Raw genomic sequence first — 72,089 nt, 5'->3', positions numbered from 1 at the left:
GCCCAATGAGAAGGATGAGAAAATACATTCTCTAAAAAACATTTTTCTTCTCCACCTTTAACTTTGTTTCTTTCTGGTCACTGTGTTTGTATCCTTTTGGATACTGAACTTTGACAGGGAACGATCCTGAACAAAATTCAAGGACCTCAAACAGTGGTATCAGAGCTGGTACTTGTCAAACATCAATGGCATCCAGCAGCAATCCACCAGGAGGTGTTGCAGGACCGGCTGTGCCCATCTTCGATGGAGAAGACTATGATCTTTGGTGTCTTATGATGAAGACTCTCTTTAGATCTCAAGACCTATGGGAGCTTGTGGAGAAGGGTTTTTCAGAGAAGGAAGATGAAGTTAAAGTGAAAGAGAACAGAAAGAAGGACACCAAGGCATTGTTCTTCATACAACAAGCTCTCTCTCGGCCCATCCTTGCACGAATTGCTTTGGCCAACGCAGCAAATGAGGCTTGGATCGCTTTGAAGAAAGTTGTTCAAGGAAATCCAAAGGTGGTGGCTGTCAAACTTCAAACACTGAGACAGGACTTTGAAAATCTCAGGATAAAAGGAAATGAAGGAGTCCAGAGCTACATCACAAGGGTCCAAGAGGTGGCAAACCAGATGAAGAGCTTAGGAGATACCATCTCAGAAGCTATGGTTGTTGGGAAGCTGTTGAGAAGCTTGGGACCCAAATTCAATCATGTGGTCACTGCCATTGAGGAGTCCAAGGACCTCACCAAGCTAACAATGGAAGATGTGAGTGGCTCTTTACTTGCTCACGAGGCTAGGCTGCTAAGACAAGCTGATGATCAGTCCGAGAAGAAAGAGAAAGCATTTCATGTCAAAAGTGAAGCAATGGGAAGCAAAGAGAAGGATAAACATGCCTTTAGAGGTCGTGGAAGAGGATACTCTCGAGGGAGATTCAGAGGAAGAGGGAGAGGCCGATCAAGTGAGAATCGGCAGCAACAACAACAACAACAACAACAAGGAGAACAAAGGAGCTACAAAGGGAACATACAATGCCATATATGCAAGAAGTTTGGCCACATGAAGATGGATTGTTGGTATAGAGACAAGAGCGCAGATAAGGAGGCTACAATGGTCATTGAGGAGAAGGACACAAGCAATCTCTTCATGGCTGTGTGTAAAGAAAGAGAGAAGATCTCATCAGTATGGCTGCTAGACAGTGGATGTTCCAATCACATGACTGGTGAGAGGGGGCTGTTCTCTAGCCTTGATGAAACTCAGAAGGTTAATGTAAAGCTGGGAGATAATAAGGAGATGCTTGTACAAGGGAGAGGAACCGTGTCACTCGCTGCAACTGGAGGAAGGATCAAGTTGTTACATGATGTACAATATGTTCCGGGGTTGGCGCATAATCTCTTGAGTGTTGGTCAGCTCGCGGACACTGGATACTCAGTAATATTTGCAAGAAATGAGTGTGTGATTCGCAGTGATAAAACTGGTGAGATAATGGCAAGGCTAATTAGAACAAGAAACAACATGTATCCTCTCAACATTTCAGATGTGGGACAGGCAAATGTAGCAATGAGTGTGAAAGAGACGACGAGGTTATGGCATCTCAGGCTTGGCCACTTGAATTTTGATGCATTAAGGAGTATGAAGAGTCGTGAATTAGTGTTGGGACTTGGCAATATTGGTAAGGTGAATCAATGTGAAACCTGTGCCATGGAGAAGCAAGTGACGAAATCCTTCCAATCTAAGATCGGGGAAGGTGCTCGTGCTCCTCTACAGTTGATTCACGCTGACATCTGTGGGCCTATGAAGACGAGCTCTCTGGGTGGCAGCAAGTATTACTTGTTGTTTGTTGATGATCATACCAGGATGTGCTGGATCTATTGTTTGAAGCAAAAGTCTGAAGCATTACAAACCTTTATGATATTCAAACAGATGGTGGAGAATCAATCGGGAGTGAAGATCAAGGTGTTGCGCACGGATAGAGGAGGAGAATTCACTGGCAATGACTTCAATTCTTTCTGTAAGAAGTGTGGAGTTATCAAGCAGCTTACTGCTCCATATTCACCACAACAGAATGGTGTCTCGGAGAGGAAGAACAGAAGCATTATGAACATGGCGAGGGCTCTGATGAAGGAGAGAAGACTACCAAACCGCTTTTTGGGGGTGAAGCGAGAATGCGTCAGATTCATCTAATCAATTTATCACCCACCAGTGCTCTGAGAAATATGACACCATATGAGGCCTGGCATAATCGAAAGCCCAAGGTGAGTCATCTCAGAGTTTTTGGGTGCATAGCTTATGCTTTAATTCCCTCAAATAAACTGCAAAAGTTAGACACAAAGTCTGAAAGGTGTGTGTTCATTGGATATTGTCTCGAATTCTAAGGCATATCGATCGCTTAATCCTATCACATCTAAGGTTGTTATAAGTAGAGATGTAATATTTAATGAAGGTGCGAGGTTGGGATTGGAATTCTAGTTCACTAGATCGGGAATTCTCCATTGATTTTCTATGATGACTCTCTCACTGGCGAATGTGGTTCGAGATGAAGTCACTCACCATAGTCCCAGTTCACCTTCAGAGCAATTCAAAGCGAGTGTACCCGATTCGATTAATACGTGAAGAGAGGCCGGAGATGATGCTTACCATGGTGATGATCAAGTTGGGAAATCACCAGGGTGAGAAAGGTGAGATTACTGAGGGACATTTATGAGAGCTGTACATTTGCTCTAAATGTCTGTGATCCAACCACATATGAAGAGGTAGTGAAGACTGAGGCGTGGAGGCAAGCTATGAAGGAGGAAATGGATGCAATTGAAAGAAATGGCACCTGGGAATTGACTGAGCTCCCTCACGACAAGAAGGTAGTACAATTGAAGTGGTTATACAAGACCAAGTATCTCTCAGATGGGAGAGTTCAAAGACACAAGGCCTGCTTGGTCGCGAAGGGTTATACTCAACAAGCAGGAGTTGATTTCCATGAAATCTATGCACCAGTGGCTAGAATGGAGACTGTGCGACTTTTCTTCTTTGCATTGCTGACTCAACAAGGTTGGCCGGTTTATCAATTTGATATCAAGTCGAGCATTTCGAACGGGGAAATCCTTGAAGAAGTATATGTTGAACAGCCAACTGGTTATGAAAAGGAAGGAGAAGAGAACAAGGTGTTCAAGTTGAAAAAAGCTCTATATGGTTTAAGACAAGCTCCTAGAGCATGGTACTCGAAAATTGATGGATATTTTCAGAGTAAAGGGTTCATTAGGAGTGCAAATGAACATACCTTATATAAACGAAGTGATGGATATGGAAACTTACTGCTGGTAAGTATCTATGTAGATGACATTATTTATTTAAGTTCCTCTCAAGCAATGGTGGAGATTTTTAGGCAAGAGATGAAGAATTGTTTTGAGATGACAGATTTGGGATTGTTAAACTACTTCCTAGGACTGGAAGTGAAACAAAATCAAAATGAAATCTTCATCACTCAAAGAAGATATGCGGAGGAAACATTGAAGCTGTTTCAGATGCAACATTGCAACCCGGTTTATATACCTATGAAAAGCAGTGAGAAGCTTCAAAGAGATGATAGTTCAGGAGATGCAGATTCAAAGGTTTACAGAAGCTTAATTGGGAGGCTGCTATATCTCACACACACACACGTCCCGACATTGCTTTCACTGTGAATTTACTCTCACGGTTTGTTAGCAAACCCAGCAAAACTCATCTCGGGGCAGCAAAGTATTTGTTAAGATACATAGCAGGGACAACCAACTTTGGAATAAAGTATACCAGAGTTGAAGAATGGAAACTGAGTGGCTACAGTGACAGCGATTGGGGAGGTTCAATAGATGACAGACGCAGCACTTCTGGAATGGTTTTCGATCTTGGTTCAGGGGCCATTTCATGGAGTTCCAAGAAGCAAGAGGTGACAGCTCTAAGCACAACTGAAGCTGAATATATTGCTGTCACTGCTACAACTTGTCAAGGAATTTGGTTGAGAAGAATGCTGGATGATTGTGGAATGAAGGGTGATAAAGCCATTGAAGTGTGGTGTGATAACAAGTCTGCTATAGAGACTGCAAAGAATCCCGCACACCATGGGAGGACAAAACACATCGACATTCGCTTTCATTTCATTCGTGGTTTGGTTGCTGATGGTTTAATTGTATTAAAGTATTGTAGGTCTGAAGATCAGAAGGCTGATATTCTCACAAAGCCTCTGCCAGTGAAGGGGCATAATCATCTGAGATCACAGTTAGGAGTTGAAGAAGTTTCAAGCAAGGAAGGGTGTTGCAAGGTTGCTTGAAACTGGGTTGAAGTCGTTGACTGGTCAGGGATTCAAAAGACACAATGAGAAGAAGCAAAAGGTTGGTTGACTTGTCAACAAGCAAATGGCAAGGTTGCCTCTCCACTCACATTAAATGAACCACTCAGCATTAAAAGCAAAAAAAGGAAGATCCCTCACCGCCACTGTTAGCCAATGAATGCTCAAGCCTTTTGTTTGTACTAAGTTTTATTAACATTGTTTGTCTTGAAACCATGCTATCATGATGAGAAACTTTTTGTAACTTTTAAAATGGATTTGGTTTAGCCCAATGAGAAGGATGAGAAAATACATTCTCTAAAACACATTTTTCTTCTCCACCTTTAACTTTGTTTCTTTCTGGTCACTGTGTTTGTATCCTTTTGGGTACTGAACTTTGACAGGGAACGATCCTGAACAAAATTCAAGGACCTCAAACACATACCATTTTGCAGCTTCTTTATCACTAACCTTGGTTGTGATGACGAACACTAACTTAGATACACCAAAGAGCTTCAAGATATTGTCAATTGTGGCAAAAAGGAATGAGGTTATTCTCTTCAATACCCACATCCTTTGCGCGTTCCACCACCCTTTGAAGGTATTACCAGAATATAGTGACTCAATTAGGCTGTATGTATGCTTGGAAGTGAACACAAGAATAAATGGTACGAACCATGGAGAGGATACCTAAATTATGATACAAATGCATGTAAAACAAGTTAGATATTGATGATCATATATATATAGATATATATTTGTAAGTTTGAGTTGATTATATAGAGACACATACTTGTGGGAATAAGGGGATGCCATTGAGAAGGAAAAGAGGAGGTATGAGAAGGTAGTTAAGAGTAGGGAATGAGTTAGCAGGCCAAAGGTTGTAGATGGAGTAGCCCATGCATGCACCAAAATTGATCTTTTGATGGCCAAACAAAAGAGGGCTGTCCTTTGACAAGAAAATCTGTAAGTTGCCTTCACCCCATCTCTTGTATTGCACTAGAGTTTGCTCCAATGTTGTGGGACCTAATCCAAGAAAGGCCCTTCTTTCAGGGTTCATGTGTTTGGATTTCCACCCATTGTAGTGCATGGCCAACCCTGTTAGCATATCCTCTATTGCACACCCATATTTTAAACCAATCTGCATGTCATGAGATTTATTTTACATCATTCATTTATGTACTTTTCATTTTGCTAAGTATAATTTCAAAATATTTAACATGGTCTTTGTAGTTTTTTTTTTTGGGTTAATTTTTGTTTTTACAATTTTTTTAACACATTCGACATGAAACATATTATTATTTTGTATTTTTGTAAATTGAAGTGAACTTAAGAATAGAATAGATGTCAATATAAGCTATTAAATGCATAATATTTTACATCAATATTAATTTTTGAAGCATCTAATTATGAGATGATAAGACTGTGTAAGTTGCCAAACTCTGAGCATGATAAATTATGTTAATTTGGTGTCTAGTGTCAGTGCCTCACAGTGTATTCACTTCAATAATAAATCAAATAAAGCAAATCAGAGAGGATATTAAAGTTTCATAAATTATTGATAAGATTCTTTTACTCTCGTAACTTAAAAATTTAATCATATAATGATTGCAATTAAAAAGTCAAAAGATATTGAAATGATGAATATTGAGGACCTTATGGGTTCACTTTAAGCTTCTGAGTACCATGTAAAAGAAAGGTTAGAGGAGTCAATTGAACTATCATTTGAGCCTCAACTAGTCTTGAAAGCCCATACAAGAATAAAGAAAATTAAGCCTTTAGAGGTTGTGGTCATTGTTGTGCATGAGGATCTCTACGTGGTCAAGGGGATTCAACATCAATTAATTAATAAAAGTGAAAAAAAAAAAAAAAAGTTTCCATATGGATGTACATGCAAAAATAAATGCAAATATTATAATGCAAAAATAAGGAAAGAGAAAGGGGAAATTAATATGCCAAGGTTGTTAACAATTTTGATAGTGGAGATAAAATCATGAATGTGATGTTGCTCATATGTGATATAGTAGTGGGGGGATAACATAGATTGTTTTGTTTCTAGATTCAGGTTGTAGCAATCATATATATAGCTAGAAAAAATTGTTCTTGAAATTAAATGATATTATAAGATCACGGGCGAAGTTTGAAAATAATGCAAAGGTTCTAATTATGGCAATAGCCACAATATTAACATTACAATGAATGATGATTTCAAGTAGTGCATCACTAACAAATAATGTTCATGGTCTTCACTAAAATTTTCTTAGCATGGGGCATTTATTTGATCAAGATTATTATATACAAATTAATGATAGATATTGTACTATCAATGATCACCAACACGCAGTAATTTTAAAGGTAAAAGTATCTGTAATTGTATGTTTTTTCTTATATGTCCAACATGCTACTTCTTGTTCTAATTCTTCCATTCAAGATTCTTCTGGTTTTTATCACAAGTGATTTAGGTAGAATTTTAATAAAATGAAATTACAAAGGCATATGGTACTAAGTTTACACCATCAATCTTCATCAGAAATAGAAGAGGGTAAAATTAATAAAAAGGATCCTTTTAATTAAGTCTGTTAAGATTGTTGTGAATTTATTTAGTAAAACAGTAAAATAGTAAAAATATTATCTTTAGTGGATAAGTTAGTTAAAGAATTCAAAAACTGTTTCATCAAAGAGAACAATAACAAATGAGACAAAACTTTACTTGGTACATAATTAGGAACTTAGTGAAGTTAAGGAGCAACTAAATATTACTATAAGAATAGTAAATGTACTAACGAAAAAGCTAAATAAAATTCTTTTAAGGGTAAATTACTATTTACCCCCTACACTGTTTAAAATTTCCCAAACAACCCCTGCAAGTTATGAATACCACGGACAACCCTTCCTTTATCATTTTACTTCCTTTTTACCCCTTGTAGGTCACTTGGATTGGGTCCATGTTGTGAAATTCCATCATTGCCCTTAAAAATGGTGGGAAAAAAACGTCCAATCACATCATGTCTAACATTTTTTACATTTCTTTTTTTATTTTTACGAAAACAAACTTTTGGAAGACTTTTTATCCTTGTCCCGTCCCCTCGCTTTCCGCTTTAAAATTATACGCTTTTTTTGTTTAAACATAAATGTTTCCGTTTAAAATTATCAAGTTTCTGTTTAAATATATCCAGTTTCAGTTTAAACAGAAATGATTTTAGTAGGTATTCGGATTCTACGAGCGTATCCGTCCCACCTCAAGGCCACCCTGACGATTTAGTAGGCCTTCCTTACTCGTTAGATCATTTTGAAGTTTTGTCATTGCATGTCGGACAATTTTATGTAGGCGCTAACCATTTAAAAAACTCACTTCACTACCACGAGTGCGGACACAATCGTAGATCTTGCAAAGAACTATCGCCAACTAAGCATAAATGATAACTTATATTCGTTACATTTGTTTGCCACAAACTATCGCATATTATTGTACATTTTGCTCGTTATTTATGAAAATCGTTTTCATAAACAAACCCAAATTTAAAATGAAACAATGATATTTAAACATAAACATAGTTGTACAAGTTAATTATTGATTAATTATCCCGCTTTTTGCTTAAAACTTATGTTTTTTTCTCAACTATTATTGTCATGTCCTTGTTTCGCTTTAAAAATTATACGCTTTTTGTTTAAGCTTAAATGTTTCCGTTTAAATTTATCAAGTCTCTGTTTAAAATGTTATGTCTCTGTTTAAATATATTCAGTTTCAGTTTAAACAAAAATGATTTTAGTAGGTATTCGGATTCTACGAGCGTATCCGTCCCACCTCAAGGCCACCCTGACGATTTAGTAGGCCTTCCTTACTCGTTAGATCATTTTGAAGTTTTGTCATTGCATGTCGGACAACGTTTTGAAGGCGCTAATCATTTAAAAAACTCATTTCACTACCACGAGTGCGGACACAATCGTAGATCTTGCAAAGAAACTATCGCCAACTAAGCATAAATGATAACTTATATTCGTTACATATGTTTGCCACAAACTATCACATATTATTGTACATTTTGCTCGTTATTTATGAAAATCGTTTTCATAAACAAACCCAAATTTAAAATAAAACAATGATATTTAAACATAAACATAGTTGTATAAGTAAATTATTGATTAATTATCCCAGTTTTTGCTTAAAACTTATGTTTTTTTCTCAACTATTATTGTCATGTCCTTGTTTCCGTTTAAAATTATACGCTTTTTGTTTAAGCTTAAATGTTTCCGCTTTAAATTTATCAAGTCTCTGCTTTAAAAATGTTATGTCTCTGCTTTAAATATATTCGGGCTTTCAGCTTTAAACATGAAAATGATTTTAGTAGGTATTCGGATTCTACGAGCATATCCGTCCACCCTCAAGGGCACCCTGACGATTTAGTAGGCCTTCCTTACTCGTTAGATCATTTTGAAGTTTTGTCATTGCATGTCGGACAATGTTATGTAGGCGCTAACCATTTAAAAAACTCACTTCACTACCACGAGTGCGGTCACAATCGTAGATCTTGCAAAGAACTATCGCCAACTAAGCATAAATGATAACTTATATTCGTTACATATGTTTGCCACAAACTATCGCGATATTATTGTACATTTTGCTCGTTATTTATGAAAAATCGCTTTTCATAAACAAACCCAAATTTAAAATGAAACAATGATATTTAAACATAAACATAGTTGTATAAGTTAATTATTGATTAATTATCCCGGTTTCGCTTAAAAACTTATGTTTTTTTCTCAACTATTATTGTCATGTCCTTGTTTCCGCTTTAAAAATTATACGCTTTTTGTTTAAGCTTAAATGTTTCCGTTTAAATTTATCAAGTCTCTGTTTAAAATGTTATGTCTCTGTTTAAATATATCCAGTTTCAGTTTAAACAGAAATGATTTTAATAGGTATTCGGATTCTACGAGCGTATCCGTCCCACCTCAAGGCCACCCTGACGATTTAGTAGGTCTTCTTTACTCGTTAGATCATTTTGAAGTTTTGTCATTGAATGTCGGACAATGTTATGTAGGCGCTAATCATTTAAAAAACTCATTTCACTACCACGAGTGCGGACACAATCGTAGATCTTGCAAAGAAACTATCGTCAACTAAGCATAAATGATAACTTATATTCGTTACATATGTTTGCCACAAACTATCACATATTATTGTACATTTTGCTCGTTATTTATGAAAATCGTTTTCATAAACAAACCCAAATTTAAAATGAAACAATGATATTTAAACATAAACATAGTTGTATAAGTTAATTATTGATTAATTATCCCAGTTTCTGCTTAAAACTTATGTTTTTTCTCAACTATTATTGTCATGTCTTTGTTTCCGTTTAAAATTATACAGTTTTTTGTTTAAGCTTAAATGTTTCCGTTTAAATTTATCAAGTCTCTGTTTAAAATGTTATGTCTCTGTTTAAATATATCCAGTTTCAGTTTAAACAGAAATGATTTTAATAGGTATTCGGATTCTACGAGCGTATCCGTCCCACCTCAAGGCCACCCTGACGATTTAGTAGGTCTTCTTTACTCGTTAGATCATTTTGAAGTTTTGTCATTGAATGTCGGACAACGTTTTGAAGGCGCTAATCATTTAAAAAACTCATTTCACTACCACGAGTGCGGACACAATCGTAGATCTTGCAAAGAAACTATCGTCAACTAAGCATAAATGATAACTTATATTCGTTACATATGTTTGCCACAAACTATCACATATTATTGTACATTTTGCTCGTTATTTATGAAAATCGTTTTCATAAACAAACGCAAATTTAAAAAGAAAAGATGAAATTTAAATAGAAATTGTCGTAGTTAAACAGAAACATTGATATTTAAACATAAACTTTGAAACTTAAATAGAACAATCGATAGTTAAACAGAAATAACAATATTTACATTTAAAATTAAACCTGGTCGTCCTAGACAAATGTGGATCGAGTCGGACATCACAATGAAATTGTAAAACAATCAAAAAATCTCCTTCAACACAATATTATCGCTTTTGATTATGTACACAAACGAAAATGAAAAACAATCAAAACTCTTGCCGAAAAATCTTCCTACAAACTACAAGATCATCCAATAATCACACCATGAAACCGAAAAAATTCTCTTTCTAATAGAATACTTTAGAAATCAAACTAAAAAGAAACCTACAGAATATCAAAACAAAAGGAAACTGCACAACATCTTCAACGGCATCCACCTCGTCTCAATACCTTGGAGCGCAAACTAATGAAATGTCAAAGAGTTGAGTGGGAGTTCTTCTTCGAGGCAGTGGTCCTATCCTACAGAAGATGTCCAGGTAACGACAACTTTGAAAAAGGAAAAGCTGAAGAGATGAAGAGATGAAAAGAGAAAAAAGAAACCAACACCAATAATGGTGTTCTCTGGGGATTAACCAAGAAAAAAACGGATTCCTCTTAAAGAGAAAATTATTGCAGCAAAAGGCGTTATGGTCAAACCACGTCTCACTTGTCACAACTTCCCATGCAAGGGATAATTTCGTCCAAAAAATTTAAAACTAACTCCATTAAATGCTTGAGGGGTTTCAAATTCATTGTATTTAAAAGGAAGGGGTTTTTAGGGATTCCCAAATTAATGGGGTGTTTTTGGAAATATTAGAAACTTAGGGGGTTATTTTGGCAATTTCCACTTCTTTTAATTATGCAAAGAATTTATATTACAAAAAAAAAAAAAAGGCAATAGAATTAAGCAACTTGGAATATATATATAGTAATCTTTGGTAATATTGGTTATGATGATTTTTAGAAACAAGAATTAAACAATTCAAGACACAATATATTTTGGCTCACTGAAAAGTGATGTTACAAAATAGAAACTTAGAAGTGAACACTAGTTAAAGATAAACGGAAGATGTAGTTTGACATGAAGAAAGCAAGAGAGGTTAGAGCACTTGATGATATTAAAGTATTCTCAAAGAGAACGGATGTAGCTTGAGTATCAACATTTGATGAGCTTGGTTTAAGGGAAGTTATTGGAAGCACAATCAACTATGATTCTAGTTAGTTAATAATTAATTTGAATTAAAATAGGATTATAGTTTGAGTATAGTTGTCTATTATAAGTTTGATAAATATGAGTCAATTTGAGTCTTAGCTCACTTAAATGGTCTAAGATTTTATATAAAACATAATATAAGTGATAATTTGCAGGCTCTAGTGTGAGTATATAGTAGTGTGTTTTCACCAACCCATTGGAGAATGAAAAGTTTTCCCCAATAAGTAATTATTCTTTTATCAATATATTTGTGTGTGGTTTATTTATTTTTTTCCCTACTTTTTACCTCTAATAGAAAATACAAAAAAATGTATGATACAAAAAATTAACAAATTTTAAATACCAAAAATACACTTTAACTTTGAGAATAATATTAGAAGGGAACATAATAGAATAGGGGTGATGAGGGGTACCTCTTTGCCCCACAGAGTGTTGTGCTCAAAGGTGCAACTAGCAAAATGTTTTACTTTCTCTTCCAAAACCCTAGCATTTTCCACACTTGTTCTATCAATTCCTTTCTTCCAATCTTCAATGTAATCTTTGCTATATTTCCTCCCTTGAAGAGCTTCTCTTCTATGGAAACACCCTGTTCCAATATATGGTGTCCCTCCCCAACTTTCCAATCCAAGGTGATCAATCTAATTACAAAACACAAGAGCATGTACAACATTAATTGAGACTTTTGATTATATTCATGTTAATTAATTTCAAATGAAAACATCCTCACCTTGTTGATGACATTGAGTGAGTTATCATACAAATCATTCTTACTGATGTTGTCAAAATATTGAGGATATTGGACAAAGCCAATTTCATGTCCCTTCTCTTCATCAAGAAAAAAGCAGAGTGCATCTTTAATTGATTGTGAATTGTTTGAGTACATGTCACAGTCCACATTCAGTATTATTGGGCCATTGCTTATCTTTGATGACACCCTTAACTATAAACCAAAATAAGAATTGTAAGAGTCAATATATATTTGCATAAAAAAAAAAAAAATACTTCTACGTTTCCATAACTCATGAAGAATTATGTTAAAAATTAAAATGTGTAAAAATATTAAAATTGATGAAGAATAATTGATACATGGAGTAAGGAAAATGTAGTCATAAGATGCAAAGGCAATAACAATGATGCCAATAACCATGGAGATTGAATAACATTAACTATAGAGAAAAAAAAAAAAATTGGTGATAGTGCTAACAAATTAGCCAGAAATATAGTAAAGATTACAAAAACAATCATTCATTCATTAATATCAATTAAATGAAAAAATTATCTAAAATTTTGTTTAGTTAAATAAAATAATCTAAAAATAAAAATAAAAATTACCAAAGCATTCATAGAGCCTGCTTTGAAGTTATGATGATGTTGAGTTCTCTTCTCCCTTGCCATATAAATTACCCTTGGCAACAAAATTTTCTCAATATCAACTGAATTTTCAACATTTCCATCAACTAAAATCTGTAAAAAATAAAATTAAATAAAAATAGCAAGCTCTTCAAAAATTTTGATTCATGTATGGTATCTGATAAAAAAAATTATGGTATATAAGAAATTAAAAAAATACCTGAATTATGGCATCATGGTTGCTTGAAGTCATATTTGAAGACCATTTGGAAAATCCTTGATGTTTTTTGAGTTCTTGAGGAACATTGCCTTGTGTAACAACAAAATCAATCCTATTGATCATCTTTTCATACATGTCCTATAATTAGAAAAATTCTTCTTGAGTTAGTTAGATAACACGTATATAAAGTAACAATGCATAAATTTCCTAATATAGCTCAATTGTAATTTTTTCATTAATCCAACTTACACTTTTAAGGTTTTTTTTTTTTAATCCTGTTGATCATCTTTTCATACATGTCCTATAATTAAAAAAATTCTTCTTCAGTTAGTTAGATAACACGTATATAAAATAACGACGCATAAATTTCCTAATATAACTCAATTGTAATTTTCTCATTAATCCAACTTACATTTTTAAGGTTTTTGGAAAAGGTATTTGTTAGTTTTATAGAATATGTGTATGTATATATATATATATATATATATGTATATATTGTATAAATCTTGTTATATATATACGTGTGCTTGTATGTATGTATATATGTGCATGTATATACAAGCAAACTGTTTCCATTTCACTCCTCATACTTCTTCCCATTTAGAAAAATAACCGGCACTAATATTTTGAGATATTTATCTACCCAAATGTTATCAGCTACTTAAATTAATATTATAAAAAACCAAGTTTATAAAAATCATGCAAACCAAATAATTATTTATGTACTAATATATATATATATATATATATATATATATATATATATATATATATGTGCGTGCATCCATGTCATTAGTTTTTGAAAAGGTGGATAAACCACTACCATTAAATAAAATGAACAAACTACACCAGACTAACCAAACCCTCCGAGGAGAGACACAAACCAAACAACAACAGCAGTCCACAAGAAGTGGTAAAACAGGGGAAACAGAAAGCAAAAACAACCGAACAGCTGCACCACAAAGCCGCCCAACCACCCCAGAGACATCCTGTAACTAGCCCATGCACTGCTCCTGAGACCCACCAAAAGGAAGAACACCTTCTGACTCCTCAACACACGGACCTAAAAAGTCAAGGCTCCGGCGAATAGTAGAAATGGAATCTTCCAATTTGACTCTGGATCCCTCTCCAACTGAAGAGAACCAAGACAACAGCAAATGAGCAATTTTAATAATGAGAGCATGAGCAGACAAATAATGCGCATTAAAGATGCAATCATTCCTAGACAGCCAAATATTCCAAACAATCGCTTTCACCACTAAATCTCCCAAGATCCTATAAGCAGGTCGAACAAGCGACCTCCAATTACCCCAAACTGAGGTCATGGACAATGGTAGATCCGGCAATTTAAGCAGATGGACAAAATAACCCCACACCTGTCTGGCAAAAGAACACTGCAAGAACAGGTGGTCCACCGACTCAACCTCCGCATGACAATGCACACAGGTAGCAGTAGGTAGACGATTGCAACCTCTCTTAGCGAGGTTCTCGAGAGTGAGGATGTTATTATTCCAAGCTAACCAGTTGAAAATTGTGACTTTTTTCGGACAAAAGTTACGCCAAAAGAACCCCGCCACCGGACATCGTAATCCCCCGTCGATAAGGAAGTTGTAAAAAGATTTGACCGAGAAAAGTCCATTTCCAGTCAACCGCCACCATTTATTATCCCCCAAGGCCCTTAGGGACCCCCACAGCCGGGCGCGGATTACTGTAATATCATAGTTCATAATGAACGGAGACTCATCTAAAAGAGAGAGCAATTCACAAACTGTGCCGTCAGGGAATCGAGACCTTCTGAACTCCTCAGGCCAGATGTACATAGGAGCTTGCTCGTTAACCCACCGATCTTTCCAAAAGAGCGTCTCCGTTCCTGAGTTAACACCTTGGATAATACAGCCTCTTAATGCCGGTAGGCAGCTCACAACCCTTTTCCAGAAGAAGGAGATCCTACCTGAAATCTTAGGAAACATGTTCCACCGGTCCAACCCATAATTAAATTTAACGATATCCGCCTCACACCAAGATGGATCCGTCATGAATTTCCACCACCATTTACCCAACAGTGCAGAGTTAAAAGTCTATAGATCTAAGATTCCCCATCCCCCATGGTCACGAGGACGACAGATGGTTTTCCAACCTACCAGTCTACACTTAGGGTGGTCAATGTCCAGTCCCGACCATAAAAAATCCCTTCTAATTTGATTGATCTTTTTGATAACCCAACAAGGCAATCTAAAGAGGGACATCCAATAAGTAGGTATAGCCAAAAGGACCGAGTTCAACAATGTAAGCCGACCACCTAAAGACAAAAATTGCCCTTTCCATGAGGATAATCTCCTTCTGATTTTAATGATTAACCCCTCCCAGTCTTGCCTTCTAGGCCTTCTCCCCAAGATTGGGATACCCAGATAAGTAACCGGAAGAACATCCCTGCCACACGACAACGTATCAGCAGCAGCCTGGTCGGGGAGGACATCCTTGGTAGTAGAGAAAAGGCAAGTTTTGGAGAAGTTAGTCGCTAAACCCATCATCCCTTCAAAAACTAACAAGATAAGTTTCACCATCCCTAAATCCTCCAAGCCTCCCGTAGTCAAAATTAGTAGGTCATCAGCATAATGGAGATTACACATACTACCAAGATCTCCTAAAGGAACACCAATCAACACCTTAGAGTTGATAGCATGATAAAACATCGAACATAATGCATCCGTAACGAGCACAAACAACAGTGGAGATAGCGGGTCACCTTGCCTTAATCCTCTTTTATACCGCACATGCCCATGAGGGGAACCATTCACCAGAATAGTAGCCTTAGAAGAAAACAGAATACATTTAATCTACCCTATCCAACGCTCCCCGAAGCCCCCGGCTTTCAGGAGATCAAAGAGGAAATCCCAATCAACAAGATCAAATGCCTTCGAGAAGTCCACTTTCAAAATATGCCCTGGCAACCTCCTCTTATGGATACTGAAAAGCAGCTCTTCCGCATTAGCAATGTTATCCATGATGCAACGAACCTTGAGGAAGGCAGATTGCTCTTTACTTACTAAGTTGTTCAGGACCTTACTCAGGCGAGAAGCCAACATTTTAGAGATAATCTTCATAGAAGAGTTAATCAGGCTGATGGGTCTATAATCATTAGGGGTATCAGGTGAATCAACTTTAGGAATGAGGGCAATGTTTGCCCAGTTAATTTTCTCCAAGTTCACACGTTGTAGATAGAAATCTTCACAAAGCAAGAACAGGTCCGGATTAATGGTATCCCAACACAATTTAAAGAAATGCATTAGGAGCCCATCCGGTCCCAGAGCCTTATCGCCACCCAAGTCGAACACAGCCCTTTTAATTTCCTCTAAAGTGAAGGGTCTCTCCAGATCCGTCAGGTCCAGCACCTCCTTGTGCGCAAACAGTTTCTGAAGGTCAACCTGGAACCTAGTGGAACACCTATGCCCAAACTGAAGCTTGAAGTGATCAGAGAAAATTTTACCAATGTCCCTCGGGTTCTCAAAGGTGACATTGTCCTTGTGTAAGTGAGGGATGAAATTTCAATTTTTACGTCCATTAGCAACAGCATGGAAAAACTTGGTATTTTCATCCCCTTCTTTTAACTATTGAAGCCTAGATCTCTGCTTCCAGTAAAGCTCTTCTTGCTTCCGAATATCTTTAAGTTCAACTAGCAAATCAATTTCCCGCCTTGCCTCCACCATGGAGAGACACCGCACTTCTTTAACAAGGTCCAACTCCTCAATCTCATGTAAAAGTGCAAGTTTTTTTAGTTTGATAGACCCAAATTCGAACTTCGCCCAATGTCTAAGTCGCTCCCTTAAACCTGCAACCTTTTTTGCGAAAATAAACGCTCCACACCCTGCCGGTGTAATTTCATACCACCACTGTAGCACCAGTTCCTGAAACCCCTCCTTTAAAGTCCAAGCTAGCTCAAACCGGAAAGGCCTTGGATTAAAAGAGTGCACCCCAACTTCAAGCCTAATCGGCACATGATCAGAGCCTAGTCTAGGAAGACTAGACTGTACCACCCTAGGGAAGCACCCAAGCCAGTCATTATTAATCAGAAATCTGTCAAGCTTAACCCAGATTGGATCCGCTTAACCATTGGTCCAGGTGAACCTATGACCCACAGAAGGGGGTTCCAACAAACCCATCTCTTGCAAAAAGGAAGTGGCACAACGAATATCATCCCAACAAGGGTTACCAGAGGGTTTATCATCAACTGAGAAGATAGCATTAAAGTCACCACAGACTACCCACGGCCCAGCGTCCGCACCTCTATTGTTTTTTAATTCCTCCCAGAAAGCCTGCTTGCGAGCACGCTCATTAGGCCCGTACACCACTGTACAGCGCCAACTAAAATTATTAGATTTAGATATGAAATCCACCGACATACTGAACTCCCCTACCCGTGCCAGGCTCCCCTTAAACAGCGCACTGTTCCAACCTATAGCGAGACCACCCGCAGAACCCTTAGCTGGCACGAAGGAAAACTGATCAAGATGACCTCCACCAATTTCACGCCAGATGGACTGAGAAAACTCTTCTAGTTTTGTTTCTTGTAAGCAACACACTTCAGCATGGTGGATCCTAAGAAAGTCTTTAACTAAAAACCGTTTAGATGTCCTACCTAGCCCCCTAACGTTCCAATTGATTAAGTTCATGGACAACCATTAATTACCTCGACCCTCCAAGGAGGTCGACACTGCTCTATTACAGGAGGGAACGCGGGACATCTCTAACATGCGAATGTTATCAATGCATTCATTCATAGAATCAACAAAGGAAATATCACAAGCATCACAGTAATTTGCAATTTGAACGTTAGACCAATCTGAAATCAATAACGGTTTGGCACACATACCTGTGTCACCACCGCCTCCCGCTCCTTTTTTCTTAGTAGATTTCGGTGGCTCCGCAATGAACCCTGCCTCCTCATTAAACCGTGAAGACGGTTTTTTCTATCGTTCACTTTTCCTAGTCCCCACATGTTGCCCAGTTACAGAAACATCATCATTATTATGTAACCCTGGTAACAACTTCCAGAGTTTAATATCAAATTCTGACACCGAGTCATCCGATTCGGTGCCCAGCTCAGGGGACGCATCTACAGCAGACCGATTAGAAGACTTCTCTGCCTCATCTTTCAAACCCTCCCCTATGATATCCTCAATAGCTGGAGGCAGCTGATCTGGAACCAGCACCCAAGTACTAGCCATGAACTACCAAATGAAACCAGTTGGAGGCACCATAGTGGGGATGGACGACACGTCTTTGAAATTGATCTTAGATGTTAAAGTAGGGGCACCCAGCACCTCCTCAAAATGGGTAATACTAGTCCCCACCTCTAGCCCAGGTCCACCAATAGATCCAAACTCCCCTTTTGACCCAACATAACCAAGAGGCCCAATGCCAACTTCTGTCCCATGTGCCTTAACTAAACCTCCGTCCGGCCCAATAACCTGGTCCAACACTCCATCAGGCCCAATAGAACGGTCCAACTCAATAGCACCCTCCTCAGTCGGCCCATGATCGCTACAGTTCACCACTTTCTCAAGAGAGAGAGGATGACCCGGTTGAAAATCCACATCACACAACAATAGTGGGTCCCCGAAATCTGGATTACCATCAGCTTTATCTTGAGGGCCCAAATTGGAATTAAGCCCAACTTCATGTGCAACCGGATCATCATAAACTAACCTAGCACTAACACGCTTAACGTGTCCCAGCGCAACCTCATGCATTGCACCCGCAGGAACACCATGCATGCCCTTAACGTGTGCCAGCAGCCTTTTCCCCTCCTGCACAGCCATCTTAGCTTTATCTTTACCCACCTTAACCTGTTCCTTCACCACCTTAACCTGCTCCCCTCCAACATCGACCTGTCCCCGAATGCCACCTGTCCCATGCTTATCTTGGTCCAGCGAATTCCTCGTACGAATACGCCATTGCTCGACACGTCGCACCCCCGTACACTGACCCTTCTCACCAACCACCCCATCAGAGCGTCGCTCGGGAGACCGAGCCAACGAACGACCATCAGTCCTTCCATGATCCGAGGGCAACCGTATGGATCATCGTTCTGTCGCTTGCTCACGAGGGAGGCAAGCATCGGCGCCACCGTGGGAGCGGGGCTCGACCACCACCGATGCCTCCTTCGTCCGAGAACCAGTAGAAACCCCAAGAGAAATGTCCATCGCCGTGGAATTCTCCGGCACCTCTGAAGCACTCCTATTGCCCGGGTGAGAGCTAAGCTCCACCATCCCACTGTTGATGTCGCAGGTCGCAGCACCAGCGATCAGACACCTCCCTTTCCCTATCTCCATTCCACCACTCGCCAAGAGTCGAGCACCCTGCGCTTCATTCAAACTGGGCGCAAAGACAAACTTGCCCAACTCCCAACGGTACACCAAAAATAACCCACGATCCTCAGTGAACAAAATCACATACTTTCTCATCCCCATGTTGAAATCCAACGCCATTGGCAGCGTAACTCCAGCGCGACGACGTACCAATGCCGAGACGAACTGCTTGTGAGGGATCTCCGCCTGTGATAACGCGACAAGCTCTCCAACCGGACGAATAACTTCAGCGATGATGCTCCAACACCAAGCGTGCAGCGGTAAATTCCAGATTAAAATCCAACCCCCTACGCCCGAAGCCCTGCCGACGGCCCCCAACTCAGCCGACCAGGGGGCGAGTTTCAACACACACTTCCCATCTTTGGTCATTACCTTGAAGGTCCCCAACTTACACAGCTCCTTGACCTCGTCCCTGCTCTCCATTGGCAGTAAAAAGTTGCAGTCGTTGAGAGGGGTAATGGGGCCAACCAACGAACAGTTAATGATGGAAGGGACGACAACCAACAAGTTAGACTAGTTAACGAAACCCTCCTCAAGCGATAGCACCGCCACCTTGGCCAATTCCTCTCGCAGGTCCGATGACTCAGGGGATAACGGGATCGAGAGTGAAGCCCGGTTGATCTTCTGCACCTTAGCGTCAACACTATAGGGATCCTTGACCGTATCCATTGAGAAATCCGACGAACCCCCAAGTTGGCCAGTTCTTTTAGAATGAACATGCATCTTCTTCCTAAGAGGGCTCCGCTTCGGCACCACCGGACAACGAGCAGCCATATGACCGACGCACGCACATCTCAAGCACACGATCTGGTGACAGCACTCCGCCGTCTTGTGAGAACTACTGAAACATCGCCCGCATGACGCTCTTTTCGGCGAACGCGGTCATTTGGTCCCTGTGAGCTTCAGATGATCGGAAGGCGAACCCTTGCGCACCATTTGCTTCTTCAAAGGAAGCTCTCCCGACAAGGAAGAACTCGCAGCTTGAGCGTAAGACATCCCCACCTGTGGACACAAAGGGCCTCCAGAAGAAGATGCACTCTGTGGAAGCGACGGATCCTTGTCACCCCCTCCACCGCCGTCACCGGTCGCGCCCCAGAGGCTTCGCAGGAGGCTCATCTTTCTTAGTACTTTACAACCATGTCATTAGTAGGGCACATAGATTTAAAAAATACTACAGATGATTCAAAGGTCTTTGGATCAGTGTCCAACTCTCTGGACGGTCATTTCTCAATAAAACTTTAATCCCCACTTGTCTTCTCTCTTATTTTTCATCTAGAATATTTTGAGCACTTAAGGAGATGACATATTGCATGTATATATAGCTTTAAAAACTAACACTAATTTTCTATTTAAACCAATTAAAATCAGCACCTGGCTTGATAAATAATTTGAATTAATATCAATTTCTAAAAAGCCGAATTCGAGCAATATAATTATGTCCAAAGACTTAAATGCATGCAACTTTAAATATATACTAGCTAGATTAAACGGAATAAAAAGCGAATTAAATTATATATACCATTTACAAAAAACAATATAGTATAAACAAAAAGCCAAAGTAGATCACCTTCATTTTAGACCACTCCTGATCAGTGATAGGCAAACTAGAAGAAGAATGACAGGACTTGTAGAAAAATGCATTTGGTGACCTTGGCTCAACATCAAACTTGTTGCAAAATGGAATCCAATGCTTTGCAAACTTGCATGCTTCACATAGAGCATAAAATGTAAGCTCTGAACCAGCATCATCTGAAAGATACTCAATTTCTCTTTTGGATAATCATAAGCCATCATCGATAACACTGTTGACATCACTAAAGCCGGCGGCTCGGCAACCGGATCGGCAGTGCAAACAAATACATCTACTCCAGGAAGTTCATTCCCATATCTACCCATCGATAAAAGAAGAGTTGGTAAAACATTTTTTTCAACAATAATATATATATATATATATATATATATATATATATATAAGAACACAAGTTTTTATTGAGTATATATGTACCTTTGCAAGAGCCTTTGTTTGAAGGTTTGATGATAAATTGGATTCCAACGAACAGTTTGAGTTAGGATCCAATAGAAAGAAAACCATAGTTCGGATGCAAACAGTGAAATCCATGCAAATGTCAAACTATAATGTTCTAAAGGGATGTGAGTGAGTCTATAGAACAATATGGATAGGATGCAGGTGAGGATAAAGCTTGCATAGAGCTTGTAGAGTGTCCTTCCCTGAGTTCCATGTGTTTGGAATAGTGGAGCACTAGCGGTCATATCTCTTTCCATTCTCTCTCTTTATGATCTCTAGTTTTCATCAAGTGATCAGGTGCTTGGCTTGTGTAAATGGCATAAACAGCTCAAGAAATGAACTATTAATATTTAATGAAGTATCTTGTTTTTGTCTCTCTTTTTTTTAATTTAATTATTATTTATTTACATATTTTATCTGCAGTTTTTTAGTATGAAAATATTGAGTTGACTGGACAACAGCCAACTTGCATATATGTATGATGAACATAATCACAATTTGATGTACAACATGCATGTGGGACTTCTAAAATAGCCAAGGGCGGCTGATGACATATAGGTTCTTCATATTTTTAAGATGGCCTGAAAATATATATTCACTAAATCATTATATGTAGGATTTTACTTTTTTACCCTTTTTATTTATGTATTTAATTTTTTTTTTTAATCTCTTCAACCATCCTAGTGATTACACAGGGGATGTAGAGACTCCTACAAGTTGGAGCAAATTTATCCAACTCAGGCAAGCTCCTTTGGTCTTGGCAATCCGTGGTGAGGACAACTTTACCCTTGGGTCTACTCAAGTTCATCACAACTCCTACAACTTCTAGGGGTTTGTGATAAAAGAAAATAAACTAACCAGGGTTGGACAGAGCTCACCATGGCATCGATGTCTTTGTTGGCTCAAGTTTCAGATGAGTTTATCCTAACCATGGTGCCCTCACTAAGGCCCTATGAGCCTGGGCTTGTCTTAGCTAGCTTTGTTGGAGCCCCAATTATCTTATTGGCATTAATTATGAAGTCAAAGATTGGGTTAAGCTCACTGTGGACCTAGTGAGCTCATCTGCACAAGAGATGGTTGGTGGATAAAATAGGGGTACAATAGTAATTTTGATTAAATTTTTAAATCATAGATTAATTATAGGTAAGTGGGTTTGAATCGGACAGAATTTTGGATTGGATGCAAAATGATAGGGATGACCTTGTGGTCCTTTTCAGAGTAAACAAATCATATTGGTGGATGGTGTGACTAAATATGTATGTATATATATGACAATTATTGCATACCAATGCCTTTTGACCGTTTTCACAATAACGAATCCTATTGGTGAGTGACGTAAATGAATATTATTTTTATATGTCAAGTAGACAAATTGTTTTGTTATAATTAATAATAATATTTATTGAAGTTAATTTATGCAATGTGGATGGTTATGGTTATGAACTTATGAGTTAATACTATATTGGTTAAATTCCTTCACTTTGAATTGGAGGTTTTTCAATTGCACATTGATAAACAATTTAAAATACAAACAAAATAATTTAATCATCGACATTATAACACCATATACATATAATATCTAACGGAAAATGAGGAAAAAAAACTGTTTATAAATAATACTATGGGAACATTTACAATTTAAAAATTCAAAAAAAATATTTAAATAAATAAATATATATATAGAATAAATTTATTTATACGATAATATATTTTATATCCTCCTTGACGCCTCATTGAAATAATCAAAACCATTTCTATTAGTATTATGCACTTTAAACCTCATGAACAATGAACTAACCTTAAATTCTATGGAAAATTTCTCTTAACTACATGTGGTTTACTTCTTTAAATTCGGGGTTTGTGGTTTGAGTTTTGACATTTTCATACCCTATAGTTCAAATTGCTTATAAAAAAAGTGCCAAAATGCTTAATTCCATTAATACTTATTGGCATAGCATAAAAATAGACTTGAATATAATTTTTTACATTTATTATATTACCAAAACATATACTATTTAAAACTCATAAATCTCCAATTATGATTTCAATGGTTTTTGTATACTATGTAAATAGAATTAAATGGTTTTTAAATAGTATATATTTTAGTAATGTAAATAAGGGCAACAAGATAGATTCAAATATATTTTTTATGGCATATCAACAAGTATTAATGGGGTTAAGCATTTTGGTACTTTTTGTAAACAGTTTAGATTAAAGTTAAAAACTCAAACCACAAAACCCGAATTTATAAAGAGGCGAATCACAAGGTAATTAATGAAATTTTCCCTAAATTCGTCGTCAATGAAAAGGAGGTAATATCATGAGCTAGAATGTAAGAAGGAAAGCGCTAGTCCCCAAATATCGCAATGAATGATTTCTAAAGGTTGTGTAGAGACACGGGAGATTAAAGAAAAAGATAAAGACGAGTGCTTTCCCCTTGATAACATGAATGACAAGGATTTATTACATTAGATTTGTTAGGTAAAAACTTAGACAAAGGCAAAACAGTAGCACGACAAGGATAACTAAAACACTAATGCCAGAGATCAAGAGAAAGCTGGCATACAATGAAGAGTTAATGAAATGCATAAACCACTATACTTTACATGTGTGACATTAACTTTGCAATCTAGGCTGAGCTCCTCCTTCCTATGAGTTTTCCCTTCTGTTTTCACATCTCTCTCTCTCCTCTCCCCTTGCTATGGCAAGCAGGGGAAACGCTCCTCCTCCCACTCCCAAACCTCCCACTTCTCAGAAATGGGCGCAGATTGCTTCTAATGATGCTCGTTCCACTGAAAACTCTCCCCTTCACAAACCTCAGCTCTTGAACAAATTAAAAAACTCTACTTCCCAGTTTGTTCGATTAGATGAAGATTCTCTTGCCAGAGCCAGTATGGGTTGCATTCTTTGTATGAAAAATTTTTCAGTAAACCACCTCCATTTAATTAAGTGAAGATAAGTCTGATGGCGAAATGGATGGAAATTGGTGAAGTCTCTATCTCTGATCTTCCTAACGGTTTTCTTTTAATCCGTTGTCCATCTTATAAAGTTATGCAAAAGATCCTTGTGGAGGGGCCCTGGTCCATTAATGGAATTATCCTTCAACTTTTGCCTTGGCAACCATTTTTTGAGCCAGCCTTTGCCAAACTCAATACGGCTGCTATTTGGGTGCAACTTCATAATTTACCTGTTGACTTTTGGGGTGCTAAAACCCTAGAATCTGTTACTTCTCATATCAGTAACCTCCTTAAGATTGATGATCTTACTTCTTTCCTCTCCCGCTCTAGATTTGCTCAGCTTTGTCTAGAAATTGACCTTTCCAAACCTTTGAGCCGTGGATTCTAGCTTAGGGATGATCTTCATCAAATCTTTGTGGTGGTTCTTTATGAAAAGCTCCCAACCTTCTGCTATACCTGTGGGCTTGTTGGACATGGATCTAACTCTTGCCCTTGATCCTTGGCTTTCAGAAAGGAACGATCTCCTCCACCCCCCCCTCTCCTCCTCCTCCTCTTGAGTCATGAAGGCCGGCAGTCCAATCAAACCAGTGTATGGACCAATCGATATAGGGTCAGAGTCCATGACTATAGATCCCGGAGTGATGTCTACGAACCCTTAGCCAGAAATCTCAAATCTTCCGCCTAAGAGTGACTTTGGCTCGTGGTTGTTAGCTCCTCGCCGGCGAGGCCGCGCTCATAGTCATGGTGGTAGCACACGTGCTGCTCACGTGACTAACAACGTAGCAGCCGAGACGGGGAATGCAGCTAACGAGAACCAAGACGTCTCTGCAGTGGCTCGAGGAACATGTGTAGACTTTTGAGGTCATGATAGGGATGGCCATGTCTCTTCCCATGCCGCATGCGCTGAAAATTCTAACTCTGAGTTGACTCCACTGAGCGACTTTCCCTCTGTTGGGAAGCCAACCATTGATTCTGCAATCCTTGTGATTTCTCAGGAAGTAGAACCATCCAATGGATCTTCGCTAGACGTGCCCAAGATACAACTTGTGGGTAATTTTCAACAAGATTCTCTCTCTTTGGCAAGAAGCGACAAAGCCAGAGCACCCCACCTCCATCGTACCGATTCTCCACCTCCCATCCTTTGCTTGGCCCCAGGAGAAGAACCTTCCCTCCCCTCTGGAAACATGATTATCTCACACATGATAGCAATGGATAAAGTCTCTGACGCTCTAGTCTCGCCACAGCATGAAGAGGATGCCTTTGACTCTTCGGTTGATGAAGACGATGAGATATCGGATGAAAAGGATGATGAGATGTCAGATGGGGATGATGATGTTGATGACCTAATGACACTTAATCAATATCAAGTCGAACAGAGATGAGAGGCTCTGATCAGAAAGAGTCCACAAGTTCTTAACGATTCCCATAAGAAAGGCCAGGTTGATACTGGAGGGTCCAGCTCTTGCTAGCTTTACTCCATTATTCTTATCCAGCGCTTTATCTGTTCACTAAGGAAGTATTTCTTATCTTTTGGTTAACTTTTTCTCTTCTTATGGTCTTTATGATTACTCCTAAGATTATTTGTTGGAACTGCAGGGGGATCTCCAGTAGGGACACCTCCAACCGTATTTTGAGATTCATTCGCAACAAGAAGCTTTCCTGCTGTGCCTTGTTGAGACGCATGCTGACTCTTCTAGGGTTGATTCCTTCTCAAGTAAACTCCCTCGCAACTAGAAATGGCAACGATCCTGGCCAATGGATATTCGAGTGGTATCATTGTTGCCTGGAACACTAGCCTTAGTCATGTCACTCTGGTTGCTATTTCCCGTCATGCTCTCCATTTGATTGTTTCCCCTGATTCCTCTCACAACTGGCTTGTTTCAGTTGTTTATAACAGTACTCATCTTCCGTCTCAAATTTCCCTCTAGCTAGAACTCTCTAAACTCTCACCTCTTAGCTACCCTTAGCTCATTGTGGGAGACTTCAATGCCATAGTCTCCCCTAATGAGCACAAAGGGGGCTCTTTCAGAGATTATTCTCAGAAAGCCAGATTTTTTTTTCTAAATTTCATCGATGAAAATGATCTTCTTGATCTGCATTTCACTGGTCCTATTTTTACTTGGTGCAATAATCAAACTAGGGTAGCCCAGTGTTGGGCTCACTTTGATCATTGTCTAGTTAATCTTTCTTGGTTTTCCTCTTTAAATGTCTTTGGTCTTAAAAATTTGGCAAGGATTTTTTTGGATCATGCTCCGCTTCTTCTGACCATTCATTGTAATAGTTCTCGTAATGGTGGTGGTTTTTTCCGTTTTGATAATTATTGGCTCGACTATATTGGTTGTCATGAGCAGTGAGGAATGCTCTTAACTTTACTGCTCATGGTAATATCTTACATGCGTTTTCTCATCTCCTCTCTAGATCTCATTCAAATATTAAATCTTAGAGAACTTCTAGTTTAAATCCGATTGATTCGGCTATGACTACTACCGAGAATGCCATTATTGCTATCAAAAACTTGGGCATTACTCTTCCCAGTAATCACTCTCTTCTTATGGAGCTTTATGTAAAGTTTGGCCCACTTCAATGTCAGAATTCTATTAAATGGTCTCAGTGCTCTCATTTCATTTGGGTGTGTAATAGCGATTGCGACACCAGTTTCCTTCACAATTCGGTTCGTATCCGTAAGCATCAATCTCATATCACTCAAATTTATGATTTAAATGGTAATATGTGTACTGATCCAGAAAATATTCAACATCCTTTTATGAATTACTACTCTAATCTGTGGTCTGATTCTAGTACTAACTCACTGCATAATATTTGTACTACCTTGCCTGATGATCTTCCAACACTCTCATAGTTGGATGGTGAGATGCTTACTGGTGAGGTTTCCAAGGAAGAAGTTTATTGCACAGTGATTGACCTTCCCACAGGTAAGAGCTCTGACCCTGATGGTTTTAATGTCGAATTCTATCAGTTTGTCTGCCCTAAAATTGGTGATCATTTATTTTCTGCTATCCAAACTTTTTTCCTCAACTCCTCTCTCCCTTCTTCCTGGGGGCGGACTTTTATTGCTTTGATCCCAAAGAAAGAAAACCCTACTTTGGTCTAATTTCAGGCCTATTTCTCTCTGTAATGTGTGTTTTAAAATCATCTTGAAAATTTTGGCTAATAGACTCAAGCTTGTTCTCCCAAAACTTATTGGTAGAGAGCAGGCTGGGTTCGTTGCTAACCGTTGTTCCTTCGATAACATTATTGCCTTTCAGGAGATTTTTCATTCGCCTGAGAGAGATGTTTATCACCCCCTAGGATGTTGGTCAAAATAGACATTGAGAAAGCCTATGATTCTCTCAGCTGGACTGCAATTCTTGCTATCCTTGCCAAGATGAATTTCCCTAATGCCTAGATTTCTTGGATTAGAACTTGTATTTCCTCTAGTTCTTTCTCTCTTCTTATCAACGGGCAGCCTAGCTCTTAGATTAGCTCCTCTAGAGGGATTCGCCAAGGAGACCCATCTCCTCTTACCGCTTCATCTTGGTTTCTTAAAATCTAATTTTAATGCTAAACTTTGCTCTTCAGAGAAACTTAATCCCTAGCTTTGATTCTTGCTTGTGTAATAACTTTAACCATCTTATGCATGCGGATGATTTAATCCTCATTTCTCAAGCATCTAGACGTACTGCTAGAAACATCAAGCTTTGCCTTTCTACATATGGTCAGCTCATTGGGTAACGCTCTAATATGAACAAATCTGTTGTTTATTTACCCTCTTGGTTTAATAAAAAGAGTTTCAAAGAGCATTTGTTCTATCCTAAATTTCACTCATGCTTCATTTCCTATTTCCTATCTTGGGGTGCTAGTTACTCCTAAAAGACTTGCGATGGCTTCCTTTAACCCTATGATTAACAGAATTCTTCGCATTTGTACTAAATGGAAGCATTCTAAACTTTCTCAGGCTGTTAAGTCTATTCTCATTAATTCCTCAATTCTCTCTATTCCAACTTATTACTCCTCTGTTTATCCCATTCCTGATACAGTTCTTACCGAGATTAACAAGATTTTTAGGGGTTTTCTCTAGTATAAGGGTGGCAATGGAAAAGGGCATCCATGCCATTGCTTAGACCAATTTAATTGACTCCAAGCCTGAGGAGGGTCTTGGCATTAAAAATCTCTTAATTGTGAAAACCTCCTTGATGGCAAAAAAAAATTTTAAACTTTTAAGTGGTGATGATATTTTTTGGGTCAATATTCTTCTCCACAAATATGGCAAAATAAATTTTTGGAAAGATCCTATTTATTCTCGTTGTTCTTGGTTTTTTTTAGAGGGTTATGTCATGTAGCTGCCAAGCTAAAAACTTTTTGTGGTATGAATTATGTGAACCCTAATAAAGCCTCTTTTCTTTTTGATCTCTGGTACTCTAACACTCCTATTGCTTTTAATCCCACCTTTTTCAACTCTAATTTGAACTTTGAGATCCTCCGGATTACTGATTTCATCTTGCATAATAACTGGGATTCTCAAAAGCTTCGTGATCTTTTTGGAGATAGTTTTGATTGCTTCTCTAGTAGACTTGGTCATATTGATGCCAATGCTCCTTGTTATTGGATATGGACCCCCAAGTCTCACAGCAACAGAATCTCTTCCATGACTTACCATTTTCTTAATTATAATCCCCATGGAATCTATTCTTGGGATGGTTGGAAGAATATCTGGAATCTTCGGGTGGCTCCTCCCCATGCTCAGCATTTCATTTGGCTCACATTGAATGGCAAAATTGCCACCTATGATTTTCTTCAGAGCATTAATCTGGGCCTGCGCAATATTTGTAGTATTTGTGGTCTTGATAATGAGAGTGCTGGCCATTTATTGGCTTTCTGTCCCAAAGCTCAACTTGTTTGGCATACTGTTGGCTCTAAGATTGGTTTCAATCTTACGTTTCCAAATGGATTCACTGAGGGTTCTTGGCTCTCTGGTTGCAACTCTAATTTGTTTACCAAATCCATCATTGCTGCTACGGCTTGGTTCATATGGAAAAATAGATGTGATGTCATTTTCAGGTAAAATACTTCCAACTATACAATTATTGCATGTAAAGCTAGCTCTGGCTCATGTGGCAGAATTTTCAAGACCAAACGCAGACCAGTTTGGTAGAAGACTACTTCTTAACAATTTCTTTAATACAGCTGGGTCTTTTCTCTTCTACTCAACTGTGTGGAATCATGAAACAGAGGTATGTGGGATTGGTTACTTTGTTTTCGACTGTAACAACCAGGATTCTCTTACAGGGTGTGGCTCCCTCACGGCCAACTCTGGGCTTTTGGCTGATTTGCAAGCACTTAATGTTACCATTCAAGCTGTAACAAACAATTAATTGCTTTTTCATCACATTTTCACAGCCAATGTTGAAGTTCATCAACTCAATAGCACCTAAGCAAATCTTGACTGGAGGCTGAATCAGTGGATTCAAATAATCAGAAATGCAATCAACACAGCAGGCAACCCTCGCATTCATCACATCCCCAAGGTCTTGTCAGCAGTAATTGAAGCAAAAGAGAATTTGGAGTTGAAGTGATGAAGAAAAGCAGATTGAAGTCTCTGAATTGTCCTGGTGTCAATAGTTTCAATTGGAAGGGTGTTTGTGTCTTTTCAGGTGTTCAAATATCAGTTAAGTTTGTTAGGAGATGGCTGGAAGGTAACCAAGGGCTGAGATTCATTTGATCTGAGATGAAGTTTAAGTTCGAGGCAGATGAACGGTGAGAAGCTTAAGCGGTTGGTTTGAGTCTGGTGGAGACACGTGCTATAGTGACTCAGCGCCAGTTTCCTTTTGGGTACCCAAGTATTGTAAAGTATATAAGGTTATGTGTTTTAATGAGTTAATGTAATGTTTTTCTGAAATTTCCTGTTCTTGAGTGTGTTCAGTGAATTTTCCTGTGAATCTGAGAGAGTTTTGACCAAAACTTTGTATTAGACTTTTGTTGCTCATGTTTTTGTTTTTTCATGTATTGAATTTCAGAGGAATCAGAGTTGTATACAAACTGGTATCTCTATTTTAGTGAAGCAGTTCAGTATTTCTGTTTTTCTGGTTGATTTCATCTTGTATGAATTTTCCATAACAAAGAAGCTGTTTTTTTGTGTTTGGTTTGTATAAGAAAGTTGTTCCTCTTGGTCTTAACTCTCTGTGTACTAATTATCAGGTCTGGCTTGGGCTGGCTACTAAGCTGGCTATTCATGGCAAGAGTCATCATGTTATTACCCCATCATCATGGTAGAGACCTTCCCAGATGGGTGTTATGAAAAGCTTTGAACTTTCTAGTTTCAAGTTCTAGTTGGTTCCTTTTTTCTTTGTTTAGCAAATTTTCTCTTCTTTGTTCCAGTTTTGTCAGTTGTTATTTTGAGTTGCTTTTTTGTCTTCAGTTTTCTTTTATATCAATAAATTAGCCTTTGGGCTCCTCTACTAAAAAAAAAAAAACTTTGCAAACTTCAAATCTTATAAAATGGCAACATACAAACTTCAAACAAATAAATACAAATAGATAATCAACTACTAACTTCTAATCAGGTACAACTTAAACCATGCATGCTAAGCATGCAAACAGGCATTGAAATTCCTAGTGAAACAAAGGTGACCAAGTATGGCATGCAACCCTTATCTTTACGTAAAAATAGCCCTTCATAGATTGGCACATTGATTGCCACTACTAATCCACAAAGCACTACTTGAATCAACAATGTATCATCATTACTACCTTCATTATTCAGTATCATTCTCATAACTCCACCAAACAAGCAGAAAAGATTGATCAATGCAACAGTGCTGATGATCACAAACATCGAAGAGGTTGAACCGAAATCCATGACCTCTTGATCATACCGTTTTGAGGAATCTTCATCGTTGACCTTGGCCGTGATGGTGAATGCTAACTTAGATACACCAAAGAGCTTCAAGATGTTGTCAATGGTGGCATAAAGGAATGAGGTTATTCTCTTCAAGACCCACATCCTTTGTGAGTTCCACCATCCTTTGAATGTATTTCCAGAATATAGTGACTCAATCAGGCTGTATGTATGCTTGGCAACAAACACAAGAACAAACGGTAGGAACCACGGAGATGATACCTAAATTAGGATGCAGTTATAGAACAAGTTAGATATTGATGATCATAAATATATTTATAAGCTTAAATTGTTTATAGAAATGCATACCTTTGGGAATAAAGAGATGCCATTGAGTAGAAAAAGAGGAGGGATGAGAAGATAATTAAGAGTAGGGAATGCATTAGCTGCCCAAAGATTGCTTATTGAAACACCCATGCAAGCACCGAACTTGATCTTTTGATGACCAAATAAAAGAGGGCTATCCCTTGATAAGAATATCTGTAAGTTACCTTCACCCCATCTCTTGTATTGCACTAGAGTTTGTTCCAATGTTGTGGGTGCTACTCCTAAGAATCCCTTCCTTTTAGAATACATGTATTTGGACTTCCATCCATTGTAATGCATTGTTATCCCTGTCAGAATATCCTCCACTGCACACCCATATCTCAACCCCATCTGCATGCATGTCATGAGATTGATTTATCTATCACTAGTTAATGTTTATACTTTGACATTTTGATAATTTATTCTATTTAGTATGGTCTCTCTCTTGTATTTTTTTAGTCTATAAGAGTTATTTTGGGATGATGTTACAAAACATATACTTCTGTTTTTCTAAAATGTTGGTCTCACAAGAATGCAAACGAAAAATAAACTTAGTATAAACATCATATTGAGTATTTTGAAAACACAAAAGGTACATTTAAAATTTTTTAAAATATAATATAATATTTATTATTGATTATGTGTAATTAAGATAATAAATGTCAATTACATCACTCCAAGAGACAAATAAAAACACAAACATGAATACAAACACCATGTCAACAAATTATTTTGAAAGCACTAACGTAAAAATATAAATCATATCAAAAATTTCAAAGACTAAAAAAAAAACTTTCTTGTGTTTAGAATAAGATAAAAATAAAATGGAGAGTGATGAGAAATACCTCTTTACCCCACAGGGTGTTATGCTCATAGGTGCAACTAGCAAGATGTTTTACACACTCTTCCAAAACACAAGCGCTTTCCACACATGTTCTATCAACTCCTCTATTCCAATCTTCAATGTAACCTTTAGTATATTTTCTACCTTGAAGAGCTTGTCTTCTATGAAAGCACCCTGTTCCAATATATAGTGTTCCCTCCCAATTATCCAATCCAGGAAGCTCAATCTAATTAACAAAACATATATATATATATATATATATATATATATATATATATTAATTGAGGGCATTTTCTTTATATTTAGGTTAATTAATGTTAATTAAAACATCCTCACCTTGCTGATGACATTGAGGGAATTCTCATATAAATCATTCTTAGTGATGTTGTCAAAGCATTGAGGGTATTGGACAAACCCAATTTCATGTCCCTTGTCTTCATCAAGAAAGAAGCACAATGCATCTTTAATTGATTGTGAATTGTTTGAATACATGTCACAATCTACATTCAATATTATTGGACCATTGCTAATCTTTGATGAAACTCTTATCTACAAATTCAAACAAAATTTAAAATAATTAATATTATAATGGAAAAGAATATATATATATATATATATGTCTTGAAAACTCATATTAAATTTATAAAAAAAATATATAATCTACAAAAGAATTTATTGAGATTGTTTATTTTAACGATTGTCACTCATACTTTTAGTGGAGAGAAAAATTTAAATTTTTTGTTATGAGAATAATGATTTCTATATTGTCATTAAAGATTTATTTAATTAAATAAAAAGTAAAATTAAATAAAAAAAATTACCAGAGCATTCATAGATCCTGCCTTGAAGTTGTGATGGTATTGAGGCCTCTTCTCCCTCGCCATATAAATTACTCTTGGTAATAAATTTCTCTCAATATCAATTGAATTTTTACCATTTCCATCAACTAAAATCTATATAACAAATAAAATAATAACAATAAGTGTAAGTTCTCCAAAAAAAATTTGGTATTGTACACTATCTATTAAAAAATGAGAAATAAAGAATAAAAACGATACTTGAATAATGGCATCATGATTTCCTGAAGTCATTTGTGGAGTCCATTTAGAAAATGCTTGTTGTTGTTTGAACTCTTGAGGAACATTGCCTTGTTTAACAACAAAATCAATGTTGTTAATCATATCTTCATACATGTCCTACAAAAAAATTAAATAACAATTATATAAAATGAAAATGTAAAATTTTCCTACTGTTATTTCAAAAAAAAATTCCTACTGTAATTATTTATTATTTTCTATATGAGCAAACTACCAATTACAGATTTTATTTCCATATTACTCCTCATACTTCCTCCTCTTTACAAAAAAAGAACTTGCTACTAATTATATATAGCTTGAAATTCTTTAAAATAATAATAATAATAATAATAATAATAATAATAATAATAATAATAATAAACTAATCACCTTCATTTTGGACCACTCCTTAGTGATAGGCAAATTAGAAGAAGAATGACAGGGCTTGTAGAAAAATGCATTTGGTGACCTTGGCTCAACATTAAAATTGTTGCAAAATGGAATCCAATGCTTTGCAAACTTGCATGCTTCACATAAAGCATAAAATGTAAGCTCTGAACCAGCATCATCTGAAAGATACACGCTCAATTTCTCTTTTGGATAATCGTAAGCCATCATCGATAACACTGTAGACATCACTAAAGCCGGCGGCTCGGCAACCGGATCGGCAGTGCAAACAAATACATCTACTCCGGGAAGTTCATTCCCATGTCTATACATTATTACATAAAACAAGAGTTGGTAAATCACTTTCTTTCCATGACAAAAAAAAATACACAGAAAGAAGAAAACCAGTTTTTATTATGTATGTACCTTTGCAAGAGCGTCTGTTTGAAGGTTTGATGATGATTTGGATTCCAACGAACTGACTGGGTTAGAATCCAATAGAAAGAAAACCATAGTTCTGATGCAAACAAAGAAATCCATGCACATGTCCAACTATAATGTTCTAAAGGGATGTGAGTGAGTCTATAGAACAGTATAGATAAGATACATGTGAAAATAAAGCTTGCATAGAGCTTGTAGAGTGTCCTTCCCTTTGTTCCATATGTCTCGAATAAAGAAGAATTTTTGGCCATCTCTCCTTCCATTCTATCTCTTTATCTCTGTTTTATATGAAGTGAGGGATTGGCTTGTGTCCAGGGCCATATATGTATGTATGTATATTTATATATAATTCAAGAAGTAAATTATTTAATGGCATATTCTTTTCCCAATATGGCATTGGTGTCTTTTTTTTTAAAATTTTATTTTATTTTTTTCTCTTCTGTTACTATGATGGAGACCTTGAATGAGTTGTACAAGTACTATTTGATGTATATCATGTTGCATTTAAATAAGGAAGTGAATGGTGTGGCTACCTTTTATATATATATATATATATATATATTTTTGTATGTATATCAGTGACCATTCAAAATTCATAAAAGAGAAAACTACAGATACAAACCAGGAGATATACAATATAAGAGAAGAGAGGGATACAGAGTTTCCGAAATAAGGAAGCACAAGGATAAAAATGCCCAGACGCAAAAAATGGTTAGGCAAGAACAAAAGCATGGATAGGCAAAGCAAGTATGGAGATGAGTGTGGGGAGGCCACTCGATCAGGCAAATGGTGGTCAGTACTAGTAAAAAAAAAAATGAGAGATGGTCTTTGTGGCATCCTCCAGTTTGGTTCTTTCCGCATTCTAAATTACTATGATTAAACAAAGTGATGATGTGCATTGATTTAAGCATGATTATTTCTTTCCAGCCAAATATTCTACAAAATAGCTCTCACAACAAATCCCATATGTCCCTAGAAAGGGGGCTAAGAAGAAGCCTCCAAGATGACCATGTTGGTTTGGTGGCCAAACTTCGATCCAGCCCATTTATTATTAGTAATAAAGACAGGGGCAAAATGCAAAAGAAACCCTAAACATAAATATGTGGCTATTGAGAAGGCATCGATAGTGAGAAAAAAAAACGTGGTTTTGTTCTCTGTGTCCATTGGAAGAAGGAAGGTGAAGAAAGCATATCTTCTTTTATTGAATCCTACTCAAATCGGCAAGTTTGTTTGGAGCAATCTTGGAGGGTAATTTCTTTAGTTTTTTTTTCTTCTTGGTGTGATCATTCAAGAAATGGGGTTTTCTAGAGTTATTATTTTTATTTCTCCATTATTGGTGGTGATCTCAAGTGTGCATTTGCTTGAGAGTTTTTTGTAGTTGTTGATTTTGAATAGTGAATTTGATTCGGAGTTTGGCCCGTGGTTTTTTCCCTCTGAATAAGAGGGTGTTTCACGTAAATTTTGTGTCTGCTTGATTGATTTCATTTATTGTTCAGTTTAGTACCCGAAATTATTTTATTTAAATCAAGAAGCATTTGCTGTGCAAAACTCAACAAGTGGTATCAGAGCGTGAGGTTTGTTGATCCGGGTGTTTCTTGGTGTAAATTGAAATGGAGGATTTTGCGGGTACAATGATGAAATTATCGGCTTCAAACTATTCAATTTGGAAGTCAAAGATGGAGGACCTTCTTTATTGCAAGGATTTATATGATCCTATTAAATTAGGAGCTACTAAGCCAACCGAAAAATCTGATGATGATTGGGAGAAAATGCACATGAAGACTGTAGGAACTATCCGACAGTGGGTTGATATCAGTGTATATCATCATATAAGCAAAGAAGTTGATGCACAGGTGTTATGGAAAAAATTAGAAAATATGTATGAGAGGAAGAATGCTCAAATGAAAACTTTTGCTATCAGAAAGCTTGTGAATCTGAAGCTTAGAGATGGACGATCAATTATTGAACACCTGAGTGATTTTCAAGATATGGTAAATCAGTTGAGCATCATGAAAATAACACTAGATGATGAATTGCAGGCATTATTGATCTTGAGTTCTTTGCCTTACAGTTGGGAGACATTGGTAGTGTCTCTTAGCAACTCTGCTACGAATGGTGTCCTATCATTATCTATGGTAAAAGATAGTCTTTATAATGAGGAGACAAGAAGGAAAAATATGGGCATTGATACTTCACAGGTTCTTGTTACAGTTGCAGAGAACAAAAGTATGAGTAAGAGTCGAGGTCCTAAAGGGCGCTCTCAGTCAAGGGGCAAGTCATATCTAAAAGGCAAATTCACTTGCTATCATTGTGGCAAAGAAGGGCATATGCGAAGAAACTGCAGGATCTGGAAAAAAGAACAGAATGATGAGAAGAATTCAAAGAAGACAGATGATCAAAATACCACTGCAGTTGTATCTGTTGAAGCAGAAGAGCTGGTTGTACTTTTCTTTAATGAGGATGAAAGCCAAGTTACTGATTCTTATGTTGAGTGGGTTATTGATTCAGCAGCATCATACCATGCTACATCAAAGAAGGAAGTTTTTACTACATACAAATCAGGAAACTTTGGCAGAGCAAAGATGGGTAACAGCAGTTATGCAGATATAGTGGGTATTGGTGATGTTTGTGTGGAGACAAATGCTGGTTGTACATTGATTCTAAAAAATGTACGACATGTTCCAGAGTTGCGTTTGAATTTGATTACTACTCATGTTTTAGACCTAGAAGGTTATTTCAATATCTTTGGTGATAAGAATTGGAAACTTACTAAAGGTTCAATGGTGGTTGCCAGAGGTACTTTGTGTCATACATTATACAAGACTCAACTGATGATGATTAAAGATGACTTAAATGCAATTGAAGATGACGATTCCCTAGATTTGTGGCACAAGAGGTTAGCACATATGAGTGAAAAAGGCTTGCAGATTTTGGCAAAGAAGTCTCTCATTTCCTTTGCTAAAGGTATGAGTTTAAACCCTTGTGATTATTGTTTATTTGGCAAGTAACATTAAGTTTCATTTAGTAAGTCCTCTGAAAGGAAAACTAATGTTCTTGAGTTAGTTTATTCTGATGTATGTGGTCCCATTGATGTGGAAACTCTAGGGGTGGTAGATATTTTGTTACTTTTTATTGATGATGCTTCACGAAAGGTTTGGGTGTTTGTTTTGAAATCAAAAAGACCGGTGTTTCATTACTTCAAGCAAAGGTCATGTCATGGCGTAGAAAGAGAGAAGGGGGCATCCTCGAAGTGTCTTCGCAGATGACAATAGAGGGTGAATACACTTCAAAAAGAGTTTGAAAAATTACCGCTTGGAGCATGGCATCGGACATGAAAAAGACATGTCTCGGTACTCCACAAAGACAATGATGTAGCTGAAAGAACAAACAGAACCATTATGGAGAATTTCATATGTATGTTAAAAATGGCTAATCTACCTAAGCCATTTTGGGGTGAAGCCCTTAACACAGCTTGCTACCTAATGAATCGATCTCCATCAACACCTTTAAATTTTGATGTTCCTGAGAGAGTATGGTTTGAGAGAGATATTACTTACTCTCATTTGAAGGTATTTGGATGCAAAGCTTTTGCACATGTACCGAAGGAGCAAAAGATGTAAACTTGATGATGTGGCTATTTCATGCATTTTTTTCCGGGTTATGGAGATGCAGAGTTTGGTTACAGGCTATGGGATCCAGTGAAGAAAAAAGGTCTTTAGATCCGAGATGTTATCTTCCAGTGAATATAAGACCTTGGCTGATTTTTGAAACATCGGAGAAGAATAGTGACATTTCTTTTTCAGTGCAGCTACTCCAACGTAGACTATCACAAATGACGAGGAATTACATGAAGAGCATGGATCTAATGATATGATTGAACAGATTGATGTCGATGATAGTGTTGAGCAAGGGGAGTTGTCACTTCAACTTGAAATTAGAGAAGAACCCCACTCGAAAGATCGACCGAGAACATCGTCCCATCTACTAGATATCCCGGCTCGAGTATATTACGAGCTATCAAGAGGGGAGCGGAAAAACTTTCAAGAAGTTCAAAATCACAAACAAAAAGCTTATTGGATAAAAGCTATGCATGAGGAGATGAATTCTTTAATGAAAAATGATACTTATGAGCTTGTCGAGCTTCCTAAAGATAGAAAAGCCTTGAAGAACAAGTGGATGTTTAAGTTGAAGATGGATGGTGAGAAGATAGTAAAATATAAAGCTCGCTTGGTGGTCAAAGGTTTTAATCAGAAGCAAGGAATTGACTTTGATGAGATTTTCTCTCCTGTTGTGAAGATGAGCTCTATTCGGGTTATTCTTGAATTAACTGCCAGTTTGGACCTTGAGCTTGAGCAATTAGATGTGAAGACAGCATTTCTTCATGGTGATTTGGAAGAAGAAATTTACATGGATCAACCAGAAGGTTTTGAAGCTAAAAGGAAAGAACACATGGTTTGCAGGTTAAAGAAGAGTTTATATGGGTTGAAACAAGCACCAAGACAATGGTATAAAAAATTTGACTTTTTCATGATAAGTCATTGCTATATTAGAACAGATGCAGATCATTGTGTGTACTTTAAAGTGCTTCCAGATGGTAAATTTATCATCCTTCTGTTATATATGGATGATATGCTGATAGTAGGACAAGATATTTCCATGATTAATGTTTTAAAAAATGAGTTGTTTGGTTCTTTTGACATGAAAGATTTAGGGCCAGCACAACAAATTCTAGGCATACAAATTCTTCGTGACAGGAAAGCTAAGAAGTTGTGGTTGTCACAAGAGAAGTATGTTGAGCGAGTTTTGAGTAGATTTAATATGAATAGTGCTAAACCAGTTAGCACACCTCTTGCTAATCACTTTACACTTGGCAAGAAATCTTGTCCTACTACTCAAGAAGAAAAGGAAGATATGGCAGCAATTCCGTACTCGTCTGCAGTTGGGAGTCTTATGTATGCTATGGTATGCACCCGGCCATATATTGCTCATGCAGTTGGTTTAGTCAGTAGATTTCTCTCTAATCCAGGTAGAGTACACTGGGAGGCTGTGAAGTGGATCTTCAGATATATGAGAGGTACTTCAAAGATGTGTTTAGGTTTTGGAGGTTCAGAACCAATTCTAGAAGGATACACAGATGCAGATATGGCAGGTGACCTTGATGATAGAAAGTCAACTTTAGGGTTTGTGTTTACTTTTGCCGGGGGGGAGCTGTTTCATGGCAGTCCAAGTTACAAAAATGCATAGCTTTATCCACCACTGAAGCAGAGTATATTGCTTTGACTGAAGCAGGCAAAGAAATGCTTTGGATGAAAAGATTTCTTCAAAAATTGGGCTTGAAACAAGATGAATATATGGTTAATTGTGATAGCCAGAGTGCATTAGAATTAAGCAAGAATGCCACATATCATTGTCGCACCAAGCATATTGATGTGAGGTACCATTGGATTCGTGATGCCATAAATAAGAAAGAAATATGTCTGACGAAGATCCCCACTGATAAAAATCCAGCTGATATGTTGACTAAGGCAGTGACTCGTGATAAACATCAGTTATGTGCCAAGGCAGTGGGACTGAATTGCAAATGAAGAGTTGAAGTGTGGACATCTCCCCATGGGCTGGAGGGGGAGATTGTTGGTTTGGTGGCCAAACTTCGATCCAGCCCATTTATTATTAGTAATAAAGACAGGGCAAAATGCAAAAGAAACCCTAAACATAAATATGTGGCTATTGAGAAGGCATCGATAGTGAGAAAAAAACAAAAAAAAGAAGCGTGGTTTTGTTCTCTGTGTCCATTGGAAGAAGGAAGATAAAGAAAGCATATCTTCTTTTATTGAATCCTACTCAAATCGGCAAGTTTGTTTGGAGCAATCTTGGAGGGTAATTTCTCTAGTTTTTTTTTCTTCTTGGTGTGATCATTCAAGAAATGGGGTTTTCTAGAGTTATTATTTTTATTTCTCCATTATTGGTGGTGATCTCAAGTGTGCATTTGCTTGAGAGTTTTTTGTAGTTGTTGATTTTGAATAGTGGATTTGATTCGGAGTTTGGCCCGTGGTTTTTTCCCTCTGAATAAGAGGGTTTTCCACGTAAATTTTGTGTCTGCTTGATTGATTTCATTTATTGTTCAGTTTAGTACCCAAAATTATTTTATTTACATCAAGAAGCATTTGCTGTGCAAAACTCAACAGACCAAACCTTGACAAAGAGTTTGGGAGCCTAATCAAACTAAAGATGTGACCAAAATGGTGCCAGATGTGGCCAGCAAAGAGGCACCAAAGAAAAAAGTGGCCGACTATCTCCACCGCCTCATGGCAAAGGACACTAGTGGATGTAGGCAAACAATTGCATATCCCCCTTTGGTTAGATTGTCAAAAGTAAGGATTTTGTTATCTCAAGCAAACCAATTGAACAAAATGACTTTCCAAGGGTTGGAACATTTCCCAAGAATAGAGGAGACAATGCATCTAATTCTTTTGTGTAATCACATAATATTCTATGGCATGATTTGAGGATTAATCAATCACACATTCTTTGGTATGATCTGAGAATTAATCAATTATACATTCTTTGGTATGATTTGAAGATCAATCAATTATATAAAGATAGTAATTATAATATTCTCCTTTATTTAGTTTTCTATTGTAAATACTAGACTTATGTATAAATAGGTACATGATTGTATTATCAAATACACAATCAATGAAATATATTTTCTTTGAAATAAATAAAAAATAAATTAAAAATATTTCTCCACCTTTGTCTTTCACTTTGTCATTAAGGAAATGGTAAAACTACATTAAAAGATGGACTTTTTTCAATATAATCCTCCGATTTTTTTTAATTGTCAAAATAACCTCATGTAAAATTTATTTACCATCATGAGTTTAAAAACATCACATCAAGTATAGTCATGTCCAAAGTGATGAAAAGACCTTTAAAAAATACTAAGATCTTGACATTTTCTCATTAACACCCTTCTCTTTTAAAAATCACAAAAATAAAATATTGTCTTTCAAAACAATTTTTAAGTTATCAGTCATTTTTAAAAATTTATATTTCTTTTATACCGCATTAATTTTGGAAAAATATGTTATTATTATTATTATTATTATTATTATTATTACTAAAAGAATTATTTTGCATTTTTTTTAACTTATTTGTGCTTTAAATTATTTAAAACTATTTGTTTTGGCAACCTGGGATTAAAGACGGTTCACCTATAGAACGTCATATTATAAAATGACCAAAATTTAGACATAAATATATATACATGGATAAAAATCCTAATTCTACGAGGCATAATTTATACTTTTTCTGTAAACAACCAGAAATTATAAACTACTTGTCCGACACATGGTAAAAATATATAATGTAAAATAAGTTATGGCTGTATTTGACTATCTTCTATTTGTACTTAAATGAAATTATTGTTGTTTAAATTACAAATAAGTCATTCAACCAAAATAATAATAATAATAATAATAATAATAATAATAATTCAAAATAATCACCATTTAAAAAAATTAAAAAAACATTAACTTAAATAGATTTAAAAATGTTTGACTTTTGTGATTATTTAAAAAATAATATATTTATAATAATATTTTTTAAAAATGCCTTAAAAAACCAAGAAAAATGTATAAATAATAATAAAAATAATAATAACAACAACAACATATTTTTTCCTAAATAAATGCGATGCTCTCCCCTGCTATTTCTAATGAAAGGGAGCAATCAAACACAGAAGACAGGTAGGATCTTGCCCACAAACATGATTTTCTTTCTCAAAAGGGCTTGATGAAGGTGACATATAGGTTTGCAGTAGAACTAGTTGAAGTGGATCAACTATGACCAACTCCCATAATGCCCTGAGCAAATCTTTCCATCACCACTTTCCAAGGTGGGCATGGTTAGGCACATGGTTGGGTAAATTTTTTAATAAGTTACTAAACTTTGGCTCATTTTTATTTTGATCACTGAACTTCAATTTGTATTAATTTGGTCACTCAATTTTAATTTGATTTCAACCGGTAATAAATCAAGGATTTTAATCCCCAATTGATTACATGGATGTCTAAAAATCTAAGTCAGTCCTCCCATTGACACATTATTAAGTCTATTAGAGATGTCCACATCATCGAAAAAGAGCTACATCATTCATTTGGAGGTTGAAATATCTTGATTTACTACCAAGTGAAATGAAATTAAAGTTGAGTGACCAAATTGATACAAATTGAAGTTCGGTAATCAAAGTGAAAATGAGCCAAAGTTTAGTAACTTACTAAAAAAATTTACCCTACATGATTAAAACGTAGGCTATATTAAGAAAAAAGTTTCTTCCAATAGTAAGACATTTCCAATATCCTATGATTAGTTCTTAGAATTTAAAATCATTTCCATTTAATCAATTGATAAATTTGATTAAATTTATCAATTGTTATTATTTTATCATTGTATGACATTGACTTTATCATCACAGCAAACAGTGGTGGAATTAGAAATAAAATTAAGGGATGTTCAATTCAATTTTTAGAAATTTATAAATATTAAAAAATTGTAGTAATTAAAGGTTAGGATTATAATAATCAATATTTCAAAAATTATGTTGCTGTGTTGCAGTGCTCACATCAACAAAAAAAAAAGGAGTAGTGATCCCACGGACTCGAGTCCGTGGGATCTGAGCTGCATCCGAGACGTGGCTGCTGTGCAGCCACGTCTTTTCATTTTTAAAAAATATTTTTCCTGGATTTATTTGAGATTTAAATTTTAATAAAAATAAACAAAGGGCAGTATGGTCATTTACTTTGACCATACTCGCCTTTTTTCTTTTTTTCCCTGCGTCTTCTTCTTCTTTTTCGTCTGGAGCTTCTCAAATATTTGGATCTCAGGCTTCTCAAATATTTCACAACAATTGTGCCTAATTAAACAAGTAAGCTCTCTCTCTCTCTCTCTCTCTCTCTCTCTCTATATATATATATATATATAAATATATAGATGCAAACTCACTCTCAAATTTTAGGAGATATTAATAGGGTTTAGTATTTTATTTGCCTAGAAAAACAAGGAGGTTGAGTTTGATTGAATCTAAAGCTGATTTTGTGCCTATTCTTGTTATTTGGTATGTTCTTATACTTTTCTTTAGCTGAAGTTTATTTTACTAAAATAATTTTCAATGTTCTCCTTGTTCTTATTGGGAATTATGTTTCTAGTTTTGTCCAATATGGCCAGTACTAGTGAGGCACAAAGTTCATATCTGGATGTATGGGAAGTGGAAGACCATATTTATAATGCAAGTGAATTTGAGTCGGAGAAAGAAAATGAAAATCAACCTATAAATGAAGATGAACTCCATGAATCAAATGAAGCACAAGGAGAAGAAGATAACATTGAAAAAGCTACTGAAGATATTAATCAAGAAGTTTTTCTTGCGCCACATGTTGGTATGCTTTTTGATTCAATGGATGAAGCATATGACTATTATAATCAATATGCATACAAAAAAGGGTTTAGTGTGAGAAAAGAAGCAATAAGAAAATCAGAAAAAAGATGGTAATGTCATTGGGCGACGCTTGCACTGGTCTAAAGAAGGTTATAGAGAAGAAAGATTCAAGAAGACTAAAGGTGACAAGAAGAGGCATCGGGGTGAAACACGTTGTGGTTGTAAAGCTAAACTTTTAGTAAACAAAAACTCGGACGGAACTTGGGTGGTTTCGATGTTTGTGGAGGAGCACAACCATATCTTAGCAACTCCAAGAAAATGTCATCTTTTACCATCACATAGAAAAATCGGTGAAAGTCAAAAAGGTATGATTGATAAAATGAGACAGTCGGTCATTAGAACCAACCTCATGATGAATTATCTTTCACAAGAATCTCAAGGGAGTCGAAATGTTGGATTTATCGAGCTAGATGCAAGGAATTATATGCGCACAAGAAGAAAAATAGAATTCTCAGTGGGAGATTCACAAAAGTTGTTGAATTATTTGAATGAAATGCAAATAAAGAACCCCCATTTTTTTTATGCAATCCAACTTGATGATGATGGGAAATTAACAAGCATATTTTGGAGTGATGCAAGATGTAGAATGGATTATGGCTACTTTGGAGATGTTGTTTGCCTTGATCCAACTTACGGAACAAATAAATATGCAATGCCATTTGTTCCAATTGTAGGTGTCAATCATCATCTTCAAACTGTATTATTTGGTTGTGCACTGATTTTTGATGAAACAGAATACTCTTTTGTTTGGGTACTTGAGAAATGGCTACAAGCAATGAAAGGAAGTCATCCCAAAGTAATTATGACTGATCAAGATTCTGCCATTAGTAGTGCAATTGCCAAAGTCTTGCCATATACCATTCATCGATATTGCCTATGGCATATTTTTCAAAATGCTAAGCGACACTTAGGGAGATTATTCACAAGGGGGTCTAAGTTTGGACAAGATTTGTCTTATTGTGTAAGGAGTCCTGAAACTATTGAAGACTTTGAAAAAAAATGGAGTGAATTGCTCACTAAATATGATTTGAATGAAAATGATTGGATGTTGAGAATGTATAGGAAGCGCCAACATTGGGTTCCTGTGTTGTCGCATGAATTCTTTTTATGCGGATATGTGTACAACTCAACGAAGTGAAAGTATAAACAAATTTTTCAAAGGGTTTTTGAGTAGAAAAATGTTATTGTTGGAGTTTGTTCAAGGTGTTGACAAGGCACTAATTAGGCGTCGAGAGAAAGAAATTGAATCTGATTTTAAAATGAATAATATGCAACCATCCTTAATACTTCATATGCCTATTGAAGAAGAAGCAAGCAAACTGTACACACCGGCTATCTTTGCTAAATTTCAAGAAGAACTACTTGGAAGTCTTCGGTACAAGTGTGAAAAAATTGAAGAGAATGGGAATATAGCTTCATATAAATGTTGGATACCGTAAAAAGAAGTTAGACTTATTAAAAATGTGCTCGAATCTGGGTTTTACTTGTGAGATGTAGTCATTGCAAGTTTGAATTTGCGGGTTTCTTATGCCGTCATATATTGAAGGTATTCATTGTGGCTAATGTGGATAAGATTCCAAGAGAATACATGTTAACCCGTTGGACAAGAGATGCAAAAATGTGGAAAAATTTTTTTGATGAAGAAGGTCAAGAAGTTCAAGAAGATTGCTATACTCATTTAACACTTGATATAGCACCCTTTCTCATGAATCACAAGAAGTTGCAACCAAGGGATCTTGCTCTACGGAAGTTTATAAAGTGGCTTTGCATTGGTTAAGGAAGACAAGAGAAGAGGTTGACAAGGCTATTAAAATGCAAAAGTTTGAAGTTCCAAATAACAACATTGACAAGTGTTTATCACAACAAACGATTATGTCAACCGAAGTAACAATCCATGACCCTCCACTAGCAAAATGCAAAGGAAGTGGTGGAAGAAAAAAAAGCATTTTGGGAGAAAAATCTCAAGAAAAGAAAGGCCAAAGTTGCTATGGGAAAGAATTCAAGTGTATCAATCAAGGTTAGTTTTATTGTGATTTATTAACATGTACATGCTTTATTGTTGGTCATGTATATAATAATAATCCTTGTATACTTCCTTCGAACAGGAAAATGCTACACTTCAGCCTGCCTTTACTGAGAGCCAAAATGGATAGAATTGATCTACTATACTCAATATTTTCCAAGGTAATGATGCTGAAGCCATTAAGTTCATTCAAACCTAGTTATTGTATTTAACTATTTTATAATTTATAATATTGTCATTGATAAAGTTTTCATTCTTTTTTTTTCTTTGAACAGATTCAATGGTGAGAGCTACTGAATTGGTTATCTTCAATTGGTGTTCTTCTGTTATTTTGTTTGATTTGCTTGATGTTTAGTGGAATTGATGAACTGTCGTGATTGAGGGCAGTATGGAGTTTGTTGCTACAAAGCTTGTTCTCGTTGATGCAATTATAAGATTCTCAGTAAACTAGGAATGATTTTTTTTTTTCAGGCAGGTTGCAAGTTGCAGGTATCTCACATTGAATCTTTGACCTGGGCAGAATTTCAAGCGGATTGGATTCGAACCCTTGTAATATTGTGATATTTGTTTTATTAAAACTCAAGATTCCTCTTCTTGCTGATCACTATACTCACCAAGAAGAAAACATTCTAGCGGAAAACTGAGAGGAATTCTTCAACTTTTCCATTTGTTTCTATCATTATATGGGATGAATTAAGTTAAATGGTACCAGTCAAAAAGTTGTTTTGTGGTAACCCTGAAAGTAATTGGTCTGGATATGACCATTCTCATGCTTGCCGTGAGGATGAGAACGTGCCTCACACCTTTTGCTCTTGGAATTAGATCCAGAATTAAATTCATAATCAAAATGCGATATGCAATTCTTTCACTAGATTGTTTCTCATGCCAATCATTTTTGTTGCATTTTGAGTACTGTATAAAGTGTGATGGCAGGATACTGCTACCAGGTTGGTGCTCTAGTATTGGAAGTGAAGCATCAATTATGATTGAAGATGTCATTTTCATCATCATTTTATCATTTTTGGTTGGGTCTAATATGTTCAGATCAGAGCGGATGTTATCAAGAAGATCAAACCTGATGTTTATGAGTGGATGTCAACTAAAACCAAGTCCAGGTGATTCAACCTGTGTAAAAGATTTGTTAGATATGGTTTGCTCTTTAGATTTTCCTTTCACTGCTGAACATTTCCTAGGTTTTTTTTAGGCTTGAGTTGTAACTATCAAGACCTGGAAGGACAAAACTGCAGTTTTTCCAGACCTGGGCAGAATTTCAGGCAATCTGTAGCCTGAAATGGAGATCTGGGCAGAATTTCAGAGTAGAAGAGCTTGGAGGAAGGTAGGAAGGAGGTCGGGATGAGAGGGAATAGAGGAGAAGAAGAGAGAATTTTCAGGCCAAAGATGCCTTCTCTATTCATCATTGCTCTATTTATATGAAATCAATACAATCCTAACAACTTTGTCACACTGGCATTTCATCAAGCATCTGTTGTGCCAAGATAGCTAGCATTATAACCAGAACCTTCTCAAATACTCTTCTCCTAATTACATCCATATTCTTCTAATTACATCCATAAGCAAACTCAAACAACCAACATTTCACTGTATTTCAAAAAACCCATATCATTGCCTTTTCATTTATATGAAATCAATACAATCCATAAGCAAACTCAAACAACCCATTAACCCATTAACTCAAACAATCCCATTCTTGCCTTCTGGGTAGCTGATTCATGTGCCACACAAGCCATCTGGATCGGCGAAGGAGTGTTGAAACCAAGCCTTTCCACAACCTTGAGGAGCTCGGTGCTCAACCGACTCTCGCCCCAGCCACACATCCATAGTTCAAGCGGATCAGCGGATCGCATAGACCATAAGCTACAAGATCGGGGCCATGGAACACTGCAGGGAGATCAGCATCAACATCGTTGGCGGTGATGAAGCCTGAGATCCAAATATTTGAGAAGCCTGGACGAAAAGAAGAAGAAGACGCAGGGAAAAAAAGAAGAAAAGGCAGTATGGTCAAAGTAAATGGCCATACTGCCCTTTGTTTATTTTTATTAAAATTTAAATCTCAAATAAACCCAGGAAAAATATTTTTTAAAAATGAAAAGACGTGGCTACACAGCAGCCACGTCTCGGATGCAGCTCAGATCCCACGGACTCGAGTCCGTGGGATCACTACTCAAAAAAAAAGTACATTCTCCCTTCATAACTAAAGTGTAAAAAGCATCTCCGTATTTACACAATTAGCAATTAGCTCAATTAATAATTAAAAACTAAAGCAACAAATAATGCAATTAAAAAGAAACTAAACACAAATTCACAATCAATTATTCAATACATAATGAATAATTAAAATTTTCACAACAATTAATCAAACTAATATCTAAAAAAAATTTACAATTAATTTTCACAATAAATTTTTCATAACAAATAATCTAACAAATATCTAACAATTTTTTTTAACAAATATCAAAATTTTTCAACAAATAATCAAACAAATAATTAAAGTATAAAATAATTTCGTTGTGCCACAACCCCTAGGATAATGGAGAGAGAGAGAGAGAGAGAGAGAGAGAGGGAAATTTTCTTTTTTAGGGATATTGAGAGAAGGGTTGCGTCTGTTATCAGGGATTGTGAGAGAGGTTGCATATGTGTTAAGTTTTATTTGTATTTATTAATGCTATTGTTTTTGACATTGATATCCAAAACAAAATTGATAATTATATATCAATAAATTCAATAAAAATATAATATAAAATTAAAAACAATAATATTATGAAGATCCATGTTTAATCTGCTATATTATTCATTATTACCCCTCAATATCAATTTTATTTAATATATTTTTATTTAATTTATTTTAAATAGTGTGGGGTACAATTAATTTATTTAATTTATTTATTATGATCACAAGCGAGGCAAAAAATCAAGGATTTCAACCCTCAATTGATTACATGATTGTCTGAAAATCCTAGTCAGTCACCCCCATGATATATTATTAAGTCTATTGGAGGTGTCCATATCATCGAAAAAAAGTCACATCATTCACTTGGGGGCCGAAATCCCTTGATTTACTACCCAATGAAATCAAATTAAAATAGAACGACCAAATTGAAATTCGATGATCAAAGTGAAAATAAACCAAAGTTAATAACCTACTAAAAATTTACCCCACACTCATCTCTATGCCTATGCTAGGAAGCCTTATCTAGTAGCCTCTCTTAGCTTAGACTGAGGGCAAGGCTAGGGTGAGCTCATTCAACAGTGGCACCTTTGCCGAACCCTAGCACCCCACCTAATGAGACTACATTAAGATCGAGAATAAGGCAAGCTTACCCAACACAAGGGCCGAATCCACATTTCCAAAAGACTAGTTTAGTGGTAATAGTTAACCCAATGCTTATATTTATATACACATGATAACTCTAGCTCCCAGCTAATGTGGGACTAATTCTAAGCTACCACTGTTATGCTTTATTCAACATAGCTTTCTGCCCGTGACTTTGATGTTCTCGTCAAGAGGCCCCAACTTAACATGTGCCCCTGATCCAACCCGAACGCCCAATAGAGGGCCCACGTCCCCTATCTACATCAGACTAGATGTCAATAAAAATACCAATGATACATACAAAAATCGAATCCACATCCCCAAAAAACTGATCTAGGCCTTGTTTGGGTTGACTTATCAAAAAAAAGTGTTTTTTTTTAGTTTAGTAGAAGTGCTTCTGAAAAAAAAATGCTTATCCAGAGTAAATTAAGCACTTTTTGAATTTTCTGTTTAGATTAGCTTTTATGTAGAAGCAGAAGTTATAAAAATAAGCTAAAAAACAGCTTTTTTTCATAAACTGGTCATGACTAGCTTTTGAAAAAAACTGTTTTGCAGCTTTTTTACACCTTCTGTTTTTTCAGAAAAGCCAATACAAGCAATATTTTTGGAACCCAGAAGTACTTAACTTATAAAAAAGTACTTCTGGGATTTCCAAAAGCCAATCCAAACAAAGCCCTAATAACGAGAGTTAATCTAACCCTTACATACACCTAATAACTCCTCTTCCTCCTGCCCCCGATGTAGGACTAATTATGGACTGCCACTATTATGTCTTGCAACATGCACGTAGCTCAGACCTCGGCAAGCTTGTGCTGAGACTGAGAAAACTTACACTGGAGCCATGGAACCAAGCTCACACCAGCCTCGCATAAGCTTCTCCGGTCACAAGGAGCTTGCCAATGGCGTATGGAGCTAGCTAAACAAGCTCACCAAAGAAGATAAAAATAATAATAATAATAATAATAATAATAATAATAATAATAATAATTTCTCACCAACAAAGATGTTTCACGTATGAGTTTATGAAGTAGAGAGTTTTAGATATATATATATATAGAAAAATTACAAGGATTTAGAGGTTTTTTTTTAAAAAAAAACTTACTAATTGTAACATTGACCATGTAAGAATATCTACATAGATGACACGACCAGTATATATATATATATATGTTGTACTCTTTGGATATTAATATAATGTAAACTACAAATTTTGATATGATATGTTTAATAGTTAGCTAAAAAGAGCAGTCTATTAGCACCGGATCCCTTGCAGGTAGAGATTGGAACTCATATTTATAAAAACAAAATACAAACAAACTATTTCATCCATTTTGGATGATAATATATAATAAATACTAATTCTATATATATGTATACATCCTGCTTTTTAGGAGGCATATACGTAACAAAAGAAAACCCAAAAACAAAAAATAATAAAGAAAAACAAATAATCATTCTCAGGGGAAAAGTGGAAGACAAAAAACAAGATATTAATTGACATTTGTGGCATCAGTGCTTTGACAAAGATATTTTGATGGAAAGAAAATACCTACAAGGTACTGCATCAAATTTCATTTGCTAGAATTTCATTATTGAGAAATTTGACACCAATCATCAAAGACTTGTCATAATCTTCACAGAATCAAGTTAAAGGAAGAAAACAAAAACAGTTACTTACACTGACCAAATTTCATCACAATATTTTCGTTCGTTTCCGCAAAATCGACAAATCAAGTTCATTTGAAAAATGAACCAAATGAAACAAAAGAAGACAATTCAAATGTTCTATGAACCAGTGTCAAAAAATGTCAGTAGAGATTATTTAGTTTCGGCAGATTGATATTTGTGTTTGGACTGTTACAGAAAAAGAAAAATGGAATATGCTGATTCCAGAGTAGTGTTAATCATTGACGATTCTTCGAAAATAAGAGCAGAGTTGAAATTTCTATGTAATATCGACAATTCAATATTTATCATCCAGTGAACGTTTGAGTGATTCTCAGCAAAAAAAAGAACAAAAAAATGCAAAGAAATATTAAAAGAGACAAATATGGAAACTGAAGCTTTATTACAAATAAACCAAGATGATATGATGTTCAGTACAAGATATGCTCCAAAATATAACTTAAGAATCAGACATTCATATTGATATATCTTTTCCGAAGAGTTTGGTTATACCTTTCCCGGGATCTTCCAGTTTAATTAGAGATTCACCGACCAGAACCTATATTTCAAACATAAAATTCATTCATATGAATATTGAGTAAATGTTTCAGAAACACAGATCCTTAATGTTCAAGTTCTTTCATGGAGAAGCATTTAAACGATAAGCTTGGTGGATATTGATCAAGTAATCAAATTCGTGTACTCTTCACTGATGACAGATTCAGAAGATCGGAAACTTTTCATGTATTAATCAAACAATAGCTAGCAATAAAGGAAATTTGTATAACTTACAGCTTTCACTCCCGCGTCTTGAACATAGGAAATATCTTCAGGAGTAAATAAGCCAGATTCTCCGACAACCTGAAAGATCAAGTAAATGCATTTGATTCTTGACAACTAGTTTGCTATCTTATGTAACAGAAATCAAACTTCTGTATGTGATATCATATTAAAGAAGAGTTTATAGGTTCAATGCCTTTTCATATTAAAAGGCTGTGATCTCATAAAAGAACAATCAAACAACAATAGTAGTACTCGCAAATCCCATAATAAGTGTAGCATTTATTGACAAGAAAAATTCAGATCAGAGTGACAAACCAAACATTAACTGGAATGCTTGGTACATTCAAGAATAAAAGGTTAAATAGCTTCACCAAAGGTGAACAAGAAAGGACACTTACAATAATGCCCTTCTGACTGATAATCTGCATGCGCTCTTCATTCAGAAGCGTCTTTGTATTTGTAATGTCCACTTCAAATGTTTCTTCAATAAGCAAATGAAAGCATCCATGAGACACACATAATTTACCACAATAATATTTCTACAATCAAGTACTTTCCTAGGAGGAAGTCTAGTTCAATGCTGGTCATTACACATAATGAACTAAACTTCCATCACTTGCACCACTTAAATCCAATGCAATCTTATTTTTCTCTACTTAGAAGTTTTTTATCAGATAATTGGATTAAAAAAAAAATTAATCACTTACCATACAACTTTGAAAACCACATAAAACATCAACTTTGAATTGGTATTACCCAGCATGTAACCTTTATCTAACTCAAGAAACTTTAAATAATGCGGATTTGAAAAGGTTTCTCCAAGACAGAGAAGCACTGTAAATATTTTCTAAACGCTGTACTCAAGAAATTCTTTTCCTGTTTTCCAGTTCCACGCGCCAAATAATGAACTGTCATGAGCTAACAAATTTCTGAAAAAGATAGCTTATGATGCTTTCAAAACTATCTTGTGACATGACATTACAGCAACAGTATCATACCTAGGTTACGATTGTTGATGCCAACGAGCTTGATACCATCAATCGCCAGTACTCTATCCATCTCCCTTTCATTATGCACCTGAAAGAAGCATCCTTAGTTTTGCATATGGATAATATCCAAAAAAAAAATTTGGCTAAACTTCTTACAGAAAGGATTTGCTCCAACCTTCAGTTATCAAAATATTAAAAAGAAAGAGAACCTTGCAGATTTTCTTAAAAAGAAATCGAAGTTTCCTCAACTCGATCCTCAATTAGATTAACTTCAGAATTTTTACATAATGCTGGAGATACATGAATTAGTCGAAGGTAAAAGGGAAACCATAATCCACACTTGAAAAGATTACATATGATGATTTTAATATGAACCTAGGTTACATCTGCTGAAAGTGAGACAGGAAGTGATTTTACAAGTTAGAGAGGGGATACGCATACTTTTAATGGTCTTCTAAAAGTGGAAAGAATTGCTCCATTTCAAGTAAAAGATAAGATTCTAAACCTCCATCATGCACTAAGAAAAATTGCATAAAAAAGAATGTTTTAAATTCCATTCTACATGAAATTTATAAGTCCTAGACGTAATCTGGGGTTATTACTAACAAGAAAGAAAATCTACTTACACTAAAATGACCAACTACAGAGTTCACAGGAAACTAAACTAATTCTATCACAGTCAAGCAGATATAAAAACTATGGCTCCTCATAAACCTCAAAGACAAGGTCATACCTCGACTAGTGCTGCCATTCCAAGCTTTCGGCAAATCTTGGTCATATATTTGATATCCAGATCAGGCAAAACACCAGCTATTAACAGAACCGCATCAGCACCTTTTGACCGAGCATAGTAAATTTGCCAGGCATCAATGATGAACTCTTTGCAGAGAAGAGGGCACTGCATTTTATCAGCCATTTAATAATACAATACTAAAAGAAGTATGTATTAAACACAAAGAAAAAAAAAAGTGACAATTTAGTGGAACAATGATGAGTAGTCAATCAACTCCCATGGAAATATATTATACAAACCTTAACTCCAGAATTCTTTATAGCCTCTAGATTCTCAAAACTTCCCTGATTAATAAATGTAAGAAAATAATCATTGAACTGTACAGCTAAAGCTTCAATCCATCAACTGGTCTTTTAAGACCTAGTATGAACAAAGCCATCTCAAGTGTTCACCTGGAAATACTTCTCATCAGTCAAAACGCTCAGGCATGCCGCCCCATTTTTCTCATAAGCGATGGCTATTTCAACCTGTCATATATTTCAACAATAAATAAACTTCTCCAATGATAAGCTTTTCTATTTTCAAAACCAGAAGCTGCATTAAATTATTGTGATGGTCCAACAGCATACACAGTTGAAGAGAAGAAATACAAGAGTGGAAAAACTCACCGGATTAAAATTTTCTCTCAGAACTCCTCGACTTGGGGAAGCTTTTTTGACCTCAGCGATCAAAGCAGGCATACCTGTGCGTTCATAAGATGCCTTCAAAGCACCAATAAAATCTTTGACAGCTGGGGCATTTTCCAATGTCTTGCTGATCATGGTCAAGGGTTTCCTTTCTTTCAGCTGAAAAAGTTAAAAACATGGATATTAATCCCTTTGACAAAGAAATAATTTGATCTATTCTTGAAGTTAGGATCTTAAAGTGCCTGAGAAACTTCAGCATCTTTATCCCATATTATCTTCTCTAATATGTTCCGCGGTGTGTTGCCCTCATTTTCTAAGCGGAACTCAAAGGGTCCTACCGCATGCGATGGGGGGCCAGTAGGTGGATGTCTCCTGATTTTGATACCTTGATTAGCAGCAATAGTGTCGAGTGACTTTCCACTTTCCCACTCCCTCACCTCAATTGAATTTGCTAGGTAATCGCTGGAAAATGTCAACAATGGAGGGGAGCTAATGTCATCCTGCAGAATCCAATTATATGGTCAGTAGCTCTCACAATATCAGCTTAATAATAATATGAAGACATGTACATGCTACAGTCACAACATGAAAGACACAAGAAAGAACTCAACAAAATAGCCTTTCCAATAAAGGTACTTCCCAAAAACAGTGATAGCTACATAGGCTAAAAGGACCATATTTACCCTAAATCAAGCTATGACTTATTACGCATACATAAAGGAATCATGCAAACGACAAAAACATTAGAAATGACCCCCTGAAATTATTATATTAGTATCAATGCATGCATATTTCATTAACACACATCCTTGCACATTTTTAGTATACACAAGCAAAATTCAAGACATAAAATTCATATTGGACCCTCAAATTATATATGAGATAAAAACTGTCATGTTAAATACAGAAAGCTACTCGGCTGTCTACTCTTGCAGCAAAATTTATTGAAGATGATGCATGTGGAATAAGTCCAAAAAAGGGGGAAGTTATTGTAAGAAGAAGATCAAGGGATAGATAAATTAATAGGATATACACTATATCAAGGAACAAAATGTATTAATCATGAACTTACCCTAGGTAGAGTGGGCAACAGAAGTGGCACCTGTTCTACAACCAGCATGTTGGGCACATAACAAGATTAGATTGAAAATCAGAGAGCAAAAAGTTCTTTTGTCTTTCACTGAAATATGAGCACATTGCATGGAAGACATTTTCTTATAAAGGTGGGAGAAAATAGTCTACATCAGATTATAAGTATATGTATTTCTTAAAAAAATTCAGAAAGAAACTTGCAAAGAGATGCCATTAACAATGGTTGTGATTCCCTTCAAAGCAATAAATACTGTTTGGTTAGGGGATGGAAATGGGGTTTCTTATAATCAGTTAAAAAGTTGTCATTTCTCAAGACTAACAAGTGCTAAGGGATAATTTAAGGGGCATGAAAAACAGCTATGAGATAGGGAACTGTGGATAACCTACTAATTATTGAAGCAAAGGTATCTTCAGAAGTGATTAAGGGCAATTCCAAGCAAAATCTTAATGGGTAAAGCCTCTTTCTAGAATCTATGGAAGTCACGAGAAGTATGTTGTACGTAGTCATGATCCACATGAGTCTTCAATGGTGATGGGCCGAACACAATGAGCAACACAAATTACAATCATTAATGTATTTAGTGAGATTGCTCAATGCAAATTTTAACTTTTTAAAAATTTCCAAAATAGTACCAAAATATGGTCTGTTGTGTCTACTTGTACTCACTCAATACTGAAGTTTAGCTCAAAGAAATGGTGAAGAAACCTTGATTAGGGCTCGCGTTCCCTACTAAACACAGCTCCAGATCAGATCCATCAGCGTGTTACTCCATTTTTTTGTGTTTTCTCTCTCTTTTCTTTTTTTTTCTGGGGTGGCACAACACCATTAGATCTTGATTGTATCCAATGCATAATAGTTGTCAACTGACATTGTGCTCACTAGTGCCATTACCAATGCAAGATAGAAGTAATAGACAACAATTTGTGTAAGTTGATTGATAGATCAGTGGAAGTTAGTGGATCTCTTTAAAAGAAAAGTGTTTCTCATTCTTTTTCTTTCTTTTACCCATACTAGATTTATCAGGAATCCAAGAAGGTGCAAAACTTCAGGGTATTACACATGCTAAACACAGATGCTACCAACTATTGGGTGTGATTTTAATTACTAAAAGACTTGCTAAATGTTCTGGATTGTACTACTGGCTCAAAGATTAAATAAATAAGATTACCAAAGGGGCATCATGTTCCAACTTCCCTACAAGTGAAGAGATCAGGCTGATTGTGCGGTGTGTGTGTGCATGTGTGCGTGCATATGTGTGTACATTATGTAGAATGCTCGCGTCTGGATTTTGAGAGAGCGGAAGTCAGAATGCAGCCTCTAAATACCGCCATGGCACCACCATCTTAACTCTCACCACCTCTGGTAAAAACTTCATCTTACTGCCTTTGGACCAAATCACATGTCTCTATTAGGTTTGTAATTGTTTGCTTACTATTTTATTTTCAATTTTTCACTATCATTATCTTCAAATTTTCATCTAATACATATCGTTGTAACACCAAACATCAAGCTCTGCCTCAATTGGCTTGGGTCAATTGCATGTAACAATTTAGAATTCTTCTGGTCACAAACAGATTGGCAAGTCAAATGGATTGAAGACTTGTTGTAGATCACTGGAAGTTATTGGATGAGGGATGTCTGCTCACTTGCAGAATCAGGTGATTTTCCAGAAGACTTGATTGAATACACATATCCTTATTCCTAAAATCATGAAAACCTGAACACACGCGATGACAAACTATTGCAACTCAGAAATCTAGGTTTGGAAAAAGACACTTGGCATGTAAAAGTTCCATGAAAGCCAAGTTGAACCAGGCCTGTGACATATACCATGAGACATAGTGATTGTGTATAGAAAAATCATATTATTTAATTTATTAGATGACACAAGATATAGTAACAATGTACAGAAAATCAAACAACTGTAATTTATTATCATTGTCTAAGAGAAAATTGTGGCAAAATAAATATCCCTAATCAAATAAGTTGCCTTTTTCTTAAAAAAATGCATACTCTAACAAGGTAATGAATTTAAAAGGCAAATGCTGATTCCATATTAATAAATCCATACCTAAATCAAGATCGGAAAAGATAAATCAAATATGCAGTTGAAAGTCTGCAATGTCTTGGTTCAAGGTATAAATACAGGTCTTTGTAGCCCAACATAACCTGGGAAAGAGTTTCACCACTTTAAGCAAAGACCGATCCAGCCATAAGGTAGTCATGGTAATTCTTTATAACTTGATGTGTTGTGTCTTGGCCATACAGATAAAACATTACAAGGTTTCTAAAATAAGGTTTGATGAAAAACATACTAAATACACCTTATTAATCTAATATTCTTTTGGCACTAGCTAAACCTAAAGCAGAATGGAGCACATCTAAAATTTGTGGCAACCAATCAATAAAAATATGGAACTGCAAAATCAACATAGATTGAGCATAACTCAAAGTTCACAGTAAAATGAAAAAAATTAAGCACAACTGTGAGAGCGCATAAATGAAGGGCCTTGCTCATCACTATCAATCATCTCATCACGCACACACAAGCATGCAAAAAAAAAGGGAAGGACAAAACAAAACGGCGTAACGACAAGAACAATGACAACAAGAAAACTAACATCAAATATTCATCTAGACTGTATATAACTTTATCCGGTTCACCCACATACATGGTCTACCTTGTGCCCAACCAATTACCATTATATGTATTATGTCCAATATTCCACTTCTTTTAGGGTTTATCCATGCTTAGAATTTCCTTACAGAGTTCCAGGATTACATAATCTCCATTTTATAAAAATTGAAATTCTTTATGCAGTTTGAGGCGGCAGTTTTCCATGTCAAAACTAAATGATTGAAAATGAACATAAATCACGGTAATAATAATGCATGCTTATCCTGCAGTGGATTCACCACATTAGGGGCTGATGATCACAACACCATGAAATTAAACTCACCCACCCTCTATCAAATTTAGGCAAACAGTTTTTCACATCACTTTCCTATTTAAATTCCCCTTAAAAACCCTATCATTCCATTATGTTGAACAATACCAGCATGTACGCAGTACACACTGATCTTTGACAATGGAAAGATGAACATTAAAAATGGATATGGTACAAAAGAACAAATTTAATTAACATAGAAGTAACTAAAGTAGACCTCATAAAACAATTTTCATTACTTTACATGAATAAAATTTTCAACTAATAAATACTAGAAATGTAAAAAGATCAAATTTAGGCAAACAGTAGTACAAATCACTTTCCTATTTAACTTCCCCTTAAAAATCCTATCATTTCCATTATGTTGAACAATACCAGCTTGTACACAGTACATACTGAGCTTTGACAACGGAAAGATGAACATTAAAAATGGATATGGTACAAAGCGACAAATTTAATTAACAAAGAAGTAACTAAAGTAGACTTCATAAAGCAATTTTCATTACCTTCCATGAACAAAATTTTCAACTAATAAACACTAGAAATGTAAAAAGATCAAATTTAGGCAAACAGTTGTACACATCACTTTCCTATTTAAATTCCCCTTATAAATCCTATCATTTCCATTATGTTGAACAATACCAGCTTGTACACAGTACACACTGAGCTTTGACAACAGAAAGATGAACATTAAAAATAGTTATGGTACCAAACGACAAATTTAATTGACAAAGTAGTAACTAAAGTAGACCTCATAAAACAATTTCCATTACCTTACATGAAAAAAAATTTCAACTAATAAATACTAGAAATGTAAAAGATCAAATTTAGGCAAACAGTTGTACACATCACTCTCCTATTTAAATTCCCGTTATAAATCCTATCATTTCCATTATGTTGAACAATACCAGCTTGCACACAGTACACATTGAGCTTTGAAACAGCAAATTTAATTAACATAGAAGTTACTAAAGTAGACCTCATAAAACAATTTCCATTACCTTACATGAATAAAATTTTCAACTAATAAATACTAGGAATGTAAAAAGATCAAATTTAGGAAAACAGTTGTACACATCACTTTCCTATTTAAATTCCCCTCAAAAATCCTATCATTTCCATTATGTTGAACAATACCAGCTTGTATGCAGTACACATTGAGCTTTGACAACGGAAAGATGAACATTAAAAATGGATATGGTACAAAACAAGAAATTAAATTAATATAGAAGTAACTAGAGTAGACCTCATAAAACAGTTTTCATTACTTTACATGAATAAAATTTTCAACTAATAAATACTAGAAATGTAAAAAGATCAAATTTAGGCAAACAGTTGTACAAATCACTTTCCTAGTTAAATTCCCCTTAAAAATTCTATCATTTCCATTATGTTGAACAATACCATCTTGTACACAGTACACACTGAGCTTTGACAACAGAAAGATGAACATTAAAAATGGATATGTTACAAACAACAAATTTAATTAACATAGAAGTAACTAAAGTAGACCTCATAAAACAATTTCCGTTACCTTACATGAACAAAATTTTCAACTAATAAATACTAGAAATGTAAAAAGATCAAATTCAGTTGTACACATCATTTTCCTATTTAAATTCCCCTTAAAAATCCTATCATTTCCATTATGTTGAACAATACCTGATTGTACTCAATACACACTAAGCTTTGACAACAGAAAGACGAACATTAAAAATTGATATGGTACAAAACGACAAATTTAATTAACAAAGAAGTAACTAAAGTAGACTTCATAAAACAATTTCCATTACCTTACATGAATAAAATTTTCAACTAATAAATACTATAAATGTAAAAAGATCAAATTTAGGCAAACAGTTGTACACATCATTTTCCTATTTAAATTCCCCTTAAAAATCCTATCATTTCCATTATGTTGAACAATACCAACTTGAACACAATACACACTGAGCTTTGACAACGGAAAGACGAACATTAAAAATTGATATGGTACAAAACGTCAAATTTAATTAACAAAGTAGTAACTAAAGTAGACTTCATAAAACAATTTCCATTACCTTACATGAATAAAATTTTCAACTAATAAATACTATAAATGTAAAAAGATCAAATTTAGGCAAACAGTTGTACACATCACTTTCCTATTTAAATTCCCCTTAAAAATCCTATCATTTCCATTATGTTGAACAATACCAGCTTGTACACAATACACACTGAGCTTTAACAACATAAAGATGAACATTAGATGTGGTACAAAACGTCAAATTTAATTAACAGAGTAGTAACTAAAGTAAACCTCATAAAACAATTTCCATTACCTTACATGAATAAAATTTTCAACTAATAAATACTAGAAATGTAAAAAGATCAAATTTAGGCAAACAGTTGTACACATCATCTCCTATTTAAATTCCCCTCATAAATCCTATCATTTCCATTATGTTGAACAATACTAGCTTGTACGCTGCACACACTGAGCTTTGACAACGGAAAGATGAACATTAAAAATGAATATGGTACAAAACGACAAATTTAATTAACAAAAAAGTAACTAAAGTAGACTTCATAAAACAATTTCCATTACCTTACATGAATAAAATTTTCAACCAATAGATGCTAGAAATGTAAAAAGACACAATCTTGGTAGCAGAGAAGTTTCAGTTCTATTAATCAACCTAAAAGTGAGAACACCAAACGCTCAAATAATTGTTATAAATAAAAATCCTCAAGTTAAACACTCACAAATCATTATTAACAGTATAATAATCACCATCCAAAAAACGAATAAAATGCCATTTGGTAATCTAAAAGACATCATCATTTCCTAATACTTCAAATCATAAATATCCCAAATTGAACATCAAAAAGATCAAAACGCAGCATCCAAACAGGCTTAAAGTAAAAGAATCCGCCCAACAAGTGCATCCAAGCTTGCAAAAAAACCCAACTTTCAAAATCTCACACAAATACTAAACTCAATAAACACCTTCAAACAACTCCAATCCATTCAAACTAGAAACAACCAATCCATTTTCTCAATCCCTCTTTAAAAAAAACACACAAATTTCCTCACAGAAGCAGACAGCAAAAAGAGAAATTAAATCAAAATAACATAGAATAGACCCACAAACCTCATCCATCCGCACGCATCTAAGAGCCGCCGGCATCTTCATTCGATTCACGAAAACTCCAGGAAAAAACGAGCTTTGTGGGCAAGCTCCTCCACTTTTCAGATTAACAAAACCAGGCGCCGAGTACCCCATTGAAATCCTCGCCATTCCCCCTCAAAACCTCGAAGAGAAGCACAAGGAAAAGCTCTCTCTCTCTCTCTCTCGCTGGCTCGCTGTGAGATTATATAAGCAAAAACCGAAGTCCAAAAAGGGAAGGTGACGATGCGGTGTCATCACCGACGGTGAGAATAAAGCGGGGCAGGCAGTTATTTACTGATGGAAAGGAACTGGATAAAGATGAAGGAGGTAAGTTTACCGGGAAATCGAGGTGAATCTTTGGCTTTATTTTAATTTGGATTACGGCGCCAAGTTTTATTAGTATTTTTCTTACAAAAATAAATAAATAAATTTATTGCAATAATTTAATGCAGGTTTGATGATTATTAAAATTTCTTTGTTGGTACTTTAGTGCTTTTTGTTTTGTATGGCAGATGAATATTTCTTTTCTAAGAAAACACTAAAAAAAATACTTATTTTAATATTGCAAGTGAGTGCAATAGTATTTTAATATAAATTTATTTAAAATTTAAAAAAATAAATAAATCACTAAACAAATTTTATTTATGTCTCACCTGCGTATCTCTAGTCAACCACATCTTACATCTCTTAAAAAAAAAAAAAAAATCAAACTTTTGACTTTTCGCATATTAACCAAATGAATCAAATGAATCAAACTCGACTTTCCGCATATTAACCAAATGAATCAAACTAAAAAAGAATCAAACCCTTGACTTCCCACATATTAACCAAATAAATCAAACTCAAACATGACGATAAATAATTTTTTTCAGAAAATAGTGACAGCAATTGAGCATGGCAGATAAATATTTATTTTAATATCTATCAATGTGAACTTCATGTAGTTGGAGGATTGAAACTAATGCTTTAAAAGAAAATTCAGGAGGATCAATTGTGGAACACCTTTCCCTCTCTGTCTACAATTTTTTAAATTGAGTTAATCAGGAAGAGAGAAATGCATCTATAATGCAATTAAACATGTGCCCAGAGCTTAATTAAACTAGAAATGTGGAGGTCTTTGTCAGGATTAAAGAAAGCACTAATTTATATTATTACTTAATTAAGCATGGATCATCCATCAAATAACGTGTGTGACACTATTAAAACTTCGGCTCATAATAAAATTCCAACAAATAAAGTCTATTTCGATCGCCATTCATCGATTGTGAATACAATCTCCGTTTGCCTAAAGCGACGATAAGCCTGAATTAAAAGAGAAAAAAAAAAAATTTAATTGTTCTTCTTGAAATGAACTTTGAATCAAAAGGACAAAAAGCATAATAATCAAGATTTATATGAACTCAATTTTGCAAGCAAACATAATAATCTGACAATAATTTGGAAGAGATTAATCAGAGATGACATTAAACTTTGCCAACAACCATAGTTGATATATTTCCATCTAATTGGAGAGGAAATGGAATTTGCTTCTAATGATGTCTTTGGACAATTTGATTTGGCAAAGATCTGAATACAAGATGTAATTATCTCATTAAAGCACTCTTCTTAAGTCAGGCAAGCACCAACTAAAACTCGGAAATAAACATTGTTCGAACAAATGACTTCTAAAGACAAAACCGATATTCATCACATGTTATAGATTCCGTGTTGTCTGGGGTGTGTGCATAGATCTGAATACAATATGCAATTATCTCATTAAAGCACTATTCTTAAGTCAGGCAATCACCAACTAAAACTTGGAAGTACCATGATGGAGCTAAATTCTGCTGTGACAAATGAATCCTAGAGACTAAAAATCTACATTCATTACACATTATAGCTTAAAAGTTGTCTCTCTCTGTGTGTGTGTGTGTGTGTGTCTTGATTCAGTAACTAAAACTAATAAAAAGTTAACGTGTGATAACCTTTGCTTCAGAATTGCATAAAGGTACATTATGAGATCTCTCAGTGGAAGTTTACGCCATGTCTAATATCAAAGTCTTTGCCCTAATTGCAGTTCAATGAACTGTAAAAATTCTGTTGTATCTACAAACATAGTTTCCAGCACATCATGTCAAAAAAAATTATGGAATGGTTTATGATTTGGTTATTTAATATAACATCACCAACTGCATTCAGTAATTCAGGGAAGCATGGTGTTCTTGAAAACTTCTATTTCAGTTTTCAACAAAAACAGAAGTAGCTCGAGAAATTGTAAACCTTTAGTTTTATTTGAATAGCTTTCGGAATCCATTTAGTATCGTCAGAGCTCTTAATTCACCACTCCGCATGTCCCTCAACCTTCTTCGAAGTATCTATCAGAAGTATTATACAGAATAAATATAAGACAATGCAATAGGAGTGCAACGAGCTAGCTGGCAATGTTACACAAAAAGAATTAAGGGACAAAAGAACAAATAAAGGATAAAGTATAGGCAGGTACACAACAATGATATCTATGGCAATAAAAGCAATAAATTAAATAACTTATAGTTTTTTTGTGAGTTGTGCTTTCTTGATTATAGCATTAAATCAAGTCAGTTTAACAGATCGCATATTTAGTTGGATGGTAGGTGGGGGCATACCATTTATGAAGTTTACTATCATTACAGTTAGCAGCTAAGAATATGAGAATCAATAAATTAGGGGTTACACATCCAGGTCAAATGGTTGGGACTTGACATTCTATGTCATTAGTAGATGGTTCACTCTTTTGAACAAAAACATTCTCAGGTGAAATTGAAGGCAGGATGTAACATAATTGAATGGTCATAGGAAAAAAATAAAGGTGAGCATGCAAGTTTTCTTACATATTGTGTACGAAATAAGATCCTTTGTTCGCTGGTGCATAAATCCATTGCTAACTGCTTCAATAGTAACTTCCGATTGGCTTGCTTCATATTTGTCGTGATTGGGTCCAGAGGAGTGCCCCCCTGAATGTGGATAGAAGGACATAGTCTTAATTGCATTTAAGATAAAGAAGAAACATAATAGAGAAGTTACATATTAAAGTGGAAGGTGCATGATCTATTTACAAATAACTCATCAGATGCACTGCCATGATTACCTACATAACTCACTTGGTTCAATTGCTTTTACAAGGCCATCATGTGGCAATCATGTTGGCAAAAAGAATTACCATTTGTTGTTGCATCATGTGTCTTTGTAAATGGAGACACTGTATGCATGTGTACATGCATGATAACCCACAGATGGATGTGATTTTGCATCAGATGTCCATGTGCCAATATGTCCATTGGGCATTCAGAAGGATGCACGCATGTGCGTGTGTGTGTGTGAGAGAGAGAGTGAGTGAGTGAGTGAGTGAGAGAGAGAATGTGAATCTCATATGAAGTACCAATGATCCAACTGTACAGTTAGTCGAACAATTCAAATGAAAGAGAAAAACAGCTGAAACATTACCTCTAAGAATTTAGAGTATTTTGATATGCTTGATTCACAAGAGTCCAAGATGAACTGTAAAGTTTGCTCCTCTAGGTCAGGATACTTCAGCTCAGTCTTAAACTTGTTACTATCAGATGCAGCAGCTGCCATCTGCCGTTTGAAGGATGAATATCAAGAATATGAAAAACAAATTGATGACTTTGTATGTTAGTGCATCACAACTGGCAAAACCAAATTAGATTCAGCAAAACAAAAAAAAGGGTCGTAAAATACTAATTAGCCTATGTCAATATTACAACTAGGCCATCACAAGTAAAACATATGTAAATATAGAAGTACATCAGAATTAGGGGATTAGTCTTCAACCTCATTTAATTTTGGAATCATATCTGGAGGGCTAACAACAAGGTAAGCATATGCCATCATTTCTAATGGCCATCCAGTGATCTGCAGAGGAAAACGCTGAGGCCTGTTCCAATAAGATCAGGTTCATATCAAACATATGGTGATTATTTAAATTTATTTAAAATTGTAATGGAAAGCAAACTGCCTTTAACATCTCTCAGAACAAAAGCAGCAAATCAACCATTGCAAATGACATTTACATTAATATGGTGTTAGATGTTTCAGTGCACTTGAATCAGGTAAAGAACTACGAGAAATACATATTGCATAGGTAGACAACACGAGAGTGGTCAAAGAATAGAAATTAATTTCCAGATTCCTGAACTTAGATACCTGAAGATACTTTAGCAAAAGATTACATGTATTTAACATTTAAGTCTTTATTATGAATCTCACTTGGGTACAAAAAAGTTGAGCAGGCAGTACTTACGATGACAAACCATACTTTTGCAATGCTAGCAATTTCTCTTTGTAACATTTATCTGATTTTTTAAGGGACAGAAGCAAATCAACCGAGTCATTGGGATTTGTCCCCTCTTTTGGAACAAAACCATATGATAGCAATAGCTCCCCGTTGGATTTCTTTCCATAGGAAATGAATACCTGAAGAGAAGTAACAAGAAGAAAACTCCATGAGAGACATGTTGTCTCAGCTAGTATGCAACAAACAGACAGGAATTATAGTTGCAAAATCTTATCCTCATGATAGAAAGGCTATTGTGCTCATCTTGGGGTTTTAAATGGTTAAACATCCCAAAATCTCAATATAAAAAGAATTAATTCAAAAAACTTGGCAAGAACTACTTGTTTTGGTCACCATACACTGGGCATAAAATACTGGTACACAGAAATATAAATTTTATTGACTTGAACTTTAAGAACTTCTAAGAAGCTATAGTTAATAAATTTGTCAAGTCCCATTACAACCAACAACATCTGCTTGCTGGCCAATCTTATACATTATGGATCTTCGTTAGAGAGCTGAACTAGTTGACAAGCACTGAAAATCATTGAAACCGCATATTTTTCCATTAAGCTCCGGCTAAATCTTACTTCCGATGGTGTTTGGAAGGTGTCAATAGTTATCTTGTATGTGGCTTCAAGTTGCAATAAGATATAGCATTTGCATAAATCAATCAACTAACAACTAAGAGTAAATTTGATGATTGATTACCTGCTCACCTGGTTGATATGCCTTGTCTGTAGTAAAAACTATTCCCTGAGATGACTTGTCATAGTCCAAAAATGTTTCCACCTGAACTATTCACAAACATGTATTATCTGGTAAGAATTCATATTACAAGAGGAAGTAATAATTTAGTCTATGATAATCCTATCAAGATGTACCTCAGAACTATGATTGAGCATGTCAGCCCAAGGAACCAGAGCGACTTTTCCATCCATGGATGGCAAACGGACCTACAATACAAAGACTTATTGAAATTCAATTCCAAAATTGATGGATGAAAAACTGAAGATAATAACTCTGGACATTTTATGCCTATCCTTGACAACATAGATTCACATGAGAATTAGCTGATGAAAAATCTTGGTACGCACCAAACGCGAGAAGAGAATGCCAAAGGACCACAAGAATGTCTCCATGTTGTATACCTGAAATAGGACTTCATTATAACACAATTAGAAATACAGCTTGCTTAGGTATCAGGCAGTTGAAGCTAACTCAAATGTGCCATAACTGCATCTATATAAAGAAGTTTCTCATCAAATAACACCTTGGAAGCACATAAAAAAAAGTTGAGTTGGGTTTACCAATCAAAGAGGTTATATAAGTCCATAAGTTTTGAAACAAAAGAATAAGATTTTTAGGGCTTCAAATTTCAAAGTCAGTAAACCAATTTGTGGATCTATCAGCATGAACAGTTCACATGGCACATACCTCCACAGGAAATAAAGTGGGGTGCTTGGAAAATATCCTGGCCCGTAAATCATTGTATCTGCATACATATCAAATGTTTAGTTGCGAGTTGTGCAGAAGAAAAAGTTTATAATCTATATGCATTTCAATAATCAGAGCATGCATTGAAACACAAATGAAAAAACATATAGAATTGGATATGCTTACGTTCCAGTCACATCAGTTATCCTTTCAATTGCCCGCTCCCTCATATATGATGCAACTAAATATGTATCCAGCTCTGAACGTGTCCTATAATAATATGTATAAGCTATAGAACATCTGAGACCATAATACTCTTGGAAACTCAAAGCAAGAAAAACCGTGCTCTCCCCAGTCACCATATCCTGATAATTCACTATTAAGTTCATCTAAGAAACACAATTCTCACCAGTACAACAGTGAATATGGTTGTCGAGGTAATGCAGAGATATATCTATTCCACCTTGAAGAGTTCATAAGACTAGCTTCACTGATCAGGTAAGTAGCGAGCAATGGCCAATCTGGAACAGAATATCTTCTCAACACATCACCAGTTTCCTTACAGCCCCACTCCTTCATATCAAAAATACCAATAAGTAGAATGCTGCACCGCATGCATAAACTCAAAGAGCTTATCATGGAATAATAAATATTATTCATTATTATTGGGGTATTTTCCACTTAAATTCAGGAAATAGACTTCATTGGATACCAAGAAAATTTCAATAATTTGAGGTTTCAAATCTAACAATCTATGACAATTTAAATCACTGTCATAATAATCTCAATGAAACTCAAAAGGTTAAAGACAATTCAGAAAAAAACAGTCAGACATTTTCAGTATAAATTATACAATTTTAAACAGAAACCATGCCATTTCTCTATTTTTAATTTGGAGACAGTGAAACCTTCTTCACTAATCTGAACACTCAAATAGCTATAGTTACTAAAATTATGCAATCGAGCAAGCTCTGTTCAGTTAATGATATCAAAGCAACTGAAAAGATAGAAGAGAACTCATACAGAATCAGCAGTGATGACAAGGGAGGGGGGAACGAAGAGGAGCTTCTCGCCCTTGCGTATGTTCTTAAGCGCGACAAGGCCGCGCTCCCCAACATCGACACGCTGGATGGACATCTTCTGAGGAGGGAGGCCGGAGTCGGAAAGCCATTGCTGAAGCCCTACAGCGCTTTCAAGTGACTCAATTTCGCAGCCCCAGGGAACCTCACGGCTGCCGCTGGGAGCGGCGGCAGAGAGTGAGCAACGGATGGCGGTGCGGGGGCGGAGGGAACCGGCGGCGAGCTGGTGGTAGGAAGGGTAGGGAAGGCAGCGAGGAAGGAAGGAGGTGGCGAAGACTGCCCTAGAGACTTCGACCATCGAGAGATCGAGAGAGAGAATGAAGGCTTATCTTTGAGAGTAGTGAAAGAAAGAGGTGGTGGTTATAAGAGGTTCATGTTTCGCGGTTCCCGTTAATGAATTAATTAATTAATTAATTTAAAAAAATTGATTTTAAAAAGAGTTATTGTACAGTGCATCACGAGGAAGATTTTACTAAAAATGTAAAATAAATTAAAAACAAAAAAACAAATATAACATTACCAGTATTTCAACTAACTACTATGTCTTTGTGCATAGCAGACAGATGATTTTACAAAAACTTTTGGCATCGTCTTGGTTTTTATGAGTGCATTTGATAAGTGTATGTCAACTATTGTAATCATGGTTAAGTTAGTTAATTATGAGTTTAGTTACTTAAGGGTTAAATTTTGGAGATTATATAAGGCCTCTTAGTTTGTAAGAAGAGGGCATCACTCATTCCATGCAAATACCTCTCCTCTCACCTTCATGCAATAAAAAAATCCCTATGTGAATATATCTCTTCTTCCACTCCCTCTTATGCCCTAACTTTTACTTCACTTGGATGATTCTCTATACCCACATAAATTGAAAAGCATCCCAACAGTTTGTCACTTCTATTCTTTACATGAGGAGGCTCCAGAATATTGTAAGCTGCGTTTTATTTACAATAATGCTATCTTTCAATTTGAGCCTTTTTGTCTCTATAACTGTGGTCAACTATAAAAGTAGCATGAATTTCTAGGATGATCGTAAAAGATGAAAGTATTTTAGCATTAATAAATTAAGTTATTTATTTATTTATTTATTTATTTTATGTGTTCAATTTTAGATGAAATTCCCAAGTGGTCCTCAATAATACTTAAGTTTTTATTTTGATTTATATATATAAATCTATAAATTAGATTAAATTTAATTTTATCTATTTATTTATTTATTTATTTATTTATTGCCATTGCAGTCTAACTTAGAGGTGTTATAGTTTTGAGTAAAATCCATTGGAGTCCATAAGATCTATCTCAATATTTATTTCTATTTTTATATTTTTCAAATATTTGATATATTTTCTTGCATGTCATAATTTTTTTTAAAAATATAATTAATTTTTAAAATTGTTTAGTAATCTATGAGAGATTTACCTCCAAAATTATAGTGAACATAATTGGGATGTCACATTTACCTATTTATATATGGATAAATTCTCTCACAAAACTTGTATTTTGTTCAAGTTAAAAAAAATTGGCTAATCAAAATCTATACGTTCAAGTCGCTCACATTTATGTGGTTTATTTAAATTTTTTTTTTTAAATTATTAAAATCTATTGCTTGAACATTTTTTTTCTTTTATGTTTGCTTCAACTATTAGTGAAATTCAGAATTCAGAAATTGGTGGAATAAAAACTAAAGTGAATCATTGAGCTCATAAGGTGATTTATTTCTTATTATTTGCTTTGTGATTTTTTTTTTTAGAATATAAACCCTCAATAAACCTTACCAACTGATAAAAGCTGAAATAACATATAATTTCACACCCAAAAAAAAATCCCCATCTTCAGTAACATACCCACTTAAAATCCTGTTTTACAATTCATACCAAATGGGAAAAAAATTTACTCACTAAATTTTCTTTTTTGAATAAGAACTTCAATACATTTTAGCGACAGGCCGAAAGTGTAACACCAACAAAATAAAACGATGTTCTCATCCGCAAAGTGACTCGAGATTCATCATTGTGCAGGTAAATCTGTTTTATTTTTACTTCATTTTTGTTTAGCAGTTTCTTCAGCTCTAGTAAGCGCATCTGTAAGTACGTCGATCGTCCAATCCTTCAAATCATCCTGCATATTAGCAACAAAATCACAGATTATATCAGTCAATCTGCTAAACGAAAACAAAGTAAACCTAGTTTTACCAGGATTCTTCACAAAGCAAAGAGAATCAGTTCAAGAGAAATTAGTATTTTTCGGCCACATGAAGAAAAGTCTGCGTGGTTCAATATTGCATTATGTGTGCCTGTGAGTGAAATTCTGTGAATTCTGGCTTAAATTAGTTTAAGAATTCAGCTGGCAAGTGGCAAAGGAACATACAAAATGCATTGGTTCTCCGGTTCTAAGACGTGCATTTGGACGAGCAAATTTCGATTCAAAAGGTGTTCTTGGCCTAATCTCTTGAATTTCATCCCATTCCTCACGACTGAGCATCCTCACAGTTCCTTGACCAGGAGGCGCCTTCTTTATTTTCCTCTCCAACCTCTCTTGCTCTTTAGATTCATCAACCTGCCAAGCCAGCCCCAATAATGAACTTTAAATCACAATTTTGTAAACAGATGTAAGCAAACATAGTACACATTTAAAAATTATAAACTAACTGATGAAGTGGAGAGAGTCAAGGAAAGCCCAAAAAAACAACATCACTTTAACTTGAAACATTGCTCATCAATAGATGCAATGCATAGGGCAATTCCTGACAGCCGTTATTCCAAAGCTTTTGCAGCAGTCTTTGATAGCTTAGAATTACAGAACCTCTCAATGTCTTTCAATTAAGCGCGCAAGTAAAATATTTTATTTCAGCTTCACACATCAAAATTTTCTTTTTTTGTCTTAGATGATCAACATTGTTCTATCCAAGAAAATAAAAAGAGAAGCTCCTTGAGCATCTATCCTAACCCAGATGTAGTTTTACTTGGTGTAAGAAGCAATCTAATGAGATAATTCAAATTTGTGTCTTTATGTGTTTTTCTATTCCATCATGCCCACCAAAATGAGAATTTGATTACTTTCATTTGCCTATCCATTTGTTCATTCAACAAAACACCAAGAAACTAGCACTCCCTCGTGTTTTCAACTACATTCCATCAATCTACACACAGAAAATTGAAGCAAAAAATGAACGGAATGGAAATTGCTGCAAGGAAAATTTTCATATATATAAATATATATATATATACCTTCATTTTCTATCAGTTATCATCTTATTCTTCACATCCAAATTCCAATTAAACAAAAGAAAACAATCTTCTTTCAATTTTCACTTTTTTTTCTCCACTATTTCCCTCAGTTTAAGCACACTCTTAGGCCAAAGAATCGTGTCACAAATGATTTCAATCCTTATTTGAAGCCACATTCATATCCAAATTCATACTCTAAAACAAATAAGCCCTAAAATTTCAGAAACTTCTTCAAAAACACAACTTGCTTGACTATGCGCCTTTCTCATCACATCATCCCAAAATTTCATATCATCCTCTTAGAATTCAAATGAAAACCATAAACCAATCAAAAAATCAACAAATAAATAGGGTAACAAATCAAACAGAGAATCATGATGAATAACAAGGGTTTCGTTCAACAGAGTTGAAATTCATCACTCACCATCATAAGGACCTTCGCAAAGAGCGCAACGGCGACGGCGGTGAGGACCATAGGCATAGTAGCGGTGTCGAGCCAGGACGCCGACTCCGGCACCTCAACTAAGAACTCATCGCGCGTTTGGCCTCTCCGGTGCCGCCTCACCCTCTCCCGCACTCCTATCACCGCTCTCACCACTTCTCCCGGCCTCTCCCCCGCCGCCGCGCTAGCTCGCACCGCCCTCGCTCCGCGCATCAACGAGCGAAGCATCGTTCCCATCTTCGACGAGCTTCCGATCCATTCGCGCTCTGAATCGCTGCTGTTCTATAGTTTTGAGATTTTTTACATGACACCCCCTGAAAAACAGTGAAATTACTTGCACTTTTTTTTTTTAATTTCATTTTATTATTGACATTTTAACTAAGGTTAAAGTCACGTTTTAACCAAAGGGCTCATAACCTAGCAATATTTGACCTTGCTGTGAAAAACGAGCGTCATACATTCAAAAGGTCTCAAGTTCAAGACTCGTTGGAAATAATAATGGTA

At 35.7% G+C, this 72,089-nt stretch overlaps 5 protein-coding genes across 5 annotated transcripts in view; all 5 read right to left on the bottom strand.

The window, feature by feature from the left end:
- Positions 1-21,586, bottom strand: part of LOC120251627 (cellulose synthase-like protein E6) — a 22,241-nt gene extending 655 nt beyond the window's left edge. The window contains 9 exon segments of the mRNA XM_039260218.1: positions 4,714-4,962; positions 5,066-5,413; positions 11,736-11,960; positions 12,050-12,262; positions 12,655-12,786; positions 12,893-13,030; positions 20,828-21,021; positions 21,024-21,148; positions 21,266-21,586. Of these exon segments, the coding sequence (XP_039116152.1) occupies positions 4,714-4,962; positions 5,066-5,413; positions 11,736-11,960; positions 12,050-12,262; positions 12,655-12,786; positions 12,893-13,030; positions 20,828-21,021; positions 21,024-21,148; positions 21,266-21,543 (1,902 nt within the window). The 5' untranslated portion in view covers positions 21,544-21,586.
- A 9,145-nt stretch (positions 21,587-30,731) lies between these two features.
- Positions 30,732-34,492, bottom strand: LOC120251618 (cellulose synthase-like protein E6). Its single transcript, XM_039260209.1, has 8 exons — positions 34,178-34,492; positions 33,755-34,076; positions 33,347-33,484; positions 33,110-33,241; positions 32,625-32,837; positions 32,290-32,514; positions 31,448-31,795; positions 30,732-31,360 (listed from the first exon to the last, which is right to left on the bottom strand). Exons 1-8 carry the CDS (start codon positions 34,453-34,455, stop codon positions 30,800-30,802), a joined length of 2,217 nt encoding a protein of 738 aa, XP_039116143.1. The 5' UTR covers positions 34,456-34,492; the 3' UTR covers positions 30,732-30,799.
- A 16,599-nt stretch (positions 34,493-51,091) lies between these two features.
- Positions 51,092-61,468, bottom strand: LOC120251641 (indole-3-glycerol phosphate synthase, chloroplastic-like). Its single transcript, XM_039260242.1, has 10 exons — positions 61,074-61,468; positions 54,141-54,398; positions 53,881-54,057; positions 53,665-53,739; positions 53,512-53,556; positions 53,213-53,377; positions 52,489-52,567; positions 51,889-51,971; positions 51,500-51,568; positions 51,092-51,266 (listed from the first exon to the last, which is right to left on the bottom strand). The coding sequence occupies exons 1-10, from the start codon at positions 61,218-61,220 to the stop codon at positions 51,183-51,185; spliced, it is 1,182 nt and encodes a 393-aa protein (XP_039116176.1). The 5' UTR covers positions 61,221-61,468; the 3' UTR covers positions 51,092-51,182.
- A 749-nt stretch (positions 61,469-62,217) lies between these two features.
- LOC120251634 (ribulose-1,5 bisphosphate carboxylase/oxygenase large subunit N-methyltransferase, chloroplastic) lies at positions 62,218-68,263 on the bottom strand. Its single transcript, XM_039260229.1, has 13 exons — positions 67,864-68,263; positions 67,250-67,413; positions 67,027-67,110; positions 66,841-66,898; positions 66,501-66,554; positions 66,288-66,359; positions 66,115-66,195; positions 65,371-65,543; positions 64,902-65,004; positions 64,554-64,685; positions 63,941-64,063; positions 63,351-63,445; positions 62,218-62,393 (listed from the first exon to the last, which is right to left on the bottom strand). The coding sequence occupies exons 1-12, from the start codon at positions 68,215-68,217 to the stop codon at positions 63,359-63,361; spliced, it is 1,485 nt and encodes a 494-aa protein (XP_039116163.1). The 5' UTR covers positions 68,218-68,263; the 3' UTR covers positions 62,218-62,393; positions 63,351-63,358.
- A 1,467-nt stretch (positions 68,264-69,730) lies between these two features.
- On the bottom strand, positions 69,731-71,850 carry LOC120251658. Its single transcript, XM_039260263.1, has 3 exons — positions 71,568-71,850; positions 70,284-70,472; positions 69,731-70,034 (listed from the first exon to the last, which is right to left on the bottom strand). Exons 1-3 carry the CDS (start codon positions 71,820-71,822, stop codon positions 69,957-69,959), a joined length of 522 nt encoding a protein of 173 aa, XP_039116197.1. The 5' UTR covers positions 71,823-71,850; the 3' UTR covers positions 69,731-69,956.
- Positions 71,851-72,089: the final 239 nt, after the last annotated feature.

The sequence above is a fragment of the Dioscorea cayenensis genome, chromosome 3, assembly GCF_009730915.1.
Source record: "Dioscorea cayenensis subsp. rotundata cultivar TDr96_F1 chromosome 3, TDr96_F1_v2_PseudoChromosome.rev07_lg8_w22 25.fasta, whole genome shotgun sequence".
NCBI classification, from domain to species: domain Eukaryota; kingdom Viridiplantae; phylum Streptophyta; class Magnoliopsida; order Dioscoreales; family Dioscoreaceae; genus Dioscorea; species Dioscorea cayenensis.
Note: the sequence above shows the minus strand (reverse complement) of the source record. Positions and strands in the feature narration are given on the sequence as shown.

What these genes read in the sequence shown, in the direction of transcription:
- LOC120251618 (XM_039260209.1), bottom strand. Translation starts at nt 34,455, where the DNA reads ATGGAAGGAGAGATGGCCAAAAATTCTTCTTTATTCGAGACATATGGA. An exon ending in CAGGATCTATGAATGCTCTG is followed by an intron (nt 32,838 to 33,109) that starts GTAATTTTTTTT and finishes TTGAATTTGTAG; the next exon opens with ATAAGAGTTTCATCAAAGAT. An exon ending in CCCTCAATGTCATCAGCAAG is followed by an intron (nt 32,515 to 32,624) that starts GTGAGGATGTTT and finishes TTTGTTAATTAG; the next exon opens with ATTGAGCTTCCTGGATTGGA.
- LOC120251641 (XM_039260242.1), bottom strand. Translation starts at nt 61,220, where the DNA reads ATGGCGAGGATTTCAATGGGGTACTCGGCGCCTGGTTTTGTTAATCTG. An exon ending in AAGATGCTGAAGTTTCTCAG is followed by an intron (nt 54,058 to 54,140) that starts GCACTTTAAGAT and finishes TAACTTTTTCAG; the next exon opens with CTGAAAGAAAGGAAACCCTT. An exon ending in TAAAGAATTCTGGAGTTAAG is followed by an intron (nt 53,378 to 53,511) that starts GTTTGTATAATA and finishes GATAAAATGCAG; the next exon opens with TGCCCTCTTCTCTGCAAAGA.
- LOC120251634 (XM_039260229.1), bottom strand. Translation starts at nt 68,217, where the DNA reads ATGGTCGAAGTCTCTAGGGCAGTCTTCGCCACCTCCTTCCTTCCTCGC. An exon ending in TGCTCAATCATAGTTCTGAG is followed by an intron (nt 66,196 to 66,287) that starts GTACATCTTGAT and finishes TGAATAGTTCAG; the next exon opens with GTGGAAACATTTTTGGACTA. An exon ending in TCTTATTTCGTACACAATAT is followed by an intron (nt 63,446 to 63,940) that starts GTAAGAAAACTT and finishes TACTTCTGATAG; the next exon opens with ATACTTCGAAGAAGGTTGAG.
- LOC120251658 (XM_039260263.1), bottom strand. Translation starts at nt 71,822, where the DNA reads ATGGGAACGATGCTTCGCTCGTTGATGCGCGGAGCGAGGGCGGTGCGA. An exon ending in TTGCGAAGGTCCTTATGATG is followed by an intron (nt 70,473 to 71,567) that starts GTGAGTGATGAA and finishes CTGGCTTGGCAG; the next exon opens with GTTGATGAATCTAAAGAGCA. An exon ending in CCGGAGAACCAATGCATTTT is followed by an intron (nt 70,035 to 70,283) that starts GTATGTTCCTTT and finishes GCTAATATGCAG; the next exon opens with GATGATTTGAAGGATTGGAC.